General features: G+C 37.8%; 1 protein-coding gene and 1 pseudogene across 1 annotated transcript; both read left to right on the plus strand.

Annotated features, from left to right (window-relative positions):
• The first annotated feature begins 4687 nt into the window (after positions 1-4687).
• On the plus strand, positions 4688-47924 carry CAND1 (cullin associated and neddylation dissociated 1). Its single transcript, XM_047065939.1, has 15 exons — positions 4688-5125; positions 16146-16289; positions 26323-26477; positions 28253-28376; positions 29970-30226; positions 30306-30411; positions 31769-31914; positions 35040-35332; positions 37077-37218; positions 37552-39045; positions 39759-39854; positions 42544-42713; positions 42794-42958; positions 44798-44905; positions 45876-47924. Exons 1-15 carry the CDS (start codon positions 5058-5060, stop codon positions 46098-46100), a joined length of 3693 nt encoding a protein of 1230 aa, XP_046921895.1. The 5' UTR covers positions 4688-5057; the 3' UTR covers positions 46101-47924.
• Positions 47925-64505: 16581 nt separating this feature from the next.
• Positions 64506-65091, plus strand: LOC124501240 (myelin-associated neurite-outgrowth inhibitor-like; annotated as a pseudogene).
• Positions 65092-72089: the final 6998 nt, after the last annotated feature.

Raw genomic sequence — 72089 nt, forward strand, 5'->3', positions numbered from 1 at the left:
GTTGGTACCCCCCAACTCCCCCTTGGGTGGTCGCCTACTGATTTGTGCCCTTTTGAGGAGAGCAGAAGAAAAATGGTGAGAAATGGCAGTACAGGAAGAGGTCTTGCAGTGCAGCAGCCTGAACCCCCTCCATAATGGCGAGGATGCCTGAGTTTCAGCAGGCGAAGTAAGCAACTCCCTTCAAAATAAGATAGGCAGGAGCCTTCGTGAGGGCCTCCATCTGTGAGTGCTATTTGCCACCTGGAGGACTAGGGAATGCTCAGATGTGTTAAGTCATGGACGTGTGCAGAAGGAAGACCTCTGAAAGACACGTTAAAGAACTTACAACCTTGACCCTCACGAGCCAGTCGGTCTTTGGATATCTGCGATCAACAGTCAAGAGAGAGGTAGAACTATAAGCAGGTAAATAAAGAAAAATTTCCTCTTTCCCCTTATCTTCTCCCTTGTCATTCCCTTTAACTGTAAGGGGTATAGAAACAGGAGGTGGTGTCAGGATGGACGTTGAACAAAACTAGACTGAACTTTGAAGACTTCAAAGGTAAAGTTCTGGGATCTGCCCAATATGTCATTAAGAGTCATGTAAAAGAATTAACAGCGTTTGTTTGAAAAACAAAACACAAAGTAACATTTCATGCTTGTACCCCAACAACTTCATATGACTTCATAAGTCAATTGTATTGTTTCCATTGCCTTCTCTTTACTGATAGTTATCTTTTAATAGTTATTTACATTTTACCATATTTACCTTTTATCATATTTACATCTTAAAGGCAATTTCAGGATCCATTCCTTTAGACAAAATACAAAAAAAAATTGTATGAAATTTAAGATTTGGTCAACATGAATGTCTCCCCCAAATGAAGGAAAACGTCTTCTTGCTCATCTTTGCATCCCCAGTATCTAGTACACTGCCTAGAACAGTGTAGTCACTCAATAAATGTTTGTGAATTAAGCCAACCTACTGGTTGATATTTGAAGAAGCTTCAAAGAGCTGAAGGACACCATTTTTCTTTTCTTGTCTCAGTTTTCCATTATGACCATTGACTAGAAAGACAACTCTTGGACGACAGCCTTGTCTAGGTTTATTTATTTCCTTTTGCACTTAAAATTAATTTAGCATTTACAGATCCTTAAAGGAAAGCATTTTCCCACTGTTTAGTTACAAGCTATATTCAACAATACACAGATCAAATCTCTAAGAGGTCAAGAATACAAAACAGAATTAAGTATTTTTTGTGTGTGTGAAAAAGAAAGAGAGCATGAGCAGGGGAAAGGGGGAGAGAGAGGGAGAGAGAGAGAGAGAGACAGAGAGAGAGAGAGAGAGAGAGAGAGAGAGAGAATCTTAAGAAGGCTCCATGCCTGGTGTGGAACCCAACACGGGGATCTATCTCATGATCATGAGATCATGACCTGAGCTGAAATCAAGAGTCTAATGCTTAGCTGACTGAGGCACCCCCAAATTAAATACTTTTGAGTGTCTCTTATGAATTTGGCATGGGCTAAGTACTTGAAAGAAGCAGTAGTTGTTTAAAGTTGGTATACACTCTTAAGAAACTTACACTCTTGTTGGAGGCTAGAATATAAACACTATTATAGTGGTTCAAGATCCTAGAAAGAGACAGGGGAGATGAATAGCATTCCAGGTGGGGACAAGCGTTTTAGTACTGAGATTTGGAGCATAGGCTCTGAAACCACATAGCCTGGATTTTAATCCCAACTGTACCTTATTGGTGACCTTTAGCAAGTTACTTCAGCTGTTTGTGCCTCTCATACTTAAAATGTGGATTAAATGAATTTAGCACCTGACCTATAAGTAAGGGCTTATTATTATAGTGATGATTGTACAAAAACTTGGAGTTGGGTCTTTGAGGGACTCCAAAAATTGATGGGAGCAATTCCTATATTAGAATAGTGGGAGAAAGTTCAGGAAAAAAAGGGTTAGGGACAGATGAAGGGGGCTACTGATTGCCAAAACATTTGGACTTCATTCAGTAGTAGAGAGCCACTGAACTTTTTAAATTGCTGAGTGGCACTCTAAAAACAATGTTTTAAAATACTCTAAACTGGCTACGCAGAATGGTTTGGGATAGGACAAGTAAAAGACCGAGAGAATATTCTACTAATAATAGCTGACTTTTATTAGATGCTTTCCACGACCTTTGTAATGCCAGAAATAGTATTTACAAATATTATTACGTTCCAAGTACTGTGCTGAACAGTTTATATGGGATATCTGTTATAGACTGAACTGTGTGCCCCCCAAAATTCAAATGTTGAAGCCCTAACTTCCAGTGTGACTGTATTTGAAGACAGAACCGCTAAAGAGATCTCTGAGGTTAAATGAGGACACAATTACAACTGAATGAAGTTAAAAGGGAGGGACCCTAATGCGATAGGATTGGTGTCCTTAAAAGAAGAGAAGGAGATACTAGGGGTGTGGGTGCACACAGGAAAGACTACATGAGGACACAATGAGAAGGCCACCATCTGCAAGCTAAGCCCTTAGGATAAAATGACCTTGCTATTACCTTGGACTTGGATTTCTAGCCTCCAAAACTATGAGAAATCAAGTTCTTGTTGTTTGAGCCACCCAATCTATGGTATTTAGTTATGGCAACACTAGCTGGCTCAGACAATGGCTCCTTTGACTCTTTTTTTTTTTTAATGTTTTTACTTTATCTTAGAGAGAGAGAGAGAGAGAGAGAGCATGAGAAGGGGAGGGGCAGAGAGAGAGGGAGACACAGAATCTGAGGCAGGCTCCAGGCTCTGAGCGCTCGGCACAGAACCCCAACCAGGTCTCGAACCCACAAACCGTGAGATCATGACCTGAGCTGAAGACGGTCGCTTAACCTGCTGAGCCACCCTGACTCTTAAAACAGCCAGATTGGATAATACTGTACTCTGATGATTGTAGTGTTAGCCATAAAGAAACGAGGCTCAGAGACCTTAAAATGAATTGCCTAAGACAGCTAATAAGTGTCAGTAAGCAGAATTTATATTCAAGCTGTCTGGCAACAAATATCATAGTTCAGTTGGAAACTGAAAAATGAAAGGATTTAATACACAAATGGAGAAAACATGAGTTGGTGTCTGACTAGATTCAGGCTAAAAAAAAATGTTATCACCAGATGACTGAGATTTTAAGCCTTGGGGTCCACCCGAGGTAAATGACCAGCTTGTTTGTGTGTGATGTGCAAAGCATAGTTCGTATAAATATTGTGGAAAGGTTGTTCAGAAGGGAGTTAACTGTGGCTGAAACTCTTAGAGAATGATGGTTGACTTGGGTAAAATGAGTGAAAAGATACGGTGCTACTAGGGAGGAACACAGCATTAAAGTAAAAGGACATGTGGGGGTAAACGAGGGGAAAATTTAGGTATGAATTATGAGGCCAGATCACATTTCCTCGGTTTTAACCGTTATTGATTATAACAGTGCCTGACTTTTAGAAAAGACAACTACAGGAAAGAACAGTAGGGAAGCGTCAGATTTTATAGTTGGAAGTAAGGAGCTTTTTCTTTTTCTTAACAAGAGCAGTAAGAGAGACAATTTTTGTTGTCGCCTGACTGGGCTTTCCCATTCTTCTTTTAGAAAGGCCTGTTAGCTAGCTCCAATTCCAATTAAACAGATAAAAACGTGGGTACTAAAGCAAAAGATTTGGTATCTGATCTCCCACTGCTGTGTGTGTGTATGTGTGTGTCTGGAAACAATAAAATACACAACTGCAGGATTATTAAATCCATAAGAGCTGACTACAGAGGATAGTCCTTTAGGTAATCTGAATAAAACGAGTAGGCCTGAATACAATCGTTGGTCGTTGACCTTCCTTGCTTTAGGGAGCTAGCTAGCTCTTTCATGCACTGAAGGAGCAGCAGAGACTCCGCTGCCTTCAGAGGATGAGACTACCATCATTCTCAAGGATTAGCGCTAGGAAATCTCTATTACATCTCTGCCAAGAACACTAACTGATCCGCAATGCGCCTGCCCAAACCGCAGCAGCCAAGCTCTGCAGACACCCCACAACAGCAAAAAGAGCTGCAAGAGGAAATCCAAACCCGCGGCAGAAACCAAGGGCGCGGGGAGCTAAACGTTTTATCCACCACAACTGCCTCGCTAGACTACAAATCCCGGCATCCACTCCTCTCACGGAAGCCAATGAGGAAGCTACAAGTTCCTTCAGCCAATCACATCCTGACTCAGTGTAACAACCCCGACTGCATTCTGGGATTTGTGGTTTTCACGTGGCAACACTGTTCCCCCGTGGTCAAGGCGAAGTAGGCCACGCGTCCGATTCGAAATGAAAGCTCCTTTTAATAATTCTTATGTTGGTTGCCACGCTGCACCTTAATTATCAGTACTCTATGGCCTTATACTCCTTAAGAATCGTAAACCTTCCCCAGTACTGTCGTACAGAAAAAAAAAAAAAAATCAAGCTATTCTCAGATTACAGCATGCTCTTACCCCTCACCCCCCCCGTCCTTTAACCGTCGCTTTCAAGTCTCGCGAGAACAGCCCATTTTGGTCGTTGTCATGCTTTCTGAAAGGCGGGTCACGCGAAGACTGACGGAGTCTTCAGCCAACAGGATTGCCTTTTAACTAGCGTCTCTACAGCGTGCGTGGGGAGACCTTCGTGAACCCTGACCTCAGCTCTCCGTGGCGTCCCGCGTTCGCCGCCCCCGCCCCTGGAGCGAAGGAGGCGGGTTTTGGCCTCTTGCCCTAGGGAGCGAGTGCGGAGAGAGTGGGAGCGAGACGGATCCGAGTAGAGGCGTCTAGCTCCCCGGAGAGGCCCTGTTGTATTCCTCGCTGCCCATGAGCTCGTTCTCCTGCGAGCAGCGCCGTCGTTAGGCCGGCCCCGAAGCCTCTGCTTCCTCCGGGACAGGCCCGCTCCTCGCCGAGGAGGAGGCAGCCTGTCGAGGCGCCTCCCTAGTCCGCGTCGGCGTCGCTTTGCGACCGTGGAAGCGGGAGCCGCCGCAAGCGAGAGGAGGAGCCCCAGCTACAGCGGCGCCGGCAGCGGGCAGCAGCACCAGCAACGCCAGCGGGCGGGATCGAGGCCGTCAACATGGCGAGCGCCTCGTACCACATTTCCAATTTGCTGGAAAAAATGACATCCAGCGACAAGGACTTCAGGTGAGGCCGAAATCCGACCCTGCGCCCACCTTGGGGTGCCCCATCCGCGGCCCTGGCCCTCACACAGGCCTTGCCCCACCCCTTTGGCCTTGGCGGGTCTCTCTGCCTTCCCGAGGTCTCCGGCCCACCACCCCGCTCCCCGCTCCCGCAGGCTCCTGTGCGCTCCCACCTTCCAGCCCCCTCCCCCCATTCTTTAGGCGGTTGCCCGCCGCTGGTCTGAGGCCCCTTCTGCGTCCCCAGACGCCGCCACTGCATTCCCTGCCCCCACCCCCAATCCCGAGACATGATTCTCGCGTCCCAGGTGGCGTGAAGGGGCAAAATCACCCGCCGTTGTGGGGAAGGGAGTTGCTCTAGGCTTGGGGACCGGGAGGCCGGGCCTACCGGCCCGCCCGCCTCAGGCACTAGGCCGCCCTGCTCGCTGGGGCTCTGGCTGCTGCCCACTCCGGGCCCCAGGTGCCGCCTCTTTTCCCGCAGCTGGGAGTGGGCCTAGGTGCATTCAGCTTCAATGATGTGCTTGTTTTGGGGTGGCTGTTCCTGGATTGGGTTATAAACTTTTTCTTTGGACCATTCCTTTCGGGAAGGTGGGAAGAAGGGGGTGGGGTGGAGGGGAGCCAGGCTGGGGAAACTTGACTCGCAGGGTTTTCCCGCCAGCGTCTCTTGTCATTTTTCCTTGTCAGGTAAAAACTAAGCAGGAATTGGGGATTCCAGTCTCATTTCCTTATATCCAGAATTACTGCCAGAAAGGTGAATTCCTGAACCTTAAACAGAAGAGTAAAATGAGCAAATGGATCTTACTGACAGAAGTTTTCAAATACGGGGGTGGTGAATATGAAGCCTCACTTATTAGCAGTTCTGTTCCAGAAGACTTGTACAATCGTTTCCAAACCTTGTAGCATGCATATTGAAGAAATATTATATTTTCACGGGTTATCTTGGTTTCTCTTTCTCTCTCTCTCTTTTATTTTTATTTTTTGCATTACAGTAATTGTTGGATTTCTTCCTTCCTACCTCCTATCCTTACTTATCACAGAATAAATAAGCTCCTGGTCTAAAAATAAGCTTTATATTTCTTTGATACCTGTTTTGTTCTCTAAGGCTCGTTGATTGTGTTTTGTGTGCATTTTAAAGAAAAGAACAGATAGTCTTCTATTAAAATCGTGGCTGAAATCAAAGTCTTAAGGCTATAAGTTATAAGTCTACACAAGTTTTATGTAGATATGAACAGTACCCTTTAACACCTGAAAACCCATCCAGACCTTACCTGCCAGGAAGAAATTTCCCCATTTGTGAAAAGAGAACCATGAAAAATGTAATGATCACGTTCCTAATTAAATTGATGTACTGGCATATTCAGATGGCCAGTGAAATACAGTTCTGGTTCTGTGACTTCAAAGCCAGAAATGAATTTTTTAAAGTTTTGCTACCTAGGGAGTTAAGTTTTGCATTTGAAACTTTTTAAACCTGGTTTGCTAATACCGAAGATTTTAGTGTTGTGACTTTTTGGAAGAGACGTGTTTGTTTTGGGTAGTGTAGATCAAAATCAAGATTATTGGAGAAAATAAAAGTTTTTTTTTTTTTTGCTTTTTTTAGAGTTAGAATTCTGTTTACTTCCCTTTGGAGCTTTGCTTGCTCCCAGTGCAAGACACTGAAATTGAAATACATATTTGGGTGATATGTACACACACACATTTAAGTGTGTGTGTGTGTGTGTGTGTATTCATACTTACGGCTGTGTAGAGTGTGTGGTGAGATTTGCCCCCTTCCCATTTCTGTCAGTTTGGCTCATTCTGTAAAAGTACTCAATATCATTCTGATTGTATGCAATTTCATACTAGAGGTAGGTAGCACTTTCCTATAATGGCACTGTTTTGGTCAGCCAGTGAGACTTGTGTATGGGTAATATGTTTTGTATAAACAAATCAAGTCATGTGAATGTTGCATATGTGATTTTTGACTGAAGATACTTAAATTTCTTATAAAGATAATACATACATGCTTTCATGTTTTCTTTTTTAAATAAACTATATGAAAGAAATATTGCTCTGATGTTAAGTTATAGTCAGTGTTGAACTTGATAAGGATTATCTGCCAGTTTCAGCCAGAGTAAATCAAAACACTGCTTGGTGGATTATTTTTCTAAAGGTGTAATATTGATATGTTTCTAATAGTTGGTGAACATTATAGAAAGATAAGTGTGGAAACCGTGACTTGAGCAATTTGACATTAAGATTTTTTTAAAAAATTTTTTAATGTTTATTTTCGAGAGAGAAAGAGAGCCACACACACACAGAATGTGAGTGGGGGAGGGGCAGAGAGAGAGGGAGACACCGAATCGGAAACAGTCTCCAGGCTCTGAGCTGTCATCACAGAGCCCGACGTGGGGCTCAAACGCACGGAGTGTGAGATCATGACCTGAGCTGAAGTCGGACGCTTAACTGACTGAGCCACCCAGGTGCCCCTTGACATTAAGATTTTTATTAACTCTGTTCTAAAGACATGTCTTATGTTCAAGCCATGTAGTTAACAGACAAGTCTTTGGAACTAAAGCACTGTGTATATTAAATTACAGATATTTAACAGATTGATTAAAATAGTGAGCACTTGAAGTCAAGTATTTTGAACATTTTTCTGTATAATTGCAGTACAGACATTTGAATGTATGTGTTCTATTTTAAAATTATGCCTTTTAACTTCTCACTTGAAATTTATTTTGGTATAAATATCATACTTTGTTGCTACATGCTTTAAAATATCTACCAACAGAAAGATCTTGAGGACAAAGTTAAAAGTCTGGAATATCAAACATGTGCAAGGGCACTTAGCACTACTTGTGCTAAGGGCAGAAGAAAACAATGCTGTATCTAAAAAGAAAAAAAAAGATTATTATTCTCATGGTGGAATCCATAGAGAATATGACCTGCTGGTCACAAAATATGGGTTCTAGTCATGGGTTCTAAGGAGTCTTTTCTGTGAACCATCTGTGAAATCTTGGGCAGGCTACTTTATTTGGGATTAAATTTTCACTTTGTACATGAGTGATTACAAAAGGTCCCTAATAGGCCTGAAATTTTAGGTCTCTGGATAACTACATAGTCCGTTCATGTAAAGAAATGGGTATAGGCTTCAAAATTTTCAGATGTCAGCATTTTTAAAGAATCATTTTGTAAGATTTAAATCATGGGTTCAATTGGGGGGGGGGTCTAACGTCCTTTCGTGTTTTAGTATTCTGTATTCTTTGAAGGTGGTATCTTTTTTTTTTAATGTTTATCTTTGAGAGAGAGAGAGCAAGCGCACGAGCACGAGCTTGAGAGGGGAAGGGCCAGAGAGAGAGGGAGACACAGAATCCGAAGCAGGCTCCAGGCTCTGAGCTGTCAGCACAGAGCTCGATGCCGGGCTCGAACTCACAAACTGGGAGATCATGACCTGAGCCGAAGTTGGACGCTTAACCAACTGAGCCACCCAGGCGTCCCTGAAGGTGGTATGTTAAGGTTTAGTGCACTAGGTTTAGTGCCAGTAGTTAGGTAATTCTATAGATAACAAAATGGAAACTTTAGTGTTCACGAATCATGTGAATGCTCCACTTATGAATATTGTTGAAAATTCAGTGAGTTGAGGTAACTAAAGTTTTGCTTTTATTTTCATATGCTTCACCACTAACTGAATTATGGTATTACGAGGAATCAAGAGCTAAAGAAAATTTACCATTATTTTATTTTTTTCTACATAATAGTTAACATTAATGCTTACTGTCGACTTCGTACACTTGATCCTAATTATCTTTATTATGATACTAGTAAAGTGAATACTAACAGTCTCTCTTCCAGTTGAGGAATCTCAGATGTGGTGATATTAAGTACTTGCCCAAGGTGGGTTAGACATTAGATCTGGGATTTCCAGACACCCCCAGAGCATGAACTCTTAGCTACCATGTTATGTTACTTCTCCAGAATTTTGAGTAGAGTACATTTAAGACTAAGAACTTAAATTTCAGTTCCTTCTCAGGCTTATGGAATATTTTGTGCTAGAAGATGCTTTTAGTAACTCCCTGAGAAGGACTACAAAATGTTTAAGATCTAGTGCTTGCCCTCAGTAATACTCCATGCTTGTGGAATGGTTAAGACATTTTTATAAAAAGGTGAAGAACCCAGGGCAGTATGTAGTTATTAGGCTTAAGTGGCAGAGAAGATGAAAGCAAGGAGGTTGATGTTCATAGAGTGATCTGAGCTAGGCCTTGAAATTGTAGGTAGAGAAAATGAGTATAAGTATGAAAGCACACTGTACAAAACTCCATTGGGGGAGAGGGAGTAGGTAATTTTGACTGGAGCTGGGGGTCAGTATCGTGTAGGGAACTGATTGAGGGTGGGGACCTTGTTTCACTGAACTGAATCCTGTACTGTTTTGGCCTTGCGGGTTCTTAATAGGTGCTTGTTTTAGTTGAATTGGATTTTAATTCCAGAGTTGAGAGAAAAGCATGTAAGGATTTTGGGAAATGTCTTCCAGAAACCACTGTAAAATCTCCCAATCTTTTTTTTTTTAATAGCATTTGATACAATTTAAAATAATTTTTTAGTGCATTGCAGAATTTCCTAGCTTGATAATGGTTTATGTTACCAAATTTATTTATTTATGTGTTGTTTTGGACATTAGAAGGTATTTTCTCTTGGAAACTTTAAAATGCTAATTAGTAAAAACCTCAGGTCTGGTATGGAATCATAGCCTTTTAGAGCTGGAAGGGACCGTAGAGGTCTTACAGCTGAAAGTACTACATGGGCATTTACAATAATGTAACAATAAATACTAGCTAAGTTCTCTGGACAACTTGTACTTGCAGAAAAGTAAGTTTAATCAGAAGAAATAGATTTGTAGAGGTTAAGAAGGTGATGTCTGGGCACTTTTTACGTACTTTGCTGGTTGATGGCAGTAAGCTACTGGATTTCACTTACGTGATTTTTCTTGATAAAGGTGTACTGCTAACGCTGATTATCAGCAATGATTAAGGCTCACCACTGAAAAATAGAAGAAAGACCTCATTGAGGAAACTGGGAAGAAGAAAGAGTACTAAAAATTAGTCTTATTTACATGAACAGTACTAAGGCTGTCCTAAATTCATGTTCTAAGGGAATAAATAAGAAAAAATGAGATAGTGGTAAGTTCTTTGAAAGATAATTGGTTCACTACATGATGCACTTGGCCGGTATTATTTAGCTTTCTTTTGGTAACAAGGGTAAAATTGTGTTTGTACATGAGGGGAGGGTTGTGAGAGCTGCTCATTGTGCAATACAAGGTATCTATTTCTACCACTGTTTCTATATCTCTACCTTGGTTTTACTAGAGATGAATAACTCACCTCAAGGAACTTTCAGTTCAGTAGAATAAGCCAGGTGTTCCTAACTGTTTGCAGAGCCTGGCACGGTTCCTAATGATGGTACCCCCCAACTGCTTATTGAATAATGAATGAAATGGCACTGCCTGTAGGTTACATCCACCTAGGACTCCTGTAGAAGCCTGGAAGTTAACGTTCTAACTTCCCTGTCTCCCGTCTTAAGCCATTTTTATTCTTATTTTGTCCTGTTAGATTACCATCTACCAGATGGCCCAATTTGGAAAACCTTGATGTCACCCTTCTACCTTTCTCTGTCTCATTTAGTTCTCTGATGAGTATTTCTCAAATTAGTCTTCCCGTCTCAGGCCTCTTTTTAATCCAGTCTGTTGGTAACTCTTCCATTGGAGTTTTCTTTCCAAATGTCACAGCTGATCATTGCCTTCCCCACTAATTCCCATTGACTGCAAGACAAACTCTAAACTCCTTAGCTGTTGCCCACCTAAGATCACCGATGCTACTTTTCCCCAAATTTCTAACAAGCTCTATGTAACTAATTCAGTGGATATTTTCTTTGTTTATCTACTTGATATATAAGGACTGTTTACCACTTGTTACTCCTTGAAATTCTCTTGTAGAGTCATCCCTGACACAGGTTGGGTTTATTACCATTACAGTGAGGGAGAACACACACTATGCGAAGTCTCAGTAAAAAGATGTTGGGTCCTATTCATTTGGGTAATTTTGGGAAGGGTCTGAGGAAGTGGAGTTTCACATTAGATTGGATTGTTGGAAAGTGGGGCAATTCCATCATTGGACATCCTAATACACGGAGGGCAAGACTAAAGCAGAGGCAAAACTAATTGAAGAAGAAGCAGTCACTTAATGAGTTAGAAAGGGGATGTTCCATATTTTGTGGTAAGTGAACTTGTCTGAGATGGATGTTCTATGAGGTTGTTTGTACAGGAAAACAATATGTTTTAGCTGTAAGTATCAGATTGATTTGAAATAACATTGAGATAGAGGTATAAGCCTCAGATCAGTTCCTGAAGTGCAGAGCTACAGTTTTTTTCCTTCTCAGTCCTCACTTTTGGCTGCAGGGCATTGATTTATGGTGTGCACACCTTCACTCTTGCCGAGATTTTGTTGATTAGGATTCTGAGGAATGGACATTCAGTGTAGTCTGTAGTTAAGCCAGGTTTCTTAATCCTTTCTCCTGTTGTAAGATGAGTGGTGGAACCATCCAATGTGGCAGTGGCTGTTAAATCACAGTAAGACTCCTGAAGGGGTACATACCTGACTGTAACACCCAAGTCCTGTGGTTTTCCTCCTCCTCCTTTGTCCATTTTCTAACTCATCCCTTACCATCCCCATATCTAATCCATTTCAAAGACTTACTTTAACCTTTTAAATCTCAAATGATTGGTTCTTATTATTCTCAGTAGTTAGTACTATAAAGTTACTATGAATGTTGAATTAGTGATTCTAAGCCTTCTAGAAGTACAGTGGTAGGTTCCTGTGAGCCTCTAGTCACAACATTTTCATAGTTGGTTAGCTCATAACCTTGTTTTGTGTATTCTTGTTTAAAGACACCTTATTTAAACTACGTTGTTGATTCATTCACACATGCTCATGACCAGCAGCACTAACTTCATGCTTGAAAGAAGCTTATCTAATACATGTATTTTTTTCTGGAAGATACATCACAGCCTTCTTGTAGTTTGGTAACACCAGACAGTACTTCACTATGCTTGGGGTTCATTTTAAACAGCAAAATTACTAACAGAAAGCACAAACATGCAAAAGATGTGGCAATACATAGAGAAGAGGATACTCTACAGTGTGTGAGCTGAAACAAGAATGCATTTACTCTGCTAATAATGAGGATCGATTGTATGTCCAATTTTCTTCCTCCATTGATTGTCATAACCCTCGTTCTGGCTACCATCATTTCTCACTTAGACTGCTGCACGAACTCTCCTAACTGTTCTCCATTCAATTTGGCTGAAGGAAGCTTGGTTCTCTCCAAACTCTTACCATAGTGTATGTAGCTGGAGGAATGTTTCTGAAATGCACATTTAATCATTTCCATAGTCTCCCCATCTCTACCTCAGATGCCTTTCAGTAGCTTCCCATTGCTTTTAAAATAAAGACTAAAATCCTAATAAGACCCCCAAATCTCTTTAACCTCCTGGTCCTTGCTTACTTGGCCATCTCCCTGCTCCCCGCCCCCCCAAAAAAATTTCCTGCTCATGCTTCAGGTCTCACTCTTCCCTGGTGCACAACCCCCAATGCAGTCTACATCAGGTTATTTTGTTATACCATTGAGTTCTCTTTGTGCCATATTCCTTTCCTTCCCTTCTTAGCATTTATCTCTGTTCATAATTACATATATAATTAACCCATATATGTAGTTTTTTTTTAATTAAAATGTCTCTATTTGACTGTATTGTAAGCTTCAAGACCGCAGAACTATGTGCTTTTACCATCTCTTGTTTATACAGAGCCTAGCATAGTACTTGATACATAATAGGTTCTCACTACATAGTCAGTGAGTATGTAAGACCTTTCTTATCCTGACCTCAACCTACATTTCTGTCTTCTTCCTGTTAGGTTTCTTTCTATTTGTGTCCCAGCCATTCTTAACTGCTTCTTGGCCCTTCACTCATGAAGCGTTACATCCCTTAGCATTGCTGTTGGTGCTACCAACCCCACCCCACACTAACACAGACAAAAATGAAAATTTTAAATCCCAAACCAGCTTTCCCCATGCAAATTAACACTCAAAGGTGTTAATCCTTTGAGATCCAAACCAATAGTCTGTTTTTTGGTGGGATGATTGTCAAATGTCCTTGAGTATTTTTCAAAATCTGTAAGATTGGGATTTGTACATTTACCTGTCTGCCGTATTAGATGAAAAGGTTAAGAGGAAGGGACTGAGTCTATTTTATCATCTTCGTTCTTAGCACCATACCTAAAATAGTAAATGCTTAAGAGACATTTTACAAATTGTCTTTTGAATCTGCCATGGACAGATTTTAAGCTTGTCAAACAACTTTCTTATAAGATGATTTATAGTGCAAATTTTTATATCAAATTAACAGAAGGAAGAAATTCTTAGAACCTTCTGGTTTTGGGGTCACCATAAAAAGTAACTTTTGGTATAACTTAATACTATTTCAATCTGTTTTTCCTCATTTGTAAAAATACCTGTTGCTAATTTTACTGGTGCTTATTTCAACTTTAAAAAAAATGTTTAACCATTAATCATAGGTTTAAATTAAAAAATACTTCTATTGAAGTGTAGTTGACATACAGTGTTATATTTCAGGTGTATGACATAACGATTTGACAGTTTTAATTTTGTACATTACACAGTCGTCACCATAAGTATAGTCACTATCTGTCATCATACTAAATTATTACAGTATTGACTATATTCCCTATGCTTTACTTTTCATCCCTGCCATTTATTTCATAACTAGAGTTTGTGCCTCTAATACCCCTTTAATACCCTCTAGGTCCATATATGCTGTTGAAAATGACAAGATTTCATTCTTTTTTATGGCTGAGTAATATTCCATCATTCTTTATCAATCAGTGGACAGTTAGGTTGCTTCCATATCTTGGCTATTATAAATAATGGTGCAATGAAGTTAGGGGTGCATATATCTTTTTTTTTTTTAATTTGTTTAATGTTCATTTATTTTTGAGAGAGACAGAAAGAGAGGGAGACACAGAATCTGAAGCAGGCTCCAGGCTCTGAGTTGTCAGCACAGAGCCCGACACAGGGCTCGAACTCACAGAGTCTGAGATCATGACCTGAGCTGAAGTCAAACGCTCAGCCAACTGAGCTTACCCAGGTGCTCCGTGTATATATCTTTTTGAATTAGTGCTTTTGTTTTTGGGGGGCAGATACCCATCAGTGGAATTGCTGCGTCCTATGGTATTTCTATTTTCAATTTTTTGAGGAACCTCCATACTGTTTTTCCTAGTGACTGTACCAGTTTGCGTCTTAACCATCAGGGCATGAGGGTTCCCTTTTTTCCACATCCTTGCCAATACTTGTTATTTCTTGTATTTTTGATATTGGCCAATCTGACTGGTGTGAGGTGATACCTTGTGGTTTTGGATTAATCATAGATTTTTGAAAATGAGTAGACTCCTCTGAGGTCAGGAGCCAAGGTTTATTTACTTTTTGTCCTTTCTCATAGTCCAGCCTTTGTAGCTTAATAGGCAGTGAATAAATAAGTGGTAAATAAAGGAAAGAACCTGTGTACCAGTAGACTCCCTTCAGAACCATAAAACAACTTTTTGCCTTTAGATTATTTGCTTTTTTACCTAAGTTGAAGATTGCCATATTCTTTTCAACCAGATAATAAGCGTTTCAGGGGTCTTTAGAGCGCCTAACTACTAACTACTGACGTTTTATTTCATGGATTTTATGTAAGTTGAATGGCTAAGATGTTAAATGGCTTAAGGTGTGTAAAGTGCCTGCATTCGTATGCTGCTCATTTCTGTTTTTTATTTTCTAGAATATCGTGTGGTTTTAATTTCATTTGTCATCATATAAAATGGAGAGGAGCTTCCAATTAGAACTGTGTTCATTTAAAAAAAGTGCATGCTTACTTTACCTTGTGTAATGCCAATCTGAACACAGGCTTTTCTTTATAAGCTGTTTTATAAAACTTGGTAAGAATTGTGCTTGCATTATAGTTTAAAACTTTGTCAAATCAGCATTAAGTGAATGAACATACTAACTCCTTAAATTCCTAAATAAGTTGTTTTGCTAGTCCTTATCCCATAGTTTATTGCCTATATTGCCAGACTATCTGTGTAGTTATTTATCGTTTCAGCTCCAATAGTTGTGTTTTTTAATTGATCTAAACATGGATTTGACATTTCTGTACGTAACATAAAATAACTACACTTTTCCTCAAACTGGATCTGGTTCAAATACAGGAGAAAAGCATTAAGTAATTGTTATTTAAGTAAGGTTATTTCAATAAGTAGAGAAGAACCAAGAACTATGGGAAAAATTCATTTGGCCCTTAAACAGATTTGAGAGGCTTTATTTCAATGTGATTATATATATTACTACGAGAAATTACTTTTAAGACCGTTGTTTGGTGAGGTATATGAGGAAAAAATCTGAACATCTGTTTACCTTATTTTTGTCTCCTGTTAACCCTTTACTTTAAAGCTGAGATTAGACAGTTGATCAATCTGGGTTTTTTGTCAGACTATTCAGTATTAAACTTGTCTGTGGAAGTGTTTTTTGAGGGGTCTGGATGTCAGATGGAATGATGTTCTAGAATCACCTCTTTATCATTTTGAAAATACACCTGATACCTTGTGATGGGAGTTGGGGTAGAGGTGAGAATTTGTATTTTGGAAGTTTCCCAGTAATTTTGTAATGTGTGACCCACCCCCCGTGCCCCAACACACACAATAGTAAACAAGAAGGTATTCTTAATGTTTGTAGTTAAAGGCTTCCTAGATAAAATTCAAACTGCATGCAAAGAAAAAATAAAGGCACCTTTCTCCTCCTGGAAGCAATGATGCTATTAATTAGAATGAAAGAGCACTCACTGTAGGTCCTGTCAGTAACTTAAAACAGGACTAACCTGGAGGAGAATCTTTTTTTTAAAATTAATGCTTAAAAATGTTTAATTACCAATCAATTTAATTTTTTGATAGGTTTATGGCTACAAATGATTTGATGACAGAACTGCAGAAAGATTCCATCAAGTTGGATGATGATAGTGAAAGGAAAGTAGTGAAAATGATTTTGAAGTTACTGGAAGATAAAAATGGAGAGGTACAGAATTTAGCTGTCAAATGGTAAGTGTTTTTTACTTGCTTCCCACCTCCACCACCCCATTAAAAAATTTAGTGTAATAGTTGGTAAAGTATCTTAGTCTTGTGCTGTGTCTTTCTGTAGTTTTCTTTAGGGTTTGCAGGTGAGTCGTGGGTGTTTAATGTTTGTAAGTGGTACATACACACTTCTTAAAGTTTCTATATTGACTAGATGTGGCTTTTTATGGTATTTATTATTTAAAAAAATTTTTAATGTTCATTTATTTTTGAGAGAGAGACACACACAGTGTGAGTGGAGGAGGGGCAGAGAGAGAGAGGGAGACACAGAATCTGAAGCAGGCTCCAGGCTCTGAGCTGTCAGCACAGAGCCCAACGTGGAGCCTCGACCCTTATACCTAGAGATCATGAAGTTGGACACTTAACCGACCGAGCCACCCAGATGCCCCTATTTATTTATTTTTAAAGTTTTGAGAGAGGGAGGGAGGGAGGGAGCGGAGGGGAGTGGGAGAGAGAGAATTCTAAGCAGGCTCTGCACTGTTGGCATGGAGCCCAATGCGGGGCTCAAACTCATGAACCCTGAGATCATGACCTAAGCTGAAGTTGGATGCTAAACCGGCTGAGCCACCCAAGTGCACCTATGGTATTTTAATTTGCGTGAAATATATATATGAAACTTCAGAAAGAGTGGTTCTTTCACTTGTTTGACTTGATTTTTTTTAGCTGGGTTACAAGGCCTCCCTGCCTCTATTCATCTCTGTATGAAAATTTAAGAACCAATGATCAAGGGAAATAAAAAATAAGAAGACTTTGTAAACAATAGCAGCAGTTAAAACCATAGTTAGTCCAAATTAACAGTGATGACACAGCAGTTACAAAGAATTATTCCTAAAAATTGTGGGAATTCCAATTGTCATTGTGTACAGTGCAGTAGGAGCATCTAATTGGGCATGATATTGACAGTTTGCCTCTTACTTTTAGTAATCAGGTACAGAATTTGAGTTCTCAGTAAATTCTATTTACAAATAGTTTAATTTATGCATATCAAATACTAGAAAACCTTAACAATTTACGTAGTAAGTTATCAGAAAGTATAACGTTTAGTTTCATATGACAGATTAGGGAATTTTGTCATTTTGTATGCCCTATGATAATTAGGCATCAGTTTAAATAAAGCATTAAATAAAGTCTCATGATTACTTTTTTGTTGCATTTTATTTATAAAGGTTTTAAGTTTGTTTTAGGCTAAGCTTTTACATACTTGCTGTAAAAACAGGCAAAAATGTGAGAAATCATTGGTCATCATAGAATTTCTAGACCTGCAGTACAATTTTCTTTAACTTGGGACATTTGCAAGTTTAAAATAAAATGTGTCTTCAAAAGATAAGATGCAGAATAATGCAAATGAGTATAATTTACTTTAATCATGATTTTTTATCTTTTATTGTTTTTGCCTGTGCTTAATAAAATTAAGTTCTGTTCAAAATATATGCTGAGTATTTACCAGCTTTTGAAAGTAGTGTTTGTCCCAGGTTGAGAGTTGAGAGGTACATAGCTCTTACTTGGATGTATCATTAGGAACCTGAGCTTTTGATGTTTTGAAGACCTTTTATACTTAAAATTAACAGGTTGGGGGAAGAAATGGCATATGTTCAGGAAAAAAGAAAGGAATTAAGATGTAAACAAAAGTAATACAGTAGGAGATAAAACCCAAGAGTGATTCTTGGAGGAGGGAAAATCACAGTAGATAAATTACTAAGTAGCCTTATTGAGAAATTGGGAAAATTGTTAAAGAATCTATCACCCAAAAGAAACTCAGGCCCAGAAATCTTTCACACAAGTCTTTGAAACCTCAAAGAACAGATAATTCCAGTACAGAGAGTTCTAGGACTATTTCAGAACATAAAGTATGAAAACTTCCCTGTCTTTTATTTAAACCCAACTACTGATAACAAATCCTGACTGAAGATAATACTAAAAAAGAAAAGTACAAACCATTTAAATGTTAAAAGTATAATCCAACAATATAGTAAGTGTAATAGACCACGATCAAGTGAGATCAATCCCAGGAATATGAGGACAATTCAGTATTATGTGCTTGATCAGTATATCTCATCATGTTAACAGATAAGAGGAAGAAAAAACAGTTGTCAATGCACTGGTAAGATTCAGCATTGACAATTAAAAAACAACAACACAAAACACAACACTTAGTTAGGTCAACAACAACAACACAAAACAGAACACTTAGTTAGGTTACTTAGTGTAATTAGAGGAGTGAAACACCTTCCAAAGACCAATATCCTACTTAATATGTCATTGGAGTGAAGAACAGGTCAGGTCAGGGATGCTTTATCTGACTAGGGAAAATTCGCTACCTGTTTCAAGGGAAACATTTAATAACATGGAGTTGACAAGACCTTTTTTAGCATTACAAGTACACAAACATATACATTCATACCTCAGCCCAAAAGCCAATAAATTACCAGATACCTTTACAACTAAAATCCAGCTACAAAGCAAAGATGGTCTCTATCTCCACTAGATTCTCTTTGAAGGTATTAGTCACTGTAGGACAAGTGGGTAATAAAACTGGACACGTAAGAATTGGAAGAGGTTCATGGGAACGTGGGAATAATCAAGTCAGTCAAAAAAATTTAACGCAAATAGGAAGAATTCAGTGAAGTAATACGATGTGAAAGTAATGAACAAAAATGTGTAGCTTTCATATAAGCAAGCAGTAACCAATTGGAATATCTCATGGAATCAAATGTTCATGTATTACAGCAACAGAAAGACAAAATGCCTAGGAATGAAATGTAACAAGAAGTGTGAAGTGGTGACCTTGAGTAAGGGTATTGTATGGTGTATGTAAGGTTATAGTTTTATCTTTTTCAAAACTTAAGGAAAACTTTAAAATATTTTTGACCCCTGACAAAAATGTACTTGGAATAAATGGAAAGACATTCCATGCCCTTGGATAGGATAACTCAACAAAGTTGTTGGTGTTCTCCAAGCTTAGTGCTAACTTACTTGTAAAAATCAGTTATTTCCACAAGCTAGACAAGTTGATTCTAAAGTATATTTTAATAAATATTTTTAAATTTTCTTTTAATGTTTGTTTATTTTTGAGAGAGTGAGCACGAGATGGGGAGGGGCAGAGAGAGAGGGAGACGATGAATCTGAAGCAGGGTCCAGGCTCTGAGCTGGCAGCATAGAGCCCGATGTGGAGCTTGAACCCATGAACTCCGTGAGATGATGACCTGAGCCGAAGTTGGACGCTTAACCAACTGAGCCACCTAGACGCCCCATTTTAAAGTATATTTTGATGGGAGAGGGAAGGAGGCAGGTGTTTGCCAAGAAAAGTCTGAAAAAGTATATCAGTTGCTGAAGTTGGAGAGGTATTGCTTAGCCCTACTAGATATGAAGAGACTATTATGTTTCTCTAATCACAGTAGTGAGGCATTAACGGACAAATGGAGTAAAATAGAATAGAAACTACGTGATGGGAAGTTGAACTTTTTTTTTTTTTAAAGACTGGTTAACCATTTGAAAAAGATAAAATTGTATTCTTATCTCACATACAACATTCCTACTTAAGGTCACCATTGTTTTGTTTACCTTAAAGTAGTTTTGCCTGTTTTAGAACTTCATATAAATGGAGTTATACAGTATGTCCTCTTTTGTGTCAGCTGTTCTCACTCACCCTATCTGTGAGATTCATCCATGTTGAGTGTATTAGTATTTCTTGACTTTTTATTACTGATTAGTAGTCCATTGATATCTATTTATGTATTTGGTTTCTTTCTTGGGTTTGGCTATTTTGAATAGAGATAAAATGAACATTCTTGTATGAGTCCTCTTTAGGATATAGGTCTTTCCTTATGGATAAATACCTAAGAATGAAATTCCTGTTGTGCATTTAGATTTTTAAGAAACTGCCCAGTTGTTTCCCAAAGTATTTTATCATTTTACACGAATGTCCCAGTTGTTTTCCACATTCTCCTCAGCGTCTGGTTTTGTCACTTTTTAATTTTAGCCATTCCAATAAGTGTATAGGTGTAGTTTTTTTGTTTTTGTTTTTGTATAGGTGTAGTTTTAATTACATGTCCATGATGACAGTGCTGTTTTGTGTTTGTTAGACTTTTTTTTTTTTTTTTTGCTGGACTTTTCCCAATTGAGGCGGGGAAATATAGGCAATTCATATATATACATATATTTTATATTTTCTCCCAACTTGATAAGCTTAAGTTTTTAATTTTAGTTTTAAATTCAGTTTTGTTTGATTTAATTTATAAATTAATTTTAACTTTCGTGGTAATTGTTTTCCCTATCATAAGAAACCTTAGTTTTACCTTTTGTTGCAACAATTTTCTCTTGTTTTTTTCTAAAAGCCTAGGAGTTTCAGCTTTTACTTTTAGTCCTGTGATCTGTCTTGAATTTTTTGTGAAGTAAGAATTGAGTTTTTTTTTTAATTTAATTTTTTTTAATGTTTATTTAGAGAGAGAGCACGTGTGCAAGTGGGGGAGGGAGAGAGGGATACGCAGAATTGAAGCAGGCTTCAGGCTCCGAGTTGTCAGCACAGAGCCTGATGTGGGGCTCGAACGCAGGAAATGCAGTATCATGACCTGAGCCAAAGTCGGATGCTTAAGCAACTGAGCTACCCCAAGTTCATTTTTTTCACATAAATTTCCAGTTGCTGAAGCAGCATTTCTTGAAAACACCTTCTTTTCTCTATTGAATTGCATTGATATCTTTGTCAAAAATCATTGACTATTAAAATGTGGGTTTATTCCGAGGCTCTGTTGTGTCTCTGTGTATTCTTTTGCCAGTACAAAACTGTTACATTAGTGTAGTGTATTAGTCAGCCTTGCCACTATTGACTTTTTGGGCAGATAATTCTTTGTTGTGAAGAGCTATCCTGTGCCTCCTGTGTATTGTAGGATGTTTAGTAGCATCGTGGCCATTAGCCACTATTTGCTAGTACCATTCATTCCTTCTTTCCCCGGGAGTGACAACCAAAAATGTCTCCAGACATTGGTAGCTGTCTGTTGGAGGGTAAAAATTGCCCTTTGTTCAAAAATGCTGGTATAGATCTGTAGAAGCCTGATGTAAGGTAGTGTAAGTTCTGTAGCTTCATTCTTCTTTCCCAAGAGAACTTTGATTTTTAGTTGTTGGTTTTTGTTTTTGTTGTTTTGAATTTCCATGTAAATTTTAGAATCAGTTTGTCAATTTCTCTTCTTCAAATAAGTTTGCTCAAATTTTGATGGGGATTGTGTTGAAGCGATATAGATTTCTGAAGAGAATCAACATCTTAACAATACTGAGTGTTTTCACAGGGAACCATAGTATCTCATACTTTCCTGGTTAATAGTAGTTTTTGTTAATTCCTTGGGATTTTCTACCTAAACGGGTCATCAGTGTCATCGGTGAATATCCTCTTTCAGTTCTCATTTTGATAATTTGTGTTTTCTCTTTTTTTCCCTCAATTCATCTAATTAGGGATTTACCAACTTTACTTACTAAAGAACTAAGTTTTGTTAATTTTCTCTATTGTTTGTTGCCTATTTCATAGATTGCTTCTCTTTTACTATTTTCTTTTCATCTTCTTCCTTTCACATTTTTAAGCATTTAAAGACATATATGTGCCTCTAATTACTTCTTGAGCTACATTCTACAAATTCTGGTAGAAATCTATTTTTTAAGATTTTAATTTTATTTTTAATTTTTTTAATGTTTATTTATTTATTTATTTATTTTTTATTATTATTATTTTTTTTAATTTTTTTTTTCAACGTTTATTTATTTTTGGGACAGAGAGAGACAGAGCATGAACGGGGGAGGGGCAGAGAGAGAGAGGGAGACACAGAATCGGAAACAGGCTCCAGGCTCCGAGCCATCAGCCCAGAGCCCGACGCGGGGCTCGAACTCACGGACCGCGAGATCGTGACCTGGCTGAAGTCGGACGCTTAACCGACTGCGCCACCCAGGCGCCCCTGTTTATTTATTTTTGAGAGTGAGAGACAGAGCACGAGCAGGGGAGGAGCAGAGAGAGAGGGAGACACAGAATCTGAAACAGGCTCCAAGCTGTCAGCCCAGAGCCCGACGTGGGGCTCGAACTCAAAAACCATGAGATCATGACCTGAGCTGAAGCCGGACGGACGCTCAACCGACTGAGCCACCCAGGCACCCCAGGATTTTATTTTTAAATAATCTCCGTATCCAATGTGGAGCTTAAACTCCAGCTCTGAGAACAAGTGTTGCATGCTCTACTGAGCCAGCCAGTGCCCCTAGTCTGAAACATTTTTAATTCAGCGTGATTTTTCTTTGATCCATGGGTTATTAGAAGCAATTGTCAAATGTTTGGAGGTTATCTAGATGTTGATTTTTACTGGTATCTAATTTAATTCCATTTTGGTCAGAGAACCATACTCTTTAAAATTTCAGGATGTTTGTTTTGTCTACTTAGGTTTCTTTTATGGTTCAGCGTGTGGTACGCCTTGGTGAATGTCCCATCTATACTTGGAAGAAAGTATATTCTGCAGTAGTTGGGTATAATGTTTTAGAAAGGTCAGGGTAGTTGATAAGGTTCAGATTTATATCCTTTGTGTTTTTTTTGTTGTTGTTGGTATTAAATACCGAGGAGTGTTTAAGATTTCCAACTATGATAGTTTATCTTTGATAATCAGTTTTTGCTCCCATGTATTTTAAAGCTATATGACTTAAGTGCATATACATTTGTAATTATGTCTTCTTGATGTTTGACCTTTATGGGCATAGAATGTTTCTCTTTAAATATACCTTATTGTGAAATATATTTTCTCTTATGTTAATATGGAAAAGCCACCCTAGCTTTTTTTCAAAGCTTTTTAAAAAATGTTCTATTTACTTTAGAGAGAGAATAAAAACAGGTAGGTAGGGGAGGGGCAGAGAGAGGGAGGTGCCGAGGATCTGAAGCAGGGTCCGCACTGAGAGTAGTGAGCCGGATGTGGGGCTCAAACTCAGAAACCATGAGATCATGACCTAAGCCGAAGTTGGACACTCAACTGACTGAGCCACCCAGGCGCCCCCACCCCAGCTTTTTTAAGATTAGTGTTTGCATAATGTATCTTTTTTTTATTTTTCAGTTTAATCTGAATCTGTGTTTTTATCTTTAAATGATGTGTCTTGTAGACAGCAGATAGTTAATTCTTGCTTTTTTTTCTGATTGTTTCATGGTTTTTGCCCTTTAATAGGAGTGCCTATGTAGTCCATTGACATTTATTGTAAATATTTGATTTGTTTGGATTTAGGTGTGTGTCATTCTTCTTATTTTGTTTTTGTTGTTGTTCTGGGTTCTTTTTTTTTTTTTTTTCCCTGCCTTCTTTTGGGTTAATCACATATATTTTTAAAAAATGTTTATTTACTTTTGAGACAGAGACAGAGACAAAGTAAGAACAGGAGTGGGGGAGCAGAGAGAGGGAGACAGAATCCCAAGCAGGCTATGCACTGTCAGCTCAAAGCCTGACTGGGCGATCTCAGGACTGCAAGATCATGATCTGAACTGATAGGAAGGGTTGACACTCAACTGACTGAGCCACCCAGGGGCCCCTGGATTAATCAAATATTTTATAGCAACAGTTCTTAAAGTTTGATTCAGGGGACCTTGGAACATCCCATGACCCTGGAAGTGTCAAAATTATCATGTGAATAATTCTAAGGTGTTCTTTTCCCCTTGGCTCTCCATTTTCTTTTAAGTGCATGGTTTAATTTTCCAGAGGCCACATGACATGTGATATCACAGCAGACTGAATGCAAAATCAGATAATGAGATCCATTTTTTTAAGCGCAAACATATAAAACAGTGCTATTATTCTCACCTTTTTTGAGAGTATAGTTTATTTTCATTACTTGTAATTTTTAATATGGTATAAACATCGACAGATACAGTGCACATAAAGAAAAGCTCTTTGGGATCTTGATTGATTTTCAAAGTGTTAAAACCAAAAAGTTGAGAATTGTCACTCTAGGGGTTATAAATTGCATCTTAAATTTATGGCAATCTATTAAAAGTTAATATTGTACTAGTTGATATAAATTGTATAAAAACCTTGAAACATTTTTCATTTACTTTCTTCCTGTATTTGTGCTTTTTTAAAAAATATATGTATGTGTGTCTATAATACAATATTATAGTTTGAAGAAAAACTATATAGTCTTTTTAAATTTTAAATTTATTTACTTGTTTTCTAGTACTCTATACCCAGTGGGAGGGCTTGAGATCAAGAGTTGCATGCCCTACCACTGAGCCAGCCAGGTGCCCCATATAGTCTTCTAAATATAGCCTTTTATGTTTACGCACATTTACATTTCTGGTGATCTTTGTAAATCTGAGTAACTATCTGGTTTAATTTTTCTTCAGCCTAAAGAACTTTTCTTTGGCAATTCTTGTAGTATAGGTTTGGTGGTGATAAATTTTCAGTTTGTGATAATAAATTATCTTTACAGTTTTAAGGAATAATTTCATTGGATTTGGAGTTCTAGGTAGATCTTTCTCTGGTTTTAGTTACATCATTATCTGGCATTCAAGTTGTTGTTTTCAAAAATACAGTTTTAGAGAGTTGACAGACATTATTGCAGAAGGGTTAGTCCAACAAAACTATTTTGCCATTGCCAGAAGCTAAACTCTTTAAATTCCTTTTTGGAATCCCTTTTATTTTCACTCTCAATGTTTTCATTGTTTCACCTGGGTCTCTACATATATGCCATGTCTCTTTCGTCATTGCCATCATTTTGGATTGGACTGTTGTTGGAGAAATCCAATCTTCCTGATTTTTTTTCGTCCTTCTCCTAATTCTCCAAATTGCACTGCCTTTGACTTCTCTAGTCAAGTAGTTGACAGCTAATTGAGCGTCTGTATATGAAACATTGATCTGACATTTATCAAATTAAACTATTTTTATCATGTCACGTGTGCTTGACAAAGTGCATTGGCTCCCGATTTTACCACATCACATTTAAATTTGCTGGCCTGACTTTAAAGGTTTCCATAATGTCTCAGGGGCCTACCTTTCCTGTTTTCTTTTATGTGTATTTTGTATCAAACAGTTCTTTTCACCCCTCATTTCTTTCAGTATGCATTCCACTCATTCTGTTCTCTGATCTTTCCATTTGAAATGCTCTTCTTTTTTTAACAATATTCCATCAAAGTCCAGTACCTAAAAATCTGTCCCTAAGGTTCAGTCTCCTGTCCTGTAAATGCTAATAACATTGAATTTAAAAGTTTTTTTTTTTAATTTTTTTTTTAAGAAATTGTGCAGAGTAGTGAATGCCTTCATTTCTCAAGTAGTTGTATGAATTCCTTACCTTATCAACCAGTGGTAAATGTATGGAGATAGGAGCCATACTTTTCTTATTCAGTATAGTCTTGAATACAATGGCTCTTCAGTGAAAATTCATGCACCAAACATCTACTATCTTAAATTCTATGGGAAGCATGCAAAGGAAGAACTTTTCTTCATCCTCAAACAGTTGACCTGCGTGCAAACCTATAATAATAGTGTAAGATACTAATATGGAAGGAATATACAAGGTTCTTTGGGAAGACAGAGTAGTACTAACTTTTTGCAGCAGATTATTTAGTGCTTTAAAAATTTAAACAAGAAAATAAATTTTTTTGGTTCACAGGATAGAGTTGGTGATGATAGGAAGGAAGGGTTAAAATTGGCAAAGTGAAATATTGGATGGCATTGCTATTTCATTTAAACTGTAGAATCCCTGTTAGGAGCAGACTCCTAATTAGCCTTTTTATTACTAAAAAAATGTGTTGTGTATTTGAAGGGTTGGGGGGGTGGTAAGCATCTTGTTTCATGATACCATGGTAGAAATCAGTGGGGAGATGTGGGAAACCCATCAATCAAATTTGTTTTAAACCCTTATTCATATACTATCTGTGATTCAGGCATAGTGTATTTGCTTTGTGCCGGTAGTTGCTAGGCAGAAGAAATTCTTTTACTTGTCTATTTTTCTGTTTTTGTATTTAATGTAAATTAAAAACTTTATTTTCTATTTTATATTACAGTCTTGGCCCCTTAGTGAGTAAAGTGAAAGAATACCAAGTAGAGACAATTGTAGATACCCTCTGCACTAACATGCTTTCTGATAAAGAACAACTTCGAGATATTTCAAGTATTGGCCTTAAAACAGTAATTGGAGAACTTCCTCCAGCTTCCAGTGGTAAGCAAGAGCACCATTTTCTTCCTAGTTCCTTTTTACTTGGAGGTATTTGCCCTCCACCTTTTTTTCTCCTGGTCAGGGAGGGAGAGCAGTGCCTGTCAAAAGGTCTTTGTAAAGATCCCATCGAACAATCAAGGGAAAAAAAAACCTGAAGTCCTATTTTTGCTTAAAAATAAATTCAGTTTTCAGTTTTAAATGAATATCTTTTGATTGAATTTAAGTATCTTGTAGGAATACCAAGATTTTATATTGTTGTATGTACCATAACTACAGAATAGAGTTAATGCCAACCTATGCAATGAGGGAAAAGATAACCAAAATTTTGAGTTATTTCTGATTAGTTCTCTGTTTTCAGTATTAATTTTGCTTTGTATCAAAATTTATGATGTGTAATACTTAACACCGTTAAAACAGCTGTGAAATAGTTGAGTTTACTAGTATCTTTAAGGCTGAATCTACAGCTACCTTGGTAATTTAAAACTACAATTAATGAATTTGTCTATTAGATTTTGGTCTCTGGCACAAATATTTAGGTAATGCAGATTTTAGAATTGGTTTTGACTACTAAGCTATCCGCTAAAATCAGCAGGCTAAGGTTTTTGATGGTCTGATTCACAGATGGGGTGAAATTATTACCTCCCTATTTTGTGGAAAGATGGAGACTGGTGGTAATGTAGTCTAAGTGTGTGGGTTTTACTCCTTTACTTAACAAGTATTGATTAATCATTTGCTCTACCAGCTACCATGCTAGATGATTCACGTGTATTATTTCAGTTAGTCTAAAGATCAGCCATATGGGAGGTCTTAATATTTCCAGTTTATTGTTGAGGGAACTGAAAGAAAGACTAGGTTAATTCACCCAAAGTTTTGATTACCTGTTTGGGTAAAGATTCAAATCCTCCATTATCTTTTAATCCAAAGCTGATGCTTTTTCTATTGTATCTTACCAGTTTGTCCTTACTCTTATTGATTATTTCAATAAAATATATCTTATATTATTACATTGATTAATTATGTCAGTAAAATATCTCTTGTATTAGTTAACACTGATAATCATCCTTAGTTCTTTTCTCTCATTGAAACATGTTTTAGTTGGTTTCTGGTTCTAACAAGAATTCTAACCATTATTTCTTGTTCCTTTTTTTCTTCCACTTGCCAGTAACAATATGAATCTACTTCAGAATAGTAATAACCTTGATTTATGAGTTCTTTGGAACAGCATTTCTACTTCATAATGAAGTTTTGGGATCTTTGGATTGGAGTACGAAGGATCTTATTTTAGGTTACAGCTCTCTCTCTCTTTTTTTTTTTTAAGAGACCATGTTAGGTATTGGAGGTTAGAATATATTTGGTTTTTAGTTCACAGAAATTTTAAAATATCTAGGTTACTAGTAATAAGAGTATTCAAGTAGAAGAATAATCATTTCTGCTTTCCAGTCTAGAGGTGCAAACACTATAGCCGTTACTGGCTCCACAGGCGAGTCATTTCTGTATATAGAAGCAGTTGTCCAGGAGAGTCTGTTGAATTAGTATTGTTTTGCCTATGTTGTGTACTCCTTCTGCAGTTATTATCTCTTATTGTTTATGTCTAATAAATTATTTTATTGGAAAACAATCTGTTTTGAAATACAGATTTTTCTGACATGAATCTCTTGAGTCAGTCTTGATTATAATCAAGTTTTGAGTTGTTGAATATCTGGTAACCACCATAAATACAAAGTGGAATCAACATACTTACTTGCCTTGAAATTATAATTGGTTTATTATTTATGCAGGCTCTGCATTAGCTGCTAATGTATGTAAAAAGATTACTGGACGTCTTACCAGTGCAATAGCAAAGCAGGAAGATGTCTCTGTTCAGCTAGAAGCTTTGGATATTATGGCTGATATGTTGAGCAGGTAAACATGCCTGTGATTTATATTACTTGTAATACAAAAACTGTGCATTTATTAAAACGCCTTTTGATAAAAATAAAATTTGGCCTAAAATTGTTCATGTTTGTTTATTTTTAATATTGTTATTTTTTAATTGTTCATATTTAAATTGTGGCTGTTTTATAGATATGTGGTTAGGGGTAAGAGGAGAAATAAGCTATTTATCATGTAATCCTGCACAGCAAGCATTTTTTGTAGTTTTGAAAAGTAATAAAATTTGTCATTTGAATGTTTCATCACAGTTTTTATATTTAGTTTTTTACTCTTATATTTTGAATATAATGATCTATTTAGATAAGAGTTGTGTGGGTAGAAGTAACGAATTTTCCAGTTAAAATAATGCTGGTATACATTTTAGCACCCATGATTATACTGCATGTTTTGGGAGGAGGGAGCTTGACTTTGTACATTTGTTCCGTGTTTGCTTTCATCTGGAGGTCAAACTTGGGAAGATAGGAAGATCTAAGCAACTCTTAGGGGGAATATACCTTAAAAGACCTGTCAATTTCATTTTGTCCCTACTTCTCCAAATCATTATGTCTTCATTGTATATTGTTTTTGCCTGATCCACTGCAACTTGAAAATAATCAAATGCCTTCATCTGGTACATACTTATAGTGAAAGGTAAGAGCAGTCATCCTGGCACACACAAGAGCTTATATGGTACTATAGGAGATAAGGACAAAAATGACTACAATGTAAGATTGAATGAGACTAAATACTGAAACTATTAAGTGTATTTTTGGGTTTAAAATGGACGATTCCAAGAAAGACTGGCATTTGAATTTAATTTTGAAGAATGGATAGGACACTGGTGTATGTGCCCAGGCTTAGAATATATTAGCATTAAGTAATCTTGGAGTTGGGAAACATTGTATTCTTGTTTTCCATCATATATGAAATGAATAGAAGAGTAGTAGGAAATCATTTTCATAGGTTGTGGTTATGTTGAAGAGGGTGAGGGATTTATACTTAATTTGGTTAAGTAGGAACTATTCAGTTAGACTTCTTGTCCTGTGACTGGATCAGTTGCAGTGTCCTGGCACATAGATGCTTAACTGCTATTGACTCCCTGACCTGCCCATGTGAAATGATTTAGAAGAGAGGGTTGAATCAACAAGATCAGTGCAACTTCGTATATAGATGTGTTGAGGAAGGCCGCAGGATAGTCAAGAGATGCTGAGATTTTGAGTGTTGTGAACTCCCAAAAAGCTATAATAGAGAAAAAGCTATTAATAGAGAAAACAATTAGAAATCTGGGAGGGGGAGAAAGGGACAAGACCATTGGTTTTTTCATGTATTCTCAAGCTTGTTGGTTGGATAGGGATACAGTTCTAGATTGCAGAAGGGAATTTTGGGATACAAATTTCAAAACTGTATTTACTTAACTTTTTAGTTGGGTTGGTAGAGAGAGTAAGAATTTAGTTTTACTTGAATTCTGAATTTGAATTAGTGCCTTCTAACATTTTTACTCTTTGCCTACATTGGGGTCAGAGGCCAGATATTTAAGTAGTGCTCAAACATCTTGAATTTATTTGTTTTCTTTTTTATTTTAAGGCAAGGAGGACTTCTTGTTAATTTCCATCCTTCAATTCTGACCTGTCTGCTCCCCCAGTTGACCAGCCCTAGACTTGCAGTGAGGAAAAGAACCATTATTGCTCTTGGCCATCTGGTTATGAGCTGTGGAAATATAGTTTTTGTAGATCTTATTGAACATCTGTTGTCAGAATTGTCCAAAAATGATTCCATGTCAACAACAAGGACCTACATACAATGTATTGCTGCAATTAGTAGGCAAGCTGGTCATAGAATAGGTAAGAAATATTTAAATACTTTAAAATTTTCTTTAAAGAAAAAAATGAATATTTTTAAGAACCAATATGCTTTTCTTAGGTGAATACCTTGAGAAGATAATTCCTTTGGTGGTAAAATTTTGTAATGTAGATGATGATGAACTAAGAGAGTATTGCATTCAAGCCTTTGAGTCATTTGTGAGAAGGTAAGTCTTAAGATCTCTATTTTTCAAATAAAAATGTTCCCTTAGAGTAATAATTACTCTCTAGGTTAGGTGGGTGTGGAGAAATGGATTGTTTTGACAGTCAGGATTTGAGTTTTGGATTTCAGATGTATCTTGATTAAATTATTAAGCTGATCATATAGTATTTGAAGTGGATATCATCTTATATTTCAGAATACAGTCTTTATTTTGAAATGTTTCCATTTCATTCTTAGGACTTGAACTTAGAAAGTCATTTATCATTGTCTTTTGGTTTAATTTGATAATGTGGTTACTATCCTAAAGGGCATTAGGGTAAATTAATTATCTGGCCAAAAATCAATAGTGAATTTTATATCTTTTCAGCAATTGTTGAGGTTTATCGCCTCCATTTTGCTAGGACAGTGGATCTCAATTTGGAAACCTTGGTTCTAATAATAAAATCTGCATTTATGTGCTAGAAGGCCATACTGGCTAAGTAGCAGATTTTTTTTTTTTTTTTGCCTTTGGTGAGAATTAAGTTTGGTAGCACAGTGTCTTGAGACTTCACTTGTTATCTGCAATAATCCTTTGTCCCACTCATGGTTTTGAGAAGCAGCTTCATGGTCATACCAAATTTTTTTTTTTTATGTTTATTTTTGAGAGACAGAGCATGGGTAGGGGAGGGGCAGAGAGAGAGAGGGAGACACAGAATCCGAAGCGGGCACCAGGCTCCGAGCTGTCCGCACAGAGCCCGACGTGGGGCTCAAACTCATCAACCGTGAGATCATGACCTGAACCGAAGTCGGACACTTAACCAACTGGGCCACCCACGCGCCCCCATATCAAATTTTTAAAATCAGAAATTGTGGGATTTGTTTCTGTTCTTTTAATTATTCCTTTATTGTGGGGCATTTCTATGTTCTGTCTCAGAACATATAGCCAGAGCTAGAACGTATAGCATATAGCTAGAAGACCTAGCCTAGAAGATTGTGCACTGACATTTTTACAAACAGTCCTAGTTGCTGAAGAGCATGTTCACTTGGGCTTGGTCTTCTAGTCATATGTTCAGAAAATAGACATAAATATACAGATTTCTATTCCACCCTAAATTAACCACAGTATATCATTTATTGTAAGAATCATCCTGATTTCAGAGATGTGAAAATGTGAGGGGGAAAGTTCATCTTAAAATTAAGTGTCATTTGAAAAGTAAATATTTTAAAATATGTCGAGTCATTGCTATTGAAAAGGCTAAGAACCACTTTTTCTGTGCTATGTTAAAGGGAAGAAAGAAATCTGGTAATAAAGCAAAATGTGTCAGATATTAAATGAAGGGGAAAAACAGTTATTCAAGGTAGCTTTTATTTTTTTTCTTCAGATGTCCTAAGGAAGTATATCCTCATGTTTCTACCATTATAAATATTTGTCTTAAATATCTTACCTATGATCCAAATTATAATTATGATGATGAAGATGAAGATGAAAATGCCATGGATGCAGACGGTGGTGATGATGACGACCAAGGTATTTCAAATTATATAGAAGCAGTGTGTTAAATTTTCATCAAAGAGCCAGCGTTATAGATGGAGAGGATTCTTAACCCCAAATTATACCATTTATTTATAATAGTGAAAGTGGAAATGACCTCAGTATTCAACAATAGCAAGTTGATTAAATAAATTATGGGGCATCTATGTATTAAACTGCTATACAACATTTTCAGAGTCCTGTTCTAGAAAAATATTAAGGCACTTATTAATAAGCTTTGTGAAAAAGTGGGACAAAGTTATGTCCCAGTTTTATTTTTTTTTAATATACAGAAAAAAAAGATGTTAGTATTTTTCCCTTAGTTAGCAATATAAACGATATTTGTGTTTTGTGTGTGTGTTTTGTTTTTCTTTATTCAAATTTCTACAAAGATTTTGTAAGGAGGGAAATGAATGTTATTTTAAACTGTGATGTAGATATACATATTCAGTTGTTTGGTTGGTTGTATACATTCATGAAAAATCCTAAATATTGTTTGAGGCTCCATTTAACTTTCATAAATAATCTAAACATTACTCAGGCTCCTAAGATTGATGTCCTCATGCTGTGATTTGTAGTATTTACTCTGGAAAGGGATAGCACTTTTAGGAACATAGATGTTTGTGTTAAGTTGTTTCTGCTAGTATTAAAAGAATCATAGTGGAGATAATTAAATAGGTAAGTTATGTGGTATATGGGTTGGTGGATTTCATGATAGTTTTCATACTTTTGATTTTTGAATTTATGTCCTCTTAAGTCTATAATTTCATTTGTCTTAAAACAACAAGCGACTATAAAAAAAAAAAATCTCCCTTAACCCAATATTACACGGGCAGCTAATGCCCAGTTGTCTCTTACAACCGAACTGAAAGAACGCTCTCCAATTCCTTTTTTCTTCTCTCTTAAATCTAGTCTTCAGTGATGGACAGGATCGCCAGTGATCTCAAATGTTTGCCTATTATTAAGTTCGGCAGTGTTTCTTGAACTTCCAGGGTACCACACTCTCCTGGGTGTAGTCCTGTTTTTGTGATTACCCTTTTCAGTCGCTGTGCTGGTTGCTCTTCATAATCCTGACCACTAAACTTCAGAGTATTCCAGGGCTTAGACTTCTCTGTGAACTCATATTCTTGTTCATCTTACCTAGTCTCCTAGGTTTAATATCCTTAAATGTCATTTAATATCATTATGCTGAAAACCCAAATTTTTCTTTATTCCAGATCTTTCCTGTGACTTTTAAGTTCATGTATACATCTGCTTAATTGATTCACTGCTTAGATGTATAAAATATCTTCTCCCCACTTTTCCCCTATCTCCTGCCTAACCAGTTTATTCTTTAGCCTTTTCCATCTCATCTTAGTCTCTCAGGCCAAAAACTTTGAGGTTATATATAATTACTTTTTCTTGTATACCCCCCTCATTCAGTCTCTCATCTCCGGGCTTTCCTCTTTATTTATTCCTTCTCAGTGTTTTTATTTTCATTGCATTTAATCCCTTTTGACATATTGTAATTATTTTCCACATCTAGGATGTAAGTTTCATGAAGACAGAGAGTTTTAGTCTCTCTGTTGACTGCTTTATCCCAGTGCCTAGGGTAGTGCTTGACACACAGTAGGCACTCAGTAAATGTGTTGTATTAATGAAGAGATTATGATAGAATATCTTTTGAAAAAAGCAGTAGCAATATCTTCCAAGTTTTGATTGTTGGTTTTTAGTGTGCCAGGTACTTATGTTGAATAACTAACCAAGTCCTTTAGCTGTTACATCAGTTTTCATGGGTTATACCTAATGACTGTCTTTGCACCATAGTGTTACTGTAACATAAAAGCACCATAATTTCAGTGATTAGGATATTTAATGTTTTAATAACCCTTTTTTTCCAATAAAGTATATTTCTACAAAATAATTCACATGGGTTGCCATGGGGAAAACTTCATTTATTTGTTTGCTTTTAAATCTATTTTGATATAGTACCTTTTAGTTTTCAAATATGTATTTGCAAATAAGTCATATGCCTTGGGTTTAGTAGTATTTGGTTAGGTTTTCCTATAATGTGCCAAAATGAAATTAAACAAAACTTTAATATAATCCTAGGATTTTGTAAGGCATAGCTGGCCACATTTAGCTGTCACTAAGCTAATTGGAATATAAGCCCGTGAAGAGATGACATCTTTTCCCCCCACTGAGGAATCAGCGTGTCAGGGCTATAATCTTATCTAATAACAAAATTATTGTTAATTTTAGACTGTTCTAAGAACTGCTAGCATTTTTGCCATCCTCCTGACTTTGTTGCCCAACTGATTCAGTCTGATAGTGTTGGAAGGAAATAATTTTTAGAGATTTCACACACATTACATATGTATGTAATGAAGCATACATAAGTGAGGTGGAGTTGATAATGCTTATACTTGGAATGCTTATTGTTTTAAGGTTTAACAGGAATTTGGAGAAGATGGTGCTTTGTTGTTAGAAGGATTTTCTTGTAATTGAGGAAGTACTGTGTTTTTAAACTGTCATGAGAATACGTTGAAAGGTTGAAAATACACATATTTTTTCCTAAGAGCCCATCATTAAATGTAGTGAAAACCCTTGTAATCCCAAAGAAAGCTGATGTCAGTCAGGTTTCTTTCTCTCCCCAGAAAATTAGTCTACAGCATGTCCTAGGATTGTAACCATGCTTTTTAATACATCATCTATAGTGACAAATCATATTTGCTGGTTTATCTTATTAATGCCTTCTGTGATTGATTGTTTTTCCTATAGTGTCAAGTAAGTAAACATACTGTTTAAAAGGTTGGGATGAGAGATTTATGTTTTACAAGTATTTATTTTGGAAAGAAGTTTCATGTGTTAATAATTTAAAAATGATTTTAAATGATTTAAGCTACTCATTACCGGTAATAAGTGAGAAGATGATTAACGAGTTAAAAACAATCACGATTATTTTCTTTAGAGGTTAATTTATATGTAACTTGGTATAATTTCTATCTGTTAAGTACTTGCTCTTTTAACACTTGCTGTACTTAAGTGAAAAGTTTTAAAACTGTCTTAGTCTGAATATCGATTCACTTTCTGTATTAAATGATAAACTTTTCTTACCTGTTAACATTAAAACTTCTCTCTAGGGAGTGACGACGAATACAGCGATGATGACGACATGAGCTGGAAAGTGAGACGTGCGGCCGCTAAGTGTTTGGATGCTGTAGTTAGCACAAGGCATGAAATGCTTCCAGAATTCTACAAGACTGTCTCTCCTGCACTGATATCGAGATTTAAAGAGCGTGAAGAGAATGTAAAGGCAGATGTTTTTCATGCATACCTTTCTCTTTTGAAGCAAACTCGTCCTGTACAAAGTTGGCTGTGTGACCCTGATGCTATGGAGCAGGGAGAAACACCTCTGACAATGCTTCAGAGTCAGGTCAGTTTAAAAGTATGATTGAGGGGCGCCTGGGTGGCTCAGTCAGTTAAGCGGCCGACTTCGGCTCAGGTCATGATCTCACGGTCTGTGAGTTCGAGCCCCGCGTCAGGCTCTGTGCTGACAGCTCAGAGCCTGGAGCCTGTTTCGGATTCTTTGTCTCCCTCTCTCTGACCCTCCCCCGTTCATCCTCTGTCTCTCTCTGTCTCAAAAATAAATAAACATTAAAAAAAAATTAAAAAAAAATTATGATTGAAAGTCATGTTCATAAATATGATCTTGTAAAATTGGGTTTTTATATGGAAATGTGAGTCTCAGAACATCTTCAGAGAAGCAGAGTTCTGGGATATACTTCTATAGGAGTTTATGTATACTCATTCATGCTATGTCACTTACAGTTTATCCTGATTGAGGTATTCTTGATTTATTAGATAAGCAATATTAAAAATTTTAAGATTCAGTAAAATTATCTCTGATGTTAACAGAGGAATCTTAGGAGTGAAGCAAAGTATGAACACAAGTAGTGTGACTCCACAACTCTAATTTAGCTGCATGATCCTGGACAAGGTAGTTATTTTTTTAAACCTCACTTTTCTCACGCGTAGTAATGGTTTACTTAGAATTGTCTACCCAGGGAAGTAAGAGATGAGATGATCTATGTAAACATTTAGTGTAGTGCCTAGTACATAGTAAGTACTTACGGATTTTTATTAATAAGAGCTGGCATTGATATTTTTCACTTTAGAACATCTCTAAGATTCTAAAGATCAGAGCTAGATAGCTCCTATTGAATGTTTGGTGCACGCTAGGCATTTTCCTATCTTGTATTTAATCCCTACAGCAGCCCAATGGTGTACACATTGGTTCATTTTTATAAATTACAAAACAGATGTTGAGAGGGACTGAACAACGAAACTATGGGAGATGTACATACTGTATGTCTCTTGCTTTCAAGTAGTACAAATTAACAGAAAATTCCTGGTGAACTTAAAGGTGAACATTGAAGAATGCACTGTAGAAGGAAACAGATAAAGTGTATGGAGGACACTAGCCATTAAATAAATGCATAGAAGTCAGGTAAAATCATGGGACATTCTGATGGTTTGACAAGTCAGGTTGTCTTTTGTCTCTAGCCCTCAGATCACTCTTCAACATGGTATGTGTCTGTATGTATCCTCCCACCCAAATACCCTATTTATGTTTTACCAGCTAACAAAACGGTAGAAAGTTTAGAAGCAGATGTCTTTGAATCATAAACTTGCTGCATGTAGCTATATTTTGAAGTGAGGTCTTATTTCATTGTGAGAGCAAACTAAAAGCAAAAATAAAGACCTGTTTAATGGTTTTTTTTCCATAATTTGTCCCTTTTCGTTTAATGTGTGTCTGTGCTATTTTTGTTCAAAAAGCCATTTATAAATTATGTTGCTAAAATTTTGGTTGAAAATTTACTATTTGGTTAGATTTCTACTTAGTCTTATGTATTTCAGAATCAAAAATTAAGGAAGACTTGTTGCTCTGTTAGAGAGCTAATGCTAGCTTTTCTCTGTTATCAGTATAAAGCAAATACAGTTCAAAGAAAACAAATGTAGTGGCTACAACAAAAGCTGCATCAGACAGTCTTGTTAGTAGATAGCAGAATTAGGAATTTGACAAAAAAAGATAAACTGTTCATTCTCCCCGTCCCCTATAATTTGTGGTAAGTGTACTGAGGAAATACCAATAGCTAATGAGTGTGTGATAATTACAGGTTCCCAACATTGTTAAAGCTCTGCACAAACAGATGAAAGAAAAAAGCGTCAAGACCCGGCAGTGTTGTTTTAACATGTTAACTGAACTGGTGAATGTACTACCTGGAGCCCTAACGCAACACATTCCTGTACTTGTACCAGGTATGAAAGATAAATCACTTTGGGGACTTATCACAGACTATTATTAAGTCTTCAATAAGCTTAAATCGTTGTTTGCTTCAAAAGCGTAATTTGTGACAACTTAATTTGCACATACAACCATCTTGAACTCAAGTTAGAAACTTTCAAGTACAAAGTTTAAAACCTTACTCTAACTTTCTTGGCTGTCCTATTTATCGTAGATTGTGGAGTCTCTACTACTTTAGAGATAGTATGACGAAGTGGGAACTTTAGTAATATTTTAGGGATTAGGTTTTAATTTTTTTCTTTCATGAAACTAAGAATTATTGGACTTTTTTTTTGTTGGCTTTTTAGGAATCATTTTCTCACTGAATGATAAATCAAGTTCATCAAATTTGAAGATTGATGCTCTGTCGTGTCTGTATGTAATCCTCTGTAACCACTCTCCTCAAGTCTTCCATCCTCACGTTCAGGCTTTGGTCCCTCCAGTGGTGGCTTGTGTCGGAGACCCATTTTACAAGATTACATCTGAAGCACTTCTTGTTACCCAACAGCTTGTCAAAGTAATTCGTCCTTTAGATCAGCCTTCCTCGTTTGATGCAACTCCTTATATCAAAGATCTATTTACCTGCACCATTAAGAGGTTAAAAGCAGCCGACATTGATCAGGAAGTCAAGGAAAGGGCTATTTCTTGTATGGGGCAAATTATTTGCAACCTTGGAGACAATTTGGGTTCTGATTTGCCTAATACGCTTCAGATTTTCTTGGAGAGACTAAAGAATGAAATTACCCGGTTAACCACAGTGAAGGCGTTGACACTGATTGCTGGGTCGCCTTTGAAGATAGATTTGAGGCCTGTCCTGGGAGAAGGGGTTCCTATCCTGGCTTCATTTCTCAGGAAAAACCAGAGAGCTTTGAAACTGGGTACCCTTTCTGCTCTAGATATTCTAATTAAAAACTATAGTGACAGCTTGACAGCTGCCATGATAGATGCAGTTCTAGATGAGCTCCCACCTCTTATCAGCGAAAGCGATATGCATGTTTCACAGATGGCTATCAGTTTTCTTACCACACTGGCGAAAGTGTATCCCTCCTCCCTTTCAAAAATAAGTGGATCCATTCTCAATGAACTTATTGGACTTGTGAGATCACCTTTATTGCAGGGGGGAGCTCTTAGCGCCATGCTAGACTTTTTCCAAGCTCTGGTTGTCACTGGAACAAATAATCTAGGCTACATGGATTTGTTGCGCATGCTGACTGGTCCAGTTTATTCTCAGAGCACAGCTCTTACTCACAAGCAGTCTTACTATTCTATTGCCAAATGTGTAGCTGCCCTTACTCGAGCATGCCCTAAAGAAGGACCAGCTGTAGTAGGTCAGTTTATTCAAGATGTTAAGAACTCAAGGTCTACAGATTCCATTCGTCTCTTAGCTCTGCTTTCTCTTGGAGAAGTTGGGCATCATATTGACTTAAGTGGGCAGCTGGAACTAAAATCTGTAATATTAGAAGCCTTTTCATCTCCTAGTGAAGAAGTTAAATCAGCCGCCTCCTATGCACTAGGCAGCATTAGCGTGGGCAACCTTCCTGAGTATCTGCCATTTGTCTTACAAGAAATAACCAGTCAACCCAAAAGGCAGTATCTTCTGCTTCATTCCTTGAAGGAAATTATTAGCTCTGCATCAGTGGTGGGCCTTAAACCATATGTTGAAAATATCTGGGCCTTATTGCTAAAGCACTGTGAGTGTGCAGAAGAAGGAACCAGAAATGTTGTTGCTGAATGTCTAGGGAAACTCACTCTAATTGATCCAGAAACTCTCCTTCCACGGCTTAAGGGGTATTTGATATCAGGTGGGTACCTAGATTTTCTTACTTAAAGTTTTATTAGCAGTTGGTAACCTTGAAAGATGCCTAATGCAGAAGCTAAAACAATCTTGTGTTATATGTAGAACCTATTGCCATATTCAAGTGACATTTTGTTGTTTAAAAAGATAGAATAATAAGATAACGGTTAAATGAATCTGTTCTAATTTCCAGTGTTCATTATATTTCAGTGCTACTTTTTAATCTTAAAATTGTGGAAAAGACAGATGTTTGTTGAATTAACGTCTCCTAAGGAGCTTGGTAGTACTAATTATAATACTAAAATTAATGAATTTAGTTCAAAGGAAAGAACCTAGGAGAGTTTTGTTTTCAGATTACCAGTGTCAACTCCTTTCGACCAAATAGGGGATAATAATAGCCATTGCTTTTTTTAGAAACTGCTTTTTTAAGAAATTGTGGGTTTAAACACTTCCCTTTTGTGAGGGCTTAGATCCCCCACTGCTGTTCTTCCAGCCCTTCTCCTTCCCAGAAGACATTATTTCTTTTGAAATAATGGGATTATAGTTTACAAGTAAAACTTTGCTTCCCTGAGAACAGTAAGTGTCACCCCTCTGGACCAAAGAGAATTTTAAGGAATTGAAGACACTGGTGTTAGTTGAAAGTGGTTTGAAAATGGTAAAGATGCCCGTGGATTTTAGTGAATTTACATACCAGTAGACTTAAAATTTATTTTTAATTAGGCTCATCGTATGCCCGAAGCTCTGTGGTTACAGCTGTGAAGTTTACTATTTCTGATCATCCGCAACCTATTGATCCATTGTTAAAGAACTGCATAGGTAAGTGGAAACAAAGATGAACATACTGATTAATAATTTCAGTAGCCAAAAATACTACCAAGGAACTAAAATGTTTTTAAGGGTCTGGTAATTATTTCATTAAAAAGATAATTGATAATGTGTGATTATCTATCATCCCTCAGTTTGCAGTTGTTACCAGATAATTTTGCAAATCACTGAAATTGGTAAATAACACTAGGATGTCCTTCAGAGTCAACTACATATTTGGTTCTTGCTTTATCTGTGGGAGCCCCGGTTTTCTGTTATTACTTGTAAACCCTCCAGCTCCCAGGGAGATCTGTGAAGACTTCATATGTAAGGTGGAAACGGTGGAAGAATAAAAAACTGAGTCGGGTAGAACTAAGATAGCCAAGAAAGACTAGGGCTGTCTCTGTTTCTGTGACGTCAAGAATTAGCTTCTAGGATTATTAGTAATGATTTTATAATTTCTTGTGTTGATTTCATCATCATCAATTTTCTTAGAGTTGGTAAAACTAAAAACCTTTAGAGCTTAGTTTGGTGTTTTCTTGGAAACAGAGCAATGACAATAACAGCAGAGAGAATAGAGGGATATGGCAAAGAAGCTTTGTAGTTTCGTGCCATTGTGCAGTAGGCCAACAAAGGGAAAAAACACAATTTAAAAGAATTGCAGTGGATTACCTGGTGATCAAAAAGAAGGAAATCTTGTCATTTATAACAACATGGATGGAACTAGAATGTATTACGCTAAGAGATAAATCAGAGCAAGATGAATATCATGTTTTCACTCGTGGAATTTAAGAAAACAGATGAACATAGGGAAGGGAAAGAAAAATAAGGTTAAAACAGGGAGGCAAATCATAAGAGACTCTTAAATACAGAGAACAAACTGAGGGTTGCTGGAGGGGTACTGGGTGGGGAGATGGGCTGAGTGATGGGCATGAAGGAGGGCACTTGTTGGGATGAGCATTGGGTGTTATATGTAAGTGATGAATCACTAAATTCTACTCCTGAAACCATGATTACACTACATGTTAACTAACTTGGATTAAATAAAAATGAAAATGGATTTTCAGTTAAGAAATGGATTACCAGTTAATAAGAGGGATGCAGGGATAAATGGATGCTATCGCTGGGACCTAGAAATAATTTAAAGAAGGCCTGTATTGGAAGATTCTTGCCTTTGTTCTCCTCACCTGTTTTTTTGCTTTGATATATTTGTTGACATTTTTTGTGTTGTACAAGATAGGACAAAGAATCCTGCGCCACATCTCTAGAGACATATTTCCAAGTTGACAAGTCAACTATTGTGTATCGTTGGTGTAGTTATTTGATCAGATGATTTTCATTCTCTTTGAATTATGATCTAGTTTAGTATTATTTGTGACTAATATGAACATCCTAGGTGGTGTTCATATTAGGAACACCTAGGAAGCTTTTTAAAAATTATAATTTTTAAACTGAAGATTTGGGGATCTTTGATCCTAGTCCATGTCATCATTTGTCCATAATAATAGCAATATTTTTAGATGCTTTCCTGAAAGCAGATAATTAGAATAAAGTATTATTCTCATTTACTGTCTTAGTAATTCTAAGCAAAGAGAGGGAGGAGGAGATTTAGTCTGGTGTATTTGAATTCTTTTTGAATCCAAGGTATCTCCTGAACTTTTTTGTAATCAGAAGTTTCCTGGGGGGTCAGCCTTGAGTTTGCCCCCCAGTGTATGGTGTCTGAAGTATTACTTCCTTTCCATTTTTTCAAATTGCTGTTGTGATACAGTCAAGTGTTGGCACTGTCCTTTTTCCCCATGTATTCCAAAAGATTGCTGATTGTAGGGTTGAGACTGCATAATGAAGAATGGTAGCTCCATAAGAGTACCAGGTATGTCCCAGACTATTCAACAGTGTACATGCAGCTTATTCTACTCATGTAGTCTTAAAAGGTTTGGAATGCTCATTTTATAAGCTGAGAAACTGAGGCTCTTGCCTAAAGTACCTTGCCAAAAGTCATAAAATTGGCAAATGAAGTGATTTGGATCCCCCTCTGTGTGACTCCAAACATCTTTGCACTATAATTTCTTCCCCACATTTGCAGTTTCTACTTTTTGTTCTGTGTTGAGTTTCAGGTTCCTCCTTCTGTATTCTTAACCTCTTACCAATTCATACATTCAGCATTAAAGATAGAAATAAAAGTATTTTGAAGGCGCATGTCTCCTTATCAACCGATAAATTGTGTACTTATTAATAGTGTTCAGTTTATCAAGCAGCGGATCTGTCTCAGGCTAATTATTTTATTTGAACTCAGTTTTTTCTATTTTTGTTGCTTTTAGTGAAAATACTAATTTTGAACTCTTGAGTGCACCATTCGCAATATTTTTATAGCTGCTGGTTCCGTCACTTCTCTGTGCAACCTACCTTTTTTTAAAATTAAGTATCTGTAAACGTAATTGAAGAACTTTTGGGGCTCACTCATTCCATACCCTCTGCATTATATAATGGTGCTAAGAATCGGTTATCATGTCTGAATGTGAGTGCGTCTAATTGATTACCTGTTGCCAAAAGAAGTTCTGTATTTCACTTATCGTGTCCTTCTGTCACCTGCATGGAAGAAATAATAATATCAACATAAACTTAGCCATTTAGAAAAAATATATAATGTATATTGTATTTTAAGCCTACCATGACTATATGATGTTTCTCTTAAAATTTTCAGGTGATTTCCTAAAAACATTGGAAGACCCAGATTTGAATGTAAGAAGAGTAGCCTTGGTCACATTCAATTCAGCAGCACATAATAAACCGTCATTAATAAGGGATCTTCTAGATACTGTTCTGCCACATCTTTATAATGAAACAAAAGTTAGAAAGGAGCTTATAAGAGAGGTAAGTTAGTTATATTACTGTTTATCTAAGCTTGTCCTTTACTTTTAAGTATATCCACACATTCTTTTTTGTTTCAACAGGTAGAAATGGGTCCATTTAAGCATACAGTTGATGATGGACTGGATATTAGAAAGGCAGCTTTTGAGTGTATGTACACACTTTTAGACAGTTGTCTTGATAGACTAGATATCTTTGAATTTCTAAATCATGTTGAAGATGGTTTGAAGGACCATTATGATATTAAGGTAAGATATTTGTGCCTGTTTATAAATTGCTTTAGAGGAAGACTTTGCTATAGTGACTTTCACCCTTGCAGTTTACTCTTGTGTATTAAGAAAAATTGATTTGCTTGTCATGATTTAATAAGTGTACTATAAACTAGAATATGCAAAAGTAATAGTAATACAGTATAACGTTACAGGGAAAATCCAGAAACCTCATTGGAGGAGGAAGTCAAGTCTAAGTTATGGATGGAAAATTCTCAAATTCTGTATGCCAGCTTGCTTTAATGCATAGACCAGAGATCTTTCCATTACTTAAAAGAAGAGTCCATGGGGCGCCTGGGTGGCGCAGTCGGTTAAGCGTCCGACTTCAGCCAGGTCACGATCTCGCGGTCCATGGATTCGAGCCCCGCGTCGGGCTCTGGGCTGATGGCTCAGAGCCTGGAGCCTGTTTCCGATTCTGTGTCTCCCTCTCTCTCTGCCCCTCCCCCGTCCATGCTCTGTCTCTCTCTGTCCCAAAAATAAATAAACGTTGAAAAAAAAAAAAAAAATTTAAAAAAAAAAAAAAAAGAAGAGTCCAGGCAGGTTTTGGTGTTCAGAGTATAAGGAGTGAAATTATTACTACTACTACTTTTTTTTTTTTTTTTTTTTTTTGGCCTGTCGTAATATTGGACAGTAATCTTCTCAAGGGAGTTTTTTCTTTTCCTTTTTAGTTTTCCATCAGTGTCTTGGCTAATTCTTTTGTCTGTCTTTAGGCTGTTCTGTATGATAACTGTTTTACTTACATGAATGGGGGATTTTTATTTTCCAGTATAATAGGCTTAATATCAAAAGTATTGTTAAAGGATAATACAGAAGGACTGTTTCCACATATACATAGTAATCTGTAGAAATTACAGAGAATACCCTTCAAAGTTTTAGAGTAGGAACTTTGCATAGCTGCTCTTTGTTTTATTTGCTCATGTCCATTTTAAATATGAACTATAAAAGGGTGATTTAAAAAACGTTGTCTCTTCTTCAGGCCCTTTAGTCAAGAAGGGCAAAAGTGGTAGTTGAAAAGTAATTCAGCCATACTATCAGAATTCCAACTTGTTTCCTATGTGGTAGTAACCTGACCCTCCCAAATTCAATGAAGAGAACCCCAAAAGAAGTAATAGGATCCTCCTGTTTTATTCTGTAGTTTATAGTGTAAGAGAAAAAAAGATTATGAGTTACTGGGCTTTATATGGATAACATAAGGATAATATAATATATGTATTATTCTATACATATATTCTATATATTATCTGTATATAATATATAGATATTATATAAAATAATATATACAATCTATATTATATATATAATCTATATATTATATAAGGATAATATAAGACTGAATAACCAGTCTTTTTGATTTTTTTAGGAATATCTGCTAAGACAGTGGAAACTTATTACAGAGCTTTTCTCCTAGTTATTTTCTTGTTCAGTGGTTTCCATTCTGTTACACACAAGGCTTTTTAACAAATACTGTATCTGTGATCCTATCCTGACAGGTTAAGTAAAAATCTCTGGGAAAGGGGTTGAGGAATTGGGCAGATTTCTAAAGCTTTCCAGCGCTAATGTGCAGCCAGGATTGAGAACCACTTTACTAGTTTTGGACTCTAGGACCACATTCTAAGGTCGATCTCCCTAATGCTTATAATTAATATTCCTCAGAATAAAGTTTGAAACAAATTTATGTGATTCCAAATGGCAGATTACATTAAAATGAAACTTGATGGTACATGCTATGCATTTCCTCTTAAAAGCTTTGTCAGAATTTGGAATTTTGTCTTTAGAAAATAATGCAAAGTCTAAATTTTTTGTTTTAATTTCTAATAGATGCTCACATTTTTAATGTTGGTGAGACTCTCCACCCTTTGTCCAAGTGCAGTGCTACAGAGGTTGGACCGACTTGTTGAGCCATTACGTGCCACATGTACAACTAAGGTAATCACTGATAGACATCACCCTAGGCCAGACTTGGTATATTCAAGAATCCTAGTTGATTCCATACTGTAGTTTTCCAGATTTAACCATGCTAACACCCTATGTATTAGTTGGCTTTAAAAGTGAATCTTTTAGGGGCTCTTGGGTTAGCTTAGTTAAGCATCTGACTTTGGCTCAGGTCACGATCTCGAGGTTGGTGGGTTCAAGCCCCGCGTTGGTCTGTGTGCTAACAGCTGAGAGCCTGGAGCCTACTTCAGATTCTGTGTCTTCCTCTCTCTCTGCCCCTTCCCCACTCACACTCTGTGTTTCTCTCAAAAACAAACATTAAAAAATTTAAAAAGTTAACCTTTTAGATGTGGATGTTTTAGAAAACGTAGCACCATTAAATGCCATTCTTAAAAGCTTTTATTTAATGTTATAGTTATGTATCATATGTTGAAGTATCGATTCTGAGACCATAAAGGAGGAAATGGTGTATTCTGGTAGAGGAGGTGGTGAGTGGGAGTCCTAGAAAACTTCATATGAGCACGACGACATATAAAATGGACCTTGAAAAGTTAGAATTATTTTTAGATTCAGAAGGAAACAGGACTTTTCACAGAAGAAATACACAGTTCATGGCAGTACATGACATGTTTGAAGAAAAATGAGTGAACAGGGTAGCTAGAAGAATAGTTTCTTGGAGGCCAGAGTAGGACTTGTTTAAGCAGGTAAGGCTCTGGGTCCCATTCTATTTTCAACCATGAGGGCTCTGGATTTTGTTTTTATAAGGGGGCTTTGTATAAAATGTTCCCTCAAAGGAAGAGAGCTACTGCTCAGCAGTTTAAAAATAACTGTGTTTAGGTATAATGTATCTTTTGGACCTATAAGACAGTGGCTTTGCTTTATTTACCAGAAATTTCTACATGCTTAAATTTTGTTCAGGAGCTGTCTTTATAACCCTATAATATAAATTTACTCAATGTTACAGGTGAAAGCAAATTCAGTAAAGCAGGAGTTTGAAAAGCAAGATGAACTAAAGCGATCTGCCATGAGAGCAGTAGCAGCATTGCTAACCATTCCAGAAGCAGAGAAGAGTCCACTGATGAGTGAATTCCAGTCACAGATCAGTTCTAACCCTGAGCTGGCGGCCATCTTTGAAAGTATCCAAAAAGATTCATCGTCTACTAACTTGGAATCAATGGACACTAGTTAGATGTTTGTTCAACACGGGGACCATTACTTTGACCATATGATGCACTGAATTGACAGGTTAACCATAAGACATGGAAAGAGAAGTATTTAAGGCTTCAAAATGTTCCATTTTTTTCCCCTCTTCTCATGGAGACAGTTTGGCTTTCTTCCATTGTTGTTTTTGTAGCATTTATTTCAGAAACATGTATTTCCACAATCTCCAGAGGTTGTAAAGCCACTAATGTTTTAGTGGTTAGGGCAACATTTAAAAAATGGAAATTAAAATTTAGGATTTATGGAGATAGGGTCCAGTATCTATTTGCCCTGTAATGTTTAGGATTAAAATGTTGAAATTTTGTGACCATGAATTTCTTTCTTTTATAATTTTTCTTTAAAAAAAAAAAAATCAAAAAATTTTACAAGACGAAAACCATGTTTTTCTCGTATAACTTTTTGTTTCAGCAACATAAATCGATTTTTAGCTGGCAGACAAGAATATCTGTGTAAGATTTGTTACGTTTCAGAGGGTTTGGCAGTTTAAAAAAAGATAAGGTATCATTTTTTTTTAAGTATGGGGATTAACAGTATCCCTATTGTGCACACTAATTTTGCATGAGCAAGTTTACAAATATGTATTGTCTGTAAAGCAGCATGTGCAGATTATTCATAATAACAAAAGTTAAAATAGTATTATTGTATTAGTGCAATTTTCAGATATTTATTTTTGCACAGAAAACATATCTGGAGAAAGAGAGAGAGAGGAGTAAATTTTTGAAACTTTGGTTTTCTTAATGCCAGTGTGAATTTGCAGATGTTTTCAGCAAATCAAGTCACAATAACAGTTTGCCACTTTTTCTATTATAAATTTTCTTACACATTTAAAATTTGAATATTTAAGTACTCAGTTTTTCTCAGTTACCCATTTGTGTGTGTGTGTTTCCAACTTAGAAATTTTTAAAGCCAGATGTTTCTTTCATTCCCTTTGGATCCCTACATTCCTTATTGAAGGATACAAATACTGTGTACGCTTTTGAATTTTATTTTTAGGAAAATTCTGAAGCTGTCACAGGTTTGTTAGCTAATATAGTGTTTTCTTTTAGTTGAGTTAGATTTTCCCCCCTCTTGTAGCGCTAATTCACATATTGTATTTGGTAAGTGTTGACTACTTTTCCTGATTAAGGGGTCTGTGCTGGGGGGAAGCAAAGCTTTGCAGTACCTTATATTGTAGTTAAATTTTTATTTAACATATCCTTCAGTGAGCTCATTTCACACTGTAGCCTCTTCCTTCAAATTTGTGGTGCTCCTGTAACAGTAAGAACTAACTTCTGAAATAAAAGACATCTCCTAATGCTGTGCAAACATAGTTTACATGTATTGAAGGAGGCAGTTGTTAAATCGACCAATTTAAGCAATCAGATATTTGAAAACTGCACCCTTTATTTTTGAAACTGTGAATTAGAAATATTTTTCCTGCTGTATAACTTCCTGCTTTAACATCTGAATATGCAGTGATTTTAATTGATAACATACTGTGGTGATTCGATTAACAGCTTGATTTCAAATGTTCAGATGATAATGCATAAGACATCATTACCAGTAAGGATTTTAGTACATTAATCTAGAACGTTACATGAAGTTGGTGCCATTTCAAAATGTGGCAGGTGATAATCTTCTACCATAATTTGCATAAAACTGTAATAGAAATTTATTTTGAGATGTTAGTATATTATGTACTATGCATTACCGTGGTATAGATGTTGTGGATATATTTAAGTATTTGGTTACATGGTTTCACAATAAATTACAATACTGCAGGCTCTAGGACCATATAGGAGACTGACATGCATATGTTGTGTGACTGTCTTAGTTAATTGTCTAACGTTAAATCCAAATACTTTTCATGTATTGGATTTTTTTTTTTTTTTTAAACTTCCAAGATGCATGGTTTTTTTTGTTTTGGAAGACAGCTGATTTTTCTAACAGCTGAAATTCTTTTAATACAAAAGTAGATTACACGTTTTTCTAGTAGTAGATCTGGTTTTAGTAGTTTTTAAAATATATATATTCACATATATATATTTACATACATGACAAAATTAGTTAACAGAGAAGAAGAATACTCCGATTTTAAATGTTGAGTCAGACTGATTAACTTGGTACTTCTAGTGGCCATGTACTAATTCTGGAACCGAGGCTGCGAGCTGTGGGGTCTGGTCGTAGTCTGCCATTCATACTACTTACTGGTCTTTTACCTACTATGGACAACCATTAAGCAAAACCTCCTTAACATGTAGGTTTCTCTGGAGAGCTACAAGTTAATAGAAAACAGCTGTTTGCCGATTTTCTTGAGGACATATTAACTGTTTAGATCTGACTCTTTAAACAAAAGTTCAATACAGGGTTGCATTTTGAGGCTATTTTATGAAACCAAGGCAGAAAGGAAATTTGGTATGGCAAGGCCTAACCTAAAAATTTATATATAAAATCAATAGCACTGAATAATTTTTAATTTTGGAGAGCGTAAGCAGGGGAGAGGAGATGAGAGAGAATCTTAAGCAGGCTCCATGCTCCATGCAGAACCCAACATGGGGCTTGATCCCATGACTCTGGGATCACTACCTGAGCTGAAATCAAGAGTCGGATGCTTAACCAACTGAGCCACCCAGGCACCCCTGAATGATAATTTTTGAAAAGGTGGTCATGTCTTCAGTGGTGATGGCTAAAACTTTCTGACCATTGGGAATTAGAATGCTTAAAAGATTGAATAGTTACAAAAAATTTTATGTAACCATAATTACTCAAATCAGTTTTTTTTTTTTTTTTTTTTTACATTTTTGTTGGGTAAATGATAACATACGAGCGTATCTATTTTAACCATTTCTAAGGGATTTTTGTTTATACCTCGTTCAGGCTCGGGGACAACAAACGAATATGATTATACAGTCATGGTTGAAATTCAAAAGAATGAGATATTTAAAATCCCTAGTCACTGAAACACTTCACTAGTTAATAAGCCGTGAGCTTTATTCAGCCATGTGACAAAGTATATAGCAATACTTCACAATTAAAATGTTGAAGTAACATTTTCTGCCCACATTAAATTTTACCAAAAATTTAAATTGTTAAAGTTAACTGCCATTCTTTACATATATTATGCTTCGTAAATATTTTGATATTAAAGAGCTTAAAAATTTCAGCATGTTTTGGATTCTAGCTCTATCTTAAATTGAATCCTGTTTTTCAAAGCAATGCCACCCCAGATCCATCTTTTTAAAATCTTATTTAATCTGTAGAATGGAAAATGGAGTAACACTTCATATTACTGTTTGGGAAAAGGATATTCTGGTTTTAAATGTGATAAATTTTCCTTTGATACCTTTGGTTGTAAATATGGAAACACTATGGAAGTCTTTGGTGGCGAGCTCCCAAAGGGCTCACCAGAGGAGGCCATTTTCTCAAGCATACACAGTAAAATTTACTTCTTTTCCTATTCCTAGAAAAGATGTTGTGAACACCTATGCTACACATTAGGACGAGATCTATCAGCAACACGTTTCTGCTTATAAAGTTCTAATTGAAATTGGGATTTTTCATTGGGCATCATAAAAAACCAACTTCAATTAAAACTAGAGGGGATATTGCAGGTTTTACTTTATTTAGACCCTGTGATGTCAATGTGTGTCAGGTTTCAGAATAGAATAAAATTTTTACTAGAGGGAATCTTAATACCCTGACCTCTTCCTACCTTTTAATTCTGATCTTAAGTAATTATTCTTGATGATTTTGGCAAATTGAATTTTCACTTAGGTCTTAGAAAAAGCTTACATTCTATCAACTGAAAATTTTCCAGATTAGGTAGTATTGGAATTAGTGTGTATTTAGCCATTATCAGTAACTAAGGACATTGAGTGATACTATACTAGAATGCTCACACACATACACACACACACACACAGAGATGTAAAGAATTGTACTCCAGAACTGGTTAATGTATGGCATCATAGTAACCTCATGTTTTAATAGCCTGGACTAATAACCCTGTTATTCTGAAAAGCTGTTTTACTTGTTTCACAGACATTTCACTTTTAATAGGAGCCCAACTGCTTTCTTAGGTAAGGGCAGCTAAATGTGTGTGATGGTAGCTTACTATAATCCTAGTGTAGTATTTTTAGAAGACACACAAATGTGTGATTCTGTTTGGAATCATTACCATCTATGAACTCAGTTTAGTTAGGCTTTCCTAAAAGGGCTGGAAATAAACTCCTGACTCTTTATTCTAGATCTAAAATCCGTGCTTTCCTCCAAGGTTTAGATTTCAATGGAGAAAGACCTGTTCTTTTTTAGACCGGGATTTCTTATCCCTGCCACAATGGACATTCTGGACTAGATAATTCTGTAGCATGAGGGCTGCCCTGTGCAGTAAGATATCCCCTTTCCTCTACCCACTTAGATACCAGTAGTACCATCACCAGCCCCAGCTGTTAACTACCAAATTGTCTCCAGATATTGCCAAATGTCCCTCCCCCGTGTATGCAAAATTGCCCCGATTAAGAAACGTGGCAGAGATTTCTTTCTAGCAGCTAAACCCAACCGAGAACTGTACATGTAGAAGCTTTCAGACCTTCTTGTGTCAGTTCATCTTCCTAAGTACTACTTCAGATGAACCTATTTTCTTCCTAATCGTTAAGTTCAAGTCTCATGATTTAGTGAAAATAGGTTTCTACTCTCTATACTGTTCGCGCCTCTGATTGAAATGGGTGGTCTTAAATCCCTGAACACACACTTTTTCTCTGGCTGTAAAATGCTTTCTGCATACCTAATAGAAATACGAACATAAAGGGGCTGCTACTATACAGGGGACGTGAAGCAGTTTGAATGCTTTGGGATCAATGCGCTGTATACCAAATTTAGGGACAGGAGCCATGAGCAACTGGTACGTTTTCCTTAATTCTTACAAAAAGAATAAGATTTGTTCATTTTCTCTTCAAGAGAGTAGTTGATTAATTTACCTTACTGAACTAATGATTTCTTTCCCAGTACAGGTAATTTCCTATTTAGCTAGAATATGTGAAGACCTGCCGAATAGTGCTGTTTTTTGTAAGTCCAAGGCAATATCTATTTGAACCTTGAAAAGCTGACTATAGCAGATTTTTGCTATTTTTCTGGCATTAGTTGATGTTTGGAGACAACAAAATGCTTCCGTATGAATCTTGATACCCACACATGGGATTTTAAAGACAGATGGTGGTAGGCAAGTGGCAGAAGAACGACCACAAGGTTGCCTGTTCTTTGAAACAAGACTACTCTGTGAGTCATCTTTCAAGTACCACTTGGGAGAATGGCATGAGCAAAAATAAGAGTTTCTCTCCTTTTACATGATACTGAAATATTAATGAGGTTATTTCACAGCGTAGGTCCAGAATAACCTTGACAAATCAGTCTTCAAAATTGCCATTTAAAAGATTCAGAAATGTGTTTCAGCATCAGTTGTCTTCTAAGATGCAGTCAAGGATTATCAGAGGACCATGCGTTGCTCTCCAGATAAGAGTCCTGACTGATAAGTGTTCTGCAATAGCCCCTACTCACAGAGTTCTACGTGTCAAGATTTATATAAAATATACTACCATGCTTCCCTTCCTGTAAATGTATCAGAGGCAAAGCTAATTACCTCCCCCCCCCCCCCACCTTTCCTTGGTACCTTCTACTTTTTAGTACTACGTGCTTGGTAGTGGAGACAGTACCTACAGGGAAACACACTGCATAATTACTATTAGTGTTGTAATAGAGGAAATACAAGGTTGTGCTTGGTTTGTACCACAGTGGTTCCTGGTCTGGGGTTCAGAACAAGCCTAAGCCAAGGAAGCTGTGTACTCCAATGGGAACAGAACTGGCAAAAGCGTAGAGACAAGGGGTCATGGCATATTCAGAAGCTGAGTATGGCTGTACTTCGCAATATAATAATGAGAGGCTAGAAAGGGCAGATTATATGGGGCCTTGTTTGGATTTAATTTCAGGGATGATGGCAAACCACAGAAAGACTTACAAGCTAGGCAGTCATGTGATCAGATTTGTATTTTTTTGAAAAATTAGAGAATGGGTTAAAAGGAAGGTCAGACATTGATGAATTAGGACATTACTGGTATAAACAGGTGAGAAGGAATGCTAACGCTGAATGAATAATGAATATAGTTTGGAATGGAAGTCAGGATGTTTGAAATCAAATGGACAGAAGTATATAAAATAATACTGCAATATGAACAGTCCCCCAAATAGGGAGTCTAGGACAACTTGTTTATTATTCTACAGGTCTACTGTAGATAGCATGGGGGGGGGGTCGCCTTCCCATCTCACTAGGACGCAGTATGACCGGGCTACCTGTCCATTGCTGTGACAGAGGGAAAGTGAATCACATCTGTCTCCTATTGTGCCCAACCATGACATATCACTTATGATCACATTTTGATGGGCAAGAAGTCATGGCCATATGTAACAGCTGAACGTTCACTCTCGAGGCAATTGTGATAGTAAGCTCAGCTGAGTTGTGATTTTTGTTTGTTAAATAGAGGCAAGGGATGTAGAAGAGTTGTCACTTTGCATGCCCCACCACAACTCAAAATTAGATGTTCCTACGTATAACAAGTTCTTTTCAATCAACATGCCGAGTTTCTCTGAAACTTTTTCTTCACTCAGTGCCAGTGTCTGACTCCTCTCCATCTTTTCTCTTTATCCTCTATGACTACCCTCACCCTTTCCAGAATAAAATTTTACCCGTTTTCAACACTGGCACCCAGGGCCATGGGAAATGGATCGCCTACCTCAAGTCCCCTTCATCCCTCCCCATTTCAAGTGTATTCAAATAAAAGTACCAGCAGTGTTGGTTATTTTCTAACATACGTATGTAGATAACCAACCCTATGATCTCTCCTTTTATCAACTTTCATCTTTACTATTTCAACCAACCATTCTGAGGGATACGGCTTAGATATTTTCATTTAGAGCTACTTGAACTTAACCCCAGATATCCTACTTCAACTACAACTTCCTGTCCATCAAATTCTGTGCTCACTGGCTCTAAACTGATCTTGACCTCATAGAGTCCTGCAGTCTGTATTTCCCACACTTTTGTTCTCAGTCCTGCCTAACCTGTTTTCCACCCAGTATTGATCTCCTGGTTTGATTTTCTAAATGGCTCACTCATAAAATTATTTGCATTTAAGGATGCTCACTCACTCCCTAAGTCTTGCTTTAAGTTTTATACTTAGCTTCCTTCTCCATACCTACTGGATTACCAGTAGTCTAATTTTATCAGTAAAATTAAGGTCATCCTTCCATCTAAAATTCTCACATCCATTCCCATCTTCACTCATACCCTCAGCTCAGAGATTGAGTTGTTACCCATTAGCTCAAGACCAACCGTTAGCTCCCAGAGCCCTGCGCTCTCCAGCCTTTCCCAGGTTTTGGTTAAGTTGGTTCATTTCTTCCCTTTATTCTCAACACCACTTCCACTGGTTCCAGCCGCTGGCCGCAGTACAGTGAAGTCTCATCTTAAAAACTTCATTTTAATTGCATCTTCCACAAGATATCCTGTTATCTATAGAGAATGAGGTTTGCTTTCCCAATTTTCTTGCCGCCTTTCCACTGAACATAGTCTAATCTGGCTTTCATCCCTTTATCAGTGACGTCTTAAATGCCAAAAGACGAATGGCCTTCGTTCTTTTGGCCAAAAGATGGCCTTCGTTCTTTTTCTTAGTTGAATGTATGGATACTAATACTGTTCATCACTTCCTTCATGAGACTACCTGCTACCTTGGCTTCTAAGACTCTGCTGTCTCCTGGGGTTTCCTTATGAAGCCCCTGCATCTCAAGATTCCCTCAAATATTGTTCACTAGGGCTTTTGGTCCACATGTCTTCTTATATACACAGGTTTCCCCTGCTACCAAAAATTGAGCCTTCTATCAAAGCTTTCATAAGATGAAATGGCATAAAGTGAAGATCCAACTATCGTTGACTTACATGGAAACACTTCTGAGTGTTCCCAAAGCCAAAAAATAACCTGCCAGCTTTTCTGACACCTTTGAACACGTCTTTCCAACAGAATGAATGAATGAATGGAGTGAATGAATGAAAATGAATGGAGACAAAGCGCATCTGCCCACAGACACAGTTCAAATCTATGGCAGCTTGTTGCTGAGCTGCTGAGTGTGGTTCCAGGGAAGGAGTTGGTGGCGCCACTCTTGGAGCGTGCACTGCCTCTATTAACTGCTGCAAAACAACCGCTGAATGCTGTTTTTGCTTTCTTTCATAAAAGCAGAAACCCTCTTGGGGTTTCTTTTTGTTAGTGAACACACGTACTCATGTAGGCCTCTCATAAAAGCACAGCGGCGTAACATTAACTTTTGAAAAGTGGGGATACCTGTAACAAATACTTCCTAGGTCACTTCATCCATTCTCATTGTTTACATGTTGGTTTTAAAATCCATATACTGAGCCCAGTCCATGCCCCTGTATTTCAGACTATTACATCAAATCACTGGCTAGGCCCCCTGCCAAGGTATGTGAAACACAGCATATCTAAGGCTGACCTCAGCATCTTCCCCGAGTTTTTCCTGTCTTTATGTCTTTGGGGAAGGCCCTCCATTTACCCAACCACTCAAAATCTTAGCACAAGTTTGGAGGCAGAATAATGTCAAGCCCAAGGATTCTGCTGCCAAACATTGCCTGGGTTTGAATGTCGGCTGAATATTAGCTGCTCGACTTGGGTAAATTTCTTAGCCTCAGTTTCCTCATTTATAGCATGGGGATAAAAATAGTAGCTACCTCATTGGGTTATCGTGAGGATGAGTAGAAATACTTGTAAAGCCCATAAGACCGCTTGGTACAAAGTAAGTGCTATGTAATTGTAGCTCTTATTAGCATCCTGCCCATTTGATTTCCTGACCACTTCTCAGGTCCATCCCAACTCCTCTTGGCTCAAGACCTCACTTTCTCCTTAGCTCGATTGGACTACTGCAAATGCCTCCTAATAGGTATTTTTTGTGTTCATGCATTCAGCAAGCTAATTTATTAAGTGGTTTGCTAGGTCCTGCTGGCCTGCAAAGGCGGGTGAGAGACAGTACGTGATACGAAGAAGTGGGCTCATTGCCACGACAGAACAGACCTACAGAAGCACCACAAAATTCTACTCTATAAGGAGGGATGAGGACTGAGAGGATGACAATGGAGAATATGATCCACTCTACCTGGGCGAGGCAGAAAAGTTTCGTAGGAAAGATGAAATGCTTCAAGGTAAGAGGTCTTCCTTAGAAGAGTGGTTTCAAGTGAGTATGCGTCACAATCACCTGGAGGGCTTGTTAAGACAGACCGCTGGGCCCTACCTTCAGAGGTTCAGGTCCAGTAGGCTGGTGTGGGGCCCAATAATTTGTGTTTCTCATAAGTTGCCTGGCCCGGATTCTGCCTCTCCAGACCACACTTTGGGAACTACCGTATTAAAATACCCGGAGAGCATGCATTCCCAACTCCTTTCTGTACACAATTGCCAAAACAGCGGTCTTGACCATTTCATATCCTTGCAGTACATCCCTCAGTGGTTCCCTTCTGCCCATAGGGCAAGTACAATCTCCAGATGTGGTTACTTACTGTCTGTCCCGCTAGCCTTAGCATCTGTCACACCAAGGACTGACCTTTATCCTCTGGCAAGAAAGAACTGTTTTCCTGAGCCACCACACTGTTCTTTACCTTCGTATCTTTGCTCAAGTTTAAAAGATGCCTTTGACTAGAATATATTGTTTTCTTTTCCCTTTAATATGACTGGATACTGTCTTGTAGGCTGAGACAAGGAGTCTGGGGAGTTTTCCTTGCTGCTAAGTGACAAAGAGGGCATAACCTAGGGGCCGACTCCCATGTTTGGAGCCTGTCCCATTTCCATGTTTGGAGCCTGTCCCATTTCCACACATGTAGTATAGTCCAATTTTTTTTTTTTTAAAGCACCTCTGTTACCGTTGTGCTGACACTGCTATTCCTCATGCCATTGCCTATGATTGCTGAGTAGGGGAGGACAAAGGGAAGAGTTGACTGAATCAACTGTTCGCAGACAGTCCTTTATGTATAACCTAATACTACCAGCAACCCAGGCCTCCTCTGTACCTAATGTCTCACAGTTTGGAGTCCTCTCTGGGGACTTGGCTGGCCTAAAAGGATTCCTGTTTTGTCTGGTTTGTGACTTCCTTTATTCCATTGCCCACCCTGCTTTCTGTCTTCTAGAAATTTGCCAGAATTGCTGAAATACTTGGACGTTCCCTTTTGCTCTCTATATTGTTTGGATTTATATTTTACAAATGTTTGCTATCATTTCAGCAGAATTTTGAAACTGAATAAATAGTACGTGACATACGTCTGCCATCTTGAAGCTTCTGTTATTTCTTGTTCTTTCTAATGGATTAATGGGAAACCTTATGACATAGTTGGTGAAAGCTCAGGCTGTGATCCTGAGTTCAAATCTGATTCTATCTTAATTGTGGGACTTTGGCCAAATTATTAATGTCCTCAGGTCTGTTTCTTCATCAGTAAAATAGAATCAGGCGTACCAGCCTCAAAAGATTGTTAAGAAGGTTAACACACACATACCCACACTGCAGAGGATGGCACATAATTTAGCACTCAAATATATTTTGAGAAATACATTTACTCATACATGAATGACTATGGGAGCTTAATTGTCCACTTACAGATTTTCCTTACATTACTCCCATTGCTGACTAGTTGGATTTTTCCAAATGGGGAGGAAGGGATATACTTTGAGGGGGAATATTTTACACCAAATTTTGAACCTGCTAGTGTGGCTTAATATTTGAAGCCATAAAAACATAAGTCATTATACTAGAAAACCAAAATAATAAAATTATAGAGTAGTTACCAGAAATGATAATAAATAGTATCCTGAATGGTGAAACATTAAAACAATTTGATTTAAAGTAAGGTGCTAGGCCATCAGCATAATATAGCGTTTTCCTGGAGGCTTAAAAAAAAAATGAAAGAAATGGTAATGAATGTTATTAATTAGAAAAGAGAGGGGCACCTGGGTAGCTCAGTCAGTTAAGAGTATGACTCTCGATTTCGGCTCAGGTTATGATCTCATGGTTGCGAGATGGAGCCCTGCATCAGGCTCTATGTTGGTGGTGCAGAGCAGGCTTGGATTCTCTCCCCTTCTCTCTCTCTGCCCCTCCCCTACTTGTGCTCTCTTGCTCTCTCTCTCTCAAAATAAATAACTTCAAAAAGAGAGAGAGAGAGAGAGAGAAGAGGGTGGTTCCAGATGGCAATGGAGGAAGATCCTAAACCCAACTCCTCCGATAGACACAATGAATCTACAAGTACACGTGGAAAAATTTGCTCCGAAAAAGATCTGAAAGCTAGCTGAGCAGCTCATTCACATTGGCAAACAAGAAAGGGGACCACATCAGGGTGGGTAGAAGAGGCTGAGACATGGTCTCACCATAAAGACCATCCCTGGTGCAGCAATCTACAATTGAGAGGGAAATCACAAATGAGGAACATCTCCCCAAAGAGTGAAGGATTTGTACCCCACATCAGGCACCCGAATTTGTATCTCCTGCACAAGATGACCCCTCAAAATATCTAGCTTTAAAAACCAACAGCAGGGGGCTCCTGGGTGGCTCAGTTGGTTAAGCACCCAACTTTGGCTCAGGTCACGATCTCACGGTTTGTGAGTCCCAGCCCCCAATCGGGCTCTGTGCTGACAGCTCAGAGCCTGGAGCCTTTTTCAGATTCTGTGCCTCCTTCACTCTCTGCCCCTCCCCCACTTGTGCTCTGTCTCTGTCTCTCAAAACTAAATAAATGTTAAAAACAAACAAACCAACAGCATGCATGCTGGTGAGACCCAAAGGAGACAGAAGTCTCTTAAAGGGCTAACGCATTAATTACTCATCCCAAAGATCAGCACAAAAGCAGCCGTTTGAAGGGTCCCAGACATTATTATGGGGAAGAGATTTATTGGCTAATTTTAAAAAATGTTTTATTTTATTTATTTTTGAGAGAGAATGTGGGGGAGGGGCAGAGAGAGAAGGAGACGGAGAATCTCAAGCGGGCTCTCTACTATCAGCAGAGAGCCCCACGTGGGACTTGAACTCAAGAACCGTGAGATCATGACCTGAGCCAAAGTCAGGCATTTAGATGACTGAGCCACTCAGGCACCCCAAGATTCATTGGATAATCTTAATGTATAATCAGTAGGGGCAGGGACACATTGGGATACTCTCTGGGAACAAGGGAAATGGTAAGAGTCAGCTTTTTTTTTTTTCCTTTGTCTTAGGAGGTGCCATCTTCACAATCTGCTTCTGCCACTATCGACACAGTCAGTATATCCTGAGGGAGTGAATGCACAAAACTGATGTCCTGATTTTTATGGCCAAGGCTAGAATACACCACTTGTCACTTGATTCTGAAGAGCAGGGAGGTTAAAATTCAAAATATATAAAGAAAGCATACAGCTCAACACCAAACACCCAAATACTTCAACTGAAAACAAAAATGGGCAGAGGACCTGAATAGATATTTTTCCAAAGAAGACATACAGAGGGCTGACACATGAAAAGATGCCCAACACCACTAATCATCAGGGAACTGCCAGTTAAAAATACAATGACCTATCACTTTACACTGTCAGAATCACTAAGCTTAAAAAGCACAGGGAATAACACGTGTGGGGCAGGATATGAAGAAAAAGGAACCCTCATGCATTGTGGGTAGCAAGGCCATGTAGTGGAACCGCTGTGGAAAACACTATGGAGCTTCCTCAGAAACTTAAAATAGAATTACCATAGGCTCCAATAATTTGACTCCTGGGTATTGACCCAAAGGAGATGAAAAACACTAACACCAAGAGGTACATGCACCCATATGTTTCTTGCAGCATCATTTACAATAGCCCAGGAATAGCAGCAACCCACATGTCCAACCACAGGTGAATGGATACAGAAGATGTGGTGTCTGCCTAATAAAATACTACACAGCCACAAAAAGGAATGAAATCTTGCCATTTGCAGCAACATGGATGAACCTAGAGGGTGTAAGGCTAAGCGAAATAAGTCAGTAGCGAAAGACAAATACCATATGATTTCACTCAAATGTGGCACTTAAGACCCAAAACAGAGGAACACACAAAGAAAAAAGAGACAAGCACAAAAAACACAGTCTTAAATACAGAGAAATATTAATCGTTGCCAGATGAAGATGGGAGGGGGACAGGTGAAATGATGAAAAGGATTAAGAGTACACTAATCTTGAGCACAGAAAAATGTGTAGGACTGTTCCATCATATTATAAACCTGAAACTAATATAACATGTTAATTGTACTTCAATTTAAAAAAATCATCAGGAGAAAAATCCAAGCCTAAGTGGACCCACGCAGTTCAAACCTGTTGTTAAGGATCCACTGTATCAGCACAATACTAAAGAAAGTCATCAAACCACAAAGGAACAGAGCAAGGGAGAAAGAAAGGAATAGAGAGACATTATGAAAACAGCCAGAAAGTAGTAACAAAATGGCAGTAAGCACATGCCTTTCGATAATTACATTAAATGTAAATGGATTAAATGCTCCAACTAAAAGACAGAATGGCTGAATGATTGGCAAAACCAGACCCATCTGTCTGTAGTCTAAAACAGATTCATCTAAGATGTAAGGACACACACAGATCAAACATGAATGGATACAGAAATATGTTCCATGCAAATGGAAACCAAGAGAAACCTGAAGGAGCGATGCTTCTATCAGACAAACAGACTTAAATGGGAAGGCTGTTACAAGAGACAACAAAGCACATTATATAATAGTAAAGGGGTCATTCCAATGGGAAGACATGACAACATTTATAAATATTTGTGCACCCAAAGGGGCACCTAAATATGTCAAGCCAATATTAAAAGGCTTAAAGGGAGAAACAGAAAGTGACAGCAGGGGACTCTAGTACCTCACTTACATCAAGGAATAGGTCATCCGTCAGAAAGTCAATAGGGAAACCTATTAGCCTTCAGTGACACATTAGGCCAGATGGACTTTGTGGGTAAATATACAATACCCATCCCAAAGCAGCACAGCATACATTTACTCATGAGCACAAAGAACATTCTCCAAGATAGATCCTATGTTGGCCCACAACACAAGCCTTGATACATTTAAGAAGATTGAAATGCTATGAAGCGTGATCTCAGGACATTCAAGTATGAGAAGGAAACTGGGAAATTCACAACTATGTAGAGATTAAACCCCATGTTCCTGAGCGACCTGTGAGTCAAGGAAAAAATTAGGAAGAAAAACTAAACAAAGCAAAACAAACCTTGAGACAGGTGAGAACAGATTGGCATCATACCAAAACTAATGGGATGCAGATAAAGCAGTTCTAGGAGGGAAGTTCATAGCGATACATGCCTACCTCAAGAAATCAGGAAAATCTCAAACAACCAAAGTTTACACCTCAGAGAACTTGAGAGAGAAGATCAAAAATGAATCCCAATGTCAGGCAAAGGAACAGAATAACAAAGATCCCCATGGAAATAAATAAAATGGAGTCTAACAAGGCATTAGAAAAAAAAAAAATCAATGAAACTAAGAACTGGTTCTTTGAAAACAAACAAAATTGACAGTCTTTAGCCACACCCACCAAGAAAAAAAAGGGGGGGGCCTCAAAATCACAAATGAAAGGGGAGACATTCCGATTGATACCACAGAAATGCAAAGGATCACAAGAGACGCCGATGAGCAAGTATTTTCAGAAAACAGGGGACACCATGGAAATGGATAAATTCCTGGAAACCTATAACCTCCTAAGACCGAACCCTCAAGAAATAGAAAATTTGATTGGACCAAGTACCAGTACCAGCTTGCGTCAGTAATCAGAAGCCTCCCAATAAGAATCCGGGACCACACAGCTTCACCAGTCGATTCTACTAAGCATTCAAAGAAAACAAATACCAATCCTTCTCACACTCTTCCCCAAACAGAAGAGGTGAGGACACTTCCAAACTCACCTAATGAAGCCAGCATCACCCTGATAGCAAAACCAGGGCACCCACAGAAAGAAAAATAGAGGCCAATATCCCTGATGAACAGAGCTGTAACAAATTGTCAACAAAATACTGGCAAAGCAAATTCAACAATACATTACAGTAGTCATACACCATGATCCATGGGGATTTCTTCCTGTGAGACACTGATGGTTCAACATCCATAAATTTGCACGTGTGATACACAAATAAAATGAAGGACAAAAATCAGATGCCCCTCTCAGGAGATTCAGAAAAAGCATTTGAAAGTAACCTTCATATCTGGTGATGGCCAAATCTCTCAACCAAATGGGTTGAGAGGGAACATACTATAGGATGTACGTGGCAATGCCAGAGATGACATCATACTCAGAAAGTACAAATGGAGTGTTTTTCCTGTAAGAGAAGGAAAATGACCAGGATGCCACACTCTTGTCATGTTTATTCAACATAATGGTGGAAGTCCTGGCCACAGCATTTAAGCAGGGAAAAGGAGGAAAACTGCTCCAAATCAGAAAGGGAGAAGTAAACTGTCACTATTTGCAGGAGGCATTACACTACACACGGAGTACCCTAAAGATTCTGCCAAAACACAGAACTAGGAAACAAATTCAGGAAAGGTGCAGGATGCAAATTCCATATACAAAAATTCTGTTTCATTTCTACACACCGACCATTAACCAACAGAGTGAGAAATAAAGAAAAGAATCCCACTTACAAGTGCATCAGAAAGAATAAAACATTTCAGAATGAATCTGTTTCAGGAAGTGAAAGACCTGATTACGGAAAACCACAACACGTGAATGAAAGTGAAGACAATAAGCCAATGGAAAAATACTCCTTGCTAGTGGATTGGAAGAGTTAGTGTTTTTAAAATGTCCCCACTACCCTAAGTCATACACAGATTATATGCAACCCCTATCCATGGCATTTTTCACACAAAGAGAAAAACCCTGAAATGTGAATGGTGGTGGGGGGACTCTGAATAGCCACATTGATGCTGACAAAGAAGGAATCCCAGTCCCAGAACTCAAACTATACTACACATCTACACTGATCAAAACAGTATGGTGTTGGCACAAAAATAGACCAATGTTCAATAGAACAGAAAGCCCAGATACACCCACAATGATATGACCAATTAATCTATGGCACAGGAGGCAAGAATACACAATGGAGGAAAGACAGTATCTTCAACACATGGTATTGGCTAAACTGGACAGCCACATGCAAAAGAATGGAACTGGGCTCCCTTTGTATACCATAAACAAAATTAAACTGAAAATGGATTAAAGACTTTAATGTTAAGTCTTGGAACCATAAAAATCCTAGAAATATTGATAGAGAAAATGATGGTAGAGTAGGAGGATCTTGACCTCACCTCCACCCAAGGACAAACTTACGCAAGAACATCATGTAATGCAACTTACTCTGAAAATTACTTCAGAATCAGAGATCTTATACAACTAATGGCATAAAAAGTTTTCATTTAGAATGTAGTTGCTATGAAATGCAGTATAGAATAAAATTCTGCAGTCCAACAGCAACCTCACATGAGAAGGATATCACAGACATTCCCTGAGAAGGAATAGGATTAATACTCAAACTGGACCTGCCTGGCCTTGAGGAAGTAGACTGTGGTGGCAATTCCCTATAATGTCGGCCCTTGAAAAATCAGTAGTGCATAACTCTGGGGGAGCTACAGGGTTAAACCAAGTCTCTGCTGTTAAAGGGCCAGCACTCTCTATCACTTGTCCTGAGACCTAGCATGAAGCAACAGTTTGAAAAACAGCTGCAGTGTATGTGAAGGTGATTCACTGACTAATTTAGTATATGTGCTAGAGAGGCAGGAATTTTCAAGGATGTCTCTGGGAATGGATGTACCATTTTCTTTCCTTCTTGTTTGCCTAGCCAGATGGCTGCTTACTGGAACTAGTACTGACACGATCTATCTACATTGCTAGCACTGCTTGGCCCACCTAGGTATTTCCCTGTGGACCGAACCCACTCACACTGGCAGGTGGTCCTCCCATGTGGCTCCCTCCCTACCACACTAGCAAGTAGCTTCTCTGGTGTTCCCTCGGAGTGACTACTGCCCTGCCATACTTGGCAGGCAGTCCTTGCTGTCAACAGCAAGTTAGGCACACAGTTAGGTCAACTCCTACCCTGGGGACATGGGGGCAGCAAGCCACATCCACCAGCATGCCTGCTGTAGCTATATCTGGGTTTCTTATTTAGCTGCTCCGGGGCAAGCCCTGTCCATCAGTGCTCCCAGAGTAGTTGTGGCTCATCCACAACAAGAGGGCTCATGCAACCCACACAGGGGATATTTTTTCAATGTTTAGTTCTGGTGACCAGGGGGGATTATGCTTCTAGTCACCACAAGAGACCTTTTATATAAGCCCATTACTTACAAGGCCAGGGGACATAGCTGTCCTACACAATGTATAGTAACAAACAGGATTCAGACAAAAGGAGGAGACAGAGGAATAATATCCAAATGAAGGAACACGACAAATTCCCAGTAGAAGAGCTAAACAAAATGGAGGCAAGCAACATACTTGATAAAGAGTTCAAAGTAATGGACTTAAAGATATCCACTGAAATAAGAGAAGAGTGAGTGAAATTAGTGAGGACTTCAGCAGGACCTTCAGCAGAAGGCCAAAATATAAAAATGAACCAGCCATAGTTGATGAACACAAACACTGAAATTAAAACAAGCTGGAGGGAATCAATAGCATATTAAAGAATGCAGGAAGATGGATCAGCACTATGAAATAGTGGAAAGAAAACCAACCTGAACTGCAAAAAGAAAAAGAATATAAAAACAAGATTAGGCTAGGTTAAGGTATCTCTGTGACGACATGAAGCACCCACATTATAAGGATTCCTAAAGAAGAGAGGTAAAAGAGTAAAAAACTTATATGAAACAATACAATCTGACCACCTCTTAACTTGAGAAGGAAACAAACATCCAGTTTCAGCGTATACAGAGAGCCTCAAATAAGATGAATGCAAGGATGTCCACACCAATACTCATAATAATTAAAATGGCAAAAATTAAAGACAAAGAGAAACTTAAAAGCAGCAAGAGAAAAGCAAACTGTTACATACAAGGGTAACACCGTAAGGCCGTCAGATGATTTTTCAGTAGAAACTTTGCAGGCCAGGAGGAGAGGCAGACTAGGCAGACCAGAGTGACTGCAAGCACTAGCCAGAGAAGCTGTGGCAGAGATGGGGGCCTCCTGGCAAAGCCCACCTTTGGAGAGGGCCTCCAGTGTGCTGTCCCCTCCCTGAGCCTGCCCTGGGCTGGTGTGCATTGGTCATTGAAGCCCAAGCTGCCTCCAATATGGTCTGTTCTTGAAATCATGAATCCTGTTTATAGTCCTGGTTCTTTTGGGGTTCCCTATGCAAATGTCAAAACAATTATTATCCAGCTGATTTCCCCATGGGCTATGGAGCCACAGCTCCTGCCTACTCTCAACATGTACCCTGGAGTGAATCGTACCTTCCAAACAGGTTACATTCCTAACACCCCTTACAAAGCATCCTGTTCCCCCACCAGCATGACAGTGCCACCATATTCCTGCTCCCCCAATCCCTACCAGACCACTGTGTACCCCATGTGGAAGCGCTTATCCCCAGCAGAGTCCCTGTGTACAGCAAGGCCATGTACCACACACAGCCACTGTATGCAGGACCCCCTCACATCATCCATCACACCATGGTGGTACAGCCCAATGACATGTTAGTGACAGTGTACCCTGTTCCCATCTCTCCACTTAGGGGCAGCAGTGTTACTATAGGCATGGTGGCTGGAACCACTATGGCCATGTCAGCAGGTATCCTGCTGACCGCCCACTCCCCAACTCCTATTGCCCCCACCCAGTCACTGTGCTTACATATTGGGCTCCAAGAATGCCCACCTACAGCTAAGTGCTCCCTCAGTGGTGATCACCCTGCAAATGTTCAAGGATGGAGCTATGCAGTCACATCAAGGAGGTTTCACAGCAGGTGCTGCAGATCTACTGCTTCAAACCTGGACTTTCTTCTTGATGGTTCTGACATTTTAGCTAAATGCTACTATGGCCTGGCCCAGCAAGTCCCAGCACCATTAGTCACCAACTAACTCTGTGTGTTGGTCTTAAAGCAAATCCTGCCTTGTGGTCTCCTGGCAATTTTTTAGATAAGTGTAATGATAAAAAGGGAGTATTAATCTATTCTGATTCATATATAGTTGAATGCACATGGAAAACCCGGAAGACTCCACCAAAATCCACTAAAAAACTGCTAGAACTGATCCATGAATTCAACAAAGTCGCAGAATATAAAATCAACGTACAGAAATTGTTTGCATTTCTCTACACCAATAATGAGGCAGCAGAGCAGAAAGAGAAATCAAGGAATCGATCCCATTTCCACGGACACTGAAAACCATAAAATACCTAGGAATAAACCTTACCAAAGAGGTAAAAGATCTATATGCTGAAAACTATAGAAAACTTATGAAAGAAATGAAGAAGACACACACACAAAAAATGGAAAAACATTCCATGCTCATGGACTGGAAGAAGAAATATTGTTAAAATGTCGACACTACCCAAAGCAATCTACATGTTCAACGCAATCCCTATCAAAATAACACCAGCATTCTTCACAGAGCTCAAACAAACAATCCTAAAATTTGTATGGAAACAGAAAAGACCCTGAATAGCAAAGTAATATTGAAAAAGAAAACCAAAGCTGGAGGCATCATATTTCCAGACTCCAAGCTGTATTACAAAGCTGTAATCATCAAGACAGTATGGTATTGGCACAAAAAAAAAAAAAGACACATAGATCAATGAAATAGAATAGAGAACCCATAAATGGAGCACAAATGTATGGCCAACTAATCTTTGACAAAGCAGAAAAGAATATCCAGTGGAATAAAGACAGTCTCTTCAGAAATGGTGTTGGGAAAACTGGACAGCAACATGCAGAAGAATGAACTTGGACCACTTTCTTACACCATACACAAAAATAAACTCAAAATGAATAAAAGGCCTAAACATAAGACAGGAAGCAATCAAAATCCTAGAGGACAAAACAAGCAACAACCTCTTGGACTTCAGCTGTAGCAACTTCTTACCTGACAGGTCTCCAGAGGCAGGGGAAACAAAAGCAAAAATGAATTATTGGGACCTCCTCAAGATAAAAAGCAAAGGAATCAACGAAACTAAAAGGCAACTGATGGAATGGGAGAAGATGTTTGCAAATGACAGATAAAAGGTTAGTATCCAAAATCTATAAATAACTTACCAAACTCAACATCAAAAAAACAAATAATCCAGTGAAAAAATGGGCAAAAGACATGAATAGACACTTTTTACAAAGAAGACATCCAGATGGTTAAGACACACATGAAAAGATACTCAATATCACTCATCATTAGGGAAATACAAGTCAAAACCACAAGGAGATACAACCTCACACCTGTCAGAATGGCTAAAATTAACAACTCAGGAAACAACAGATGTTGGTGAGGAGGCAGAGAAAGAGGAACCCTTTTGTACTGCTGGTGGGAATGCAAACTGGTGCGGCCGCTCTGAAAAACAGTACGGAGTTTCCTCAAAAAATTAAAAATAGAACTACCCTACAACCCAGTAATTGCACAACTAGGAATTATCCAAAGTATACGAAAATGCGGATTCGAAGGGGTACATGCACCCCAGTGTTTATAGCAGCACTATTGACAATAGCCAAAGCATGGAAAGCGACCAAATGTGGATCGACAATGAATAAAGATGTGGTGTGTGTCTACACACACACACACACACACACACACACACACACACACTAAACAGATTACTTGGCGATCAAAAAGATGAAATCTTGCCATTTGCAACAATGGAGATGGAACAAGAGTGTATTATGTTAAGCAAAAGAAGTCAAAGAAAGACAAATATGATAAATTCCACATATGAGTGAAATAATAAGAAACAAAATAGATGAACATAGGGGAAGGGAAGCAAAAATAAGATAAAAACAGAGAGGGAGACAAACCATAAAAGACTCTTAAATACAGAGAACAAACTCAGAGTTGCTGGAGGGATGTTGGGTATGGGGATGGGCTAGATGGGTGATGGGCATTAAGGGGGCACTTGCTGGGATGAGCACTGGGTGTTATATGTAAGTGATGAATCACTAAATTCTATTCCTGAAATCATTATTACACTATACATTAACTAACTTGGATTAATTAAAAAAGTGGGGCACCTGGGTGGCTCGGTTGAGTGTCCGACTTCAGCTCAGGTCATGATCTCACACACCATGAGTTCGAGCCCCATGTCGGGCTCTGTGCTGACAGCTCAGAGCCTGGAGCCCGCTTCAGATTCTGTGTCTCCCTCTCTCTTCCCCTCCCCTGCTCATTCTCTGTCTCTCTCTGTTTCAAAAATAAATAAAAACATTAAAAAAAAAAGTTTAAAAGAAAAAAAAGCTAAAAAAATCTCTGTAGAAATGAAGCTTGATCAATCTACCTGTAGTGACTAGCGAAAAATCATCATATGCAAAACCCAAAGGAGTGGAAAACATTTTACAACCTGTATCACCAATGCACTGTTGTAATGTACGCAGTCTTAAAGTTATGCGTTAATGTGAAAAAAAAAGAACTTTGCACGCCAAAAGTGAGTGGCACAATATATTCTTTTTTTTAAAGTTTATTTACTTTGAGAGAGAAAGAGAAAGACAGACAGAGAGAGAGTGAGACAGAGAAGCCCAAGCAGGATCCACACTATCAAGGCAGAGCCTGACGTGGGGCTCAAGCCCACGAACCGTGAGATTATGACCTGGACCATGATCAAAAGTTGGACACTCAAATGCCCAAGCCACCCTGGTGTCCCAGCATGATGTATTCTAAGTGCTGAAAGGAAAAAAACCTACAAACTAAAATATGTTACATAGCAAGGTTGTCAGTCAGAATTGAAGGACAGATAAAAAGTTTCCCAAACAAAAGTTAAACTGCCCTGACAAGAAATGTTAAAGAAATTTTGTTCAGTGAGGAGAAAAAGCCATAAGTATAAAAAAATTATGAAAGGTGGGAGTCTGGGTGGCTCAGTCAGTTAAGCACCCAACTTCAGCTCAGGTCATGATCTCATGGTTCGTGAGTTCGAGTCCCACATTGGGCTCTGTGCTGACAGCTTACAGCCTGGAGCCTGCTTCACATTCTGTGCCTCCCTGTCTGCCCCTTCCCCACTCACACTCTGTCTCTCTCTGTCTCTCAAAAATAAACATTAAAAAAAACTATGAAAGGAAAAAACTTAATTGGTGGAAGCAAACGTACAGTAAAGGTAATAATCAGTCATTTTTAAAGCTATCAAGAAGATTAAAAAACAAAAGTAGTAAAATCAGTGAGAGCTACAAAAATTAGTTATGGGATACACAAATAAGATGTAAAATAGGACATCATATACGTAAAACATGGAGGAGGGGGTAAAAAATGTAATGCATTTAGAATGTGTTCTAATTTAAGCCACATTAACTTAATATAGATTGCTATAAACCAGGATGTTCTGTATCAACTTCATGTCAACCACCAACCAAAAACTTGTGATACATAAAAATTAAGAGAAAGGAATACAAGCATAACAGTTAAAAAAGTCATCAGATCACAAGGGTGGAGAGCAAGAGGAGAAAAGAACAGAGAAAAACTACAAAAGCAGCTAAGAAAATAATGAACAAAATGGCAATAAGCACATAGCTATCAATAATTACTTCAAATGTAAATGGACTAAATGCACCAGTCAAAGGATACAGGGTAACTGATTGGATAGAAAAACAAGATTCATCTATATGCTTCCTCCAAAAGACTTACTTCGGACCAAAAGACATATACACACTAAAAATGAAGGGATGGAAAAAATAGACCGTGCAAGTGGAAGAAAAAAATTGCTGGGTAGCAAATTATATCAGACAAAAATAGACTTTAAGACAAAGACTGTAAAAAGAGACAAAGAAGGCCATTCTATAATGATAACAGGGTCAATCTGACAACTATATAACAACTAAATATCTATGCATATAGAGGTACCTAAATATATAAAGCAAATATTAACAGACCTACAGGAAGAGATTGACAGTAATAAAATACTAGCAGGGACTTAACACTCCCTTACATCAATGGATAGATCAAGCAGACAGAAAATTAACAAGGAAACAGTGGCTTTGCAAGACATTAGACCAGATGGACTTCACAGATGTATACAGAACATTCTATCCAAAAAGAGCAGTATACACATTCTTTTCAAGTGCATATGGAAACATTTTTTTAAGGATAGATCACATGTTAGGCCACAAATCAAATCTCAGTAAATTTAAGAAGATTGAAACCATATCCAGCATTTTTTCTGACCATAATGCTATGACTCTATAATTGTAGAAATCAATAACAAGAAAAAAAAATTGGGAAAAAACAAACACCTGGAGGTTAACCAACATGCTAGTAACCAACCAATGGATCAATGGAGAAATCAGAAGAAATAAAAAAATATCTAGAGACAAATGGAAACGGAAACACAATGGTTCAAAATCTTTGGGATGCAACAAAAGGCATGCTAAAAAGGAAGTATAGAGCAATACAGGCCTACCTCAAGAAACAAGAAAAACCTCAAACAATATAACCTTACACTTAAAGAAACTAGTAAAAAACAAAGCCCAAAGTTAATAGAATGAAGGAAATAATAAAGATTAGAATAGAAATAAATTAGAGACTAAAAAATTATAAAAAAGATCAATAGAACTAAGTGCTTTTTTTTAAAGATTAAATTGATAAACCATTAGTTAGACTCACCAAGAAAAAAAGAGAGAACTCAAAAGCAGAAATAAAAGAGAAATTACAATAGACACCACAGAAATACAAAGAATATAAGGTCCTACTATGAAAAATTATCTGCCAACAAATTAAACAACCTTGCAGAAATGGATAGACTGTAAATACAATCTCCCAAGATTGACTAAGAAATAGAAAATCTGAATTGACCAATTACTACTAATGAAATTGAATCAGTAATCAAAAAATTCCCAACAAAAGTCCAGAACCAGATGGCTTCACAGATAAATTTTACCAAACATTTAAAGAAGAGTTAATATCTATCCTTCTCAAACTATTCCAAAAAAGAGGAGAAATTTAGGCTTCCAAGTTTAGTTTACAAGGCTAGCATTAGTCTGACTCTAAAACCAGATAAGGACACGGACACACACACACACACACACACACACACACACACACAAAGAGACAACAAAAAAGAAGTAAATAACAATTACAGACCAATAGCCCTGATGAACAGATGAACATAGATATAAAAAAATGCAAAAAAAAAGCAAAAATATTTAGCAAACTGAATTCAAAAATAATTTAAAAAATAATTCACCTCATTCAAGTGGGAATATTCCAGGGATTCAAGACTTATTTATTATCCACAAATCAAAGTAATACACATTAACAAAATGAAGGATAAAAATTATGATCACTTCAATAGATGCAAAAAAGCATTTCACAAAATTCAACATCCATTCATGATAAAAATTCTCAGCAAAGTGAGTTTAAAGGGAACACACCTCAATATAATAAAGGCCATGTAAACAAACCCACAACAAACATCATAGTCAATGGTGAAAAGCTGCAAACTTTTCCTTTAAGATCAGGAACAAGACAGGGATGCCTACTCTTGCCACTTTTATTCAACATAGTACTGGAAATCCTATCCACAGCAGTCAGTAAGGAAAAGGAAATAAGAGACATTCAAATGGGTAAAGAAGTAAAAATGTCTTATTTACACATGACATCGTAAGATATGTAGAAAATCCTAAAGACTCTACCAAAAAACTATTAGAATAAATAAATTCAATAAAATCACAAGACACAAAAATCAATATACAGAAATCTGTTGTAAAAAAAAAAAAAAGAAATCTGTTGTGTTTTCATACACTAATGACAAACTATCCAAAAGAGAAATTAAGACAGCAATTCCAATGAAAATTGCATCAAACATAGTAAAATGCCTACGAATAAATTTAACCTAGGAAGTAAGAAGTTGTACTCTGAGAAATAGGACATTGATGAAAGACACCGAGGATGGCACAAATAGAAGATATTCCATGCTCATGGATTAGAGAAATACTGTTAAAAAGCCCATACTACTCAGAGTAATACCCAGATGCATTGCAATCCCTACCGATATTCCAATGGTGTTTTTCACAGAAAGAGAACAAAGAACCCTGAAATGTGTATGGAGACACAAAAAGCTCTAAATAGCCAAAGCAATCTTTTCTTTTTTTAAAATTAAAAATGTTCTTACAGTTTATTTTTTGTGAGAGAGACAGAGTGCGAGTGGGGGAGGAGCTGAGAGAGGAGGAAACAGAATCTGAAGCAGATTCCAGGCTCCAAGCCATCAGCACAGAGGCAGACGCAGGGCTTGAACCCATGAACCATGGGATCATGACCTGGGCCGAAATCAGACGCTTAACTGATTGAGCCACCCAGGGGCCCCAATAGCCAGAGCAATCTTGACGAAGAAGGACAAAGCTTGAGGAAACACAATCCCAGAACTTAAGCAATACTACATATCTACTGTGATCAAAACAGTATGGCATTGGTACAAAAATAGATCATAGTTCAGTGGAACAGCATAGAGAGCCCAGATAAACCCATGCTTAGTGGTCAGTCTATGACACGGGAGGCAAGAATACACAGTGGGGAAAAGAGGGTCTCTTTAACATACGGTGATGGTTAAACCAGAGAGCTACATGTAGAAGAATGGAACTGGGCAGCTTTTTTACACCGTATATAAAATTCAACTCAAAATGGATTAAGGATCTGAAACCTTAAAACCCTAAACAAAACCAGAGGCAGTAATCTCTTGGACGTTGGCCCTAGCAATATTTTTATGGATATGTCTGCCCAGGCAAGGGAAACA

The sequence above is a fragment of the Lynx rufus genome, unplaced genomic scaffold, assembly GCF_022079265.1.
Source record: "Lynx rufus isolate CCGP_SWC_20201006 ecotype Redwood Valley unplaced genomic scaffold, mLynRuf1.p SCAF_7, whole genome shotgun sequence".
NCBI classification, from domain to species: domain Eukaryota; kingdom Metazoa; phylum Chordata; class Mammalia; order Carnivora; family Felidae; genus Lynx; species Lynx rufus.

Bases quoted from the DNA above. Each gene is read 5' to 3' on its own strand.
- CAND1 (XM_047065939.1), top strand. From the start codon at position 5,058: ATGGCGAGCGCCTCGTACCACATTTCCAATTTGCTGGAAAAAATGACA. The intron at 30,412-31,768 runs GTAAGTCTTAAG...TTTTTTCTTCAG, and splicing joins TTTGAGTCATTTGTGAGAAG to ATGTCCTAAGGAAGTATATC. The intron at 44,906-45,875 runs GTAATCACTGAT...TCAATGTTACAG, and splicing joins GTGCCACATGTACAACTAAG to GTGAAAGCAAATTCAGTAAA.